At 41.8% G+C, this 52,706-nt stretch overlaps 7 non-coding genes and 1 pseudogene across 7 annotated transcripts; 1 reads left to right on the top strand and 7 right to left on the bottom strand.

Moving 5' to 3' along the window:
- Positions 1–2,118: 2,118 nt before the first annotated feature.
- On the top strand, positions 2,119–2,281 carry LOC135049471 (U1 spliceosomal RNA). The gene has a single exon (XR_010241224.1). It is a non-coding gene; the product is annotated as a U1 spliceosomal RNA (small nuclear RNA).
- Positions 2,282–5,533: 3,252 nt separating this feature from the next.
- LOC135049646 (U1 spliceosomal RNA) lies at positions 5,534–5,712 on the bottom strand (annotated as a pseudogene).
- Positions 5,713–25,928: 20,216 nt separating this feature from the next.
- LOC135049540 (U1 spliceosomal RNA) lies at positions 25,929–26,091 on the bottom strand. The gene has a single exon (XR_010241286.1). It is a non-coding gene; the product is annotated as a U1 spliceosomal RNA (small nuclear RNA).
- A 152-nt stretch (positions 26,092–26,243) lies between these two features.
- On the bottom strand, positions 26,244–26,407 carry LOC135049193 (U1 spliceosomal RNA). Its single transcript, XR_010240960.1, has one exon. It is a non-coding gene; the product is annotated as a U1 spliceosomal RNA (small nuclear RNA).
- Positions 26,408–35,492: 9,085 nt separating this feature from the next.
- On the bottom strand, positions 35,493–35,656 carry LOC135049396 (U1 spliceosomal RNA). The gene has a single exon (XR_010241153.1). It is a non-coding gene; the product is annotated as a U1 spliceosomal RNA (small nuclear RNA).
- Positions 35,657–35,806: 150 nt separating this feature from the next.
- On the bottom strand, positions 35,807–35,970 carry LOC135049254 (U1 spliceosomal RNA). Its single transcript, XR_010241019.1, has one exon. It is a non-coding gene; the product is annotated as a U1 spliceosomal RNA (small nuclear RNA).
- Positions 35,971–36,644: 674 nt separating this feature from the next.
- On the bottom strand, positions 36,645–36,807 carry LOC135049539 (U1 spliceosomal RNA). Its single transcript, XR_010241285.1, has one exon. It is a non-coding gene; the product is annotated as a U1 spliceosomal RNA (small nuclear RNA).
- A 152-nt stretch (positions 36,808–36,959) lies between these two features.
- On the bottom strand, positions 36,960–37,123 carry LOC135049070 (U1 spliceosomal RNA). Its single transcript, XR_010240839.1, has one exon. It is a non-coding gene; the product is annotated as a U1 spliceosomal RNA (small nuclear RNA).
- Positions 37,124–52,706: the final 15,583 nt, after the last annotated feature.

Here is a 52,706-nt window from a genome sequence, read left to right as displayed (position 1 = left end):
TCAGAGAACAAATTTGTTAGCATAAAAATAAAGCCAGAAAATGAAGAGCTGTTTAATCACTCAATTGGATTTTTTTGCCAGCATATTTCTTTTTCTCTGCAACTCACTGCTAAATTGTGCTTCCTAGCTGTTTTTATAAAATCACTGAATCAAATCTAACTCTGATTACATCAGAGAAGGCCAGGTACCCTACACCATAACAGGGGGTTTGAAATTTTGACTTGTCTACTTAAAGATCACCAAAATCTGATAACAAGGTCAATTACGTCCCTGGGTGGGATTGAACCACCAACCTTTTAGTTAATAACCATACACACAGACTGATTGCGCCACAGCGACACTTTGCAAAAGTACATACTGACAAATGCTAATAAGCATTCATCTAGAACGTTTCCTAGAAACATTTTAAAAAGTCAATAATGTGGAGAGTTTTTGTAAGATGTTTCTTCCATCAACCAATAAAGAAACACATTGGAACTTTCCCATGATGAGTGAGTGCTTCAGGACCTCTTGCACTTACATGTGCAGCAGAGTACTGTAATGGAAGCATGCTGGGTCCATAACCCAGAGGTAGGCAGATTGAAACTATCCTCTGCTATATGCATTTTTTTTTGTTAATTAAAGTAATCCAAAACTGGGATTGATATTTTTGCTCTTTTATTTTTACTTAAAGTACAATAACTTTTACCATTTTAATTTGTTTTAATAGTATATTGACAGTATTGTTTTCTTTCAAAAATCCAATTAATTTTCTTTACCCGATTATTAAAATGGTAATTGACAAAAACAAACTACATTGTCACCAGAAGAGCAATACAAAATGTACAAGTGATATATTAAAATCATCTTTCCAGCTTGAATTTCAATGATGCATTGGGGCAACGATTTTGTGAGAAACATCTTCACCCTTTAATAAAGATTTTCTTAATTCCTTACCTGTGTGCTAATTAGATATCACCTTGTTTTCACATTAAACAGACTTCCACATGAGAAAGCAGCAAGGATGCAGTGGCGTTAATGTTTCCTGGTGTCAACCTGTATTATTTCAGTAGATATTGAAATGAGGATGCATCTTGCTGCCTTTCCAATGAAGCAAGTTTAATTTAGTAATAGGTGAAAAACCATCCAAGAGCTGTTTAATCACTCAATTGGATTTTTTTGCCAGCATATTTCTTTTTCTCTGCAACCCACTGCTAAATTGTGCTTCCTAGCTGTTTTTATAAAATCACTGAATCAAATCTAACTCTGATTACATCAGAGAAGTCTAAATACCTAACACCATAACAGGGGGTTTGAAATTTTGACTTGTCTACTTAAAGATCACCAAAATCTGATAACAAAGTCAATTACATCCCTGGGTGGGATTGAACCACCAACCTTTTGGTTAATAGCCATACACACTAACTGATTGCGCCACAGCGACACTTTGCAAAATTACATACTGACAAAGGCTAATAAACAATCATCTAGAACGTTTCCTAGAAAAACTTTAAAAAGTCAATAATCTGGAGTGTTTTTGTAAGATGTTTCTGCCATCAACCAATGAAGAAACACATTGGTACTTTCCCATGATGAGTGAGTGCTTCAGGATCTCTTGCACTTACATGTGCAGCAGAGTACTGCAATGGAAGCATGCTGGGCCCATAACCCAGAGGTAGAAAGATTGAAACTATCCTCTGCTATATGCATTTTTTTTGTTAATTAAAGTAATCCAAAACTGGGATTGATATTTTTGCTCTTTTATTTTTACTTAAAGTACAATAACTTTTACCATTTTAATTTGTTTTAATAGTATATTGACAGTATTGTTTTCTTTCAAAAATTCACTTAATTTTCTTTTCTGTGTGCTAATTAGATATCACCTTGTTTTCACATTAAATAGACTTCCACATGAGAAAGCAGCAAGGATGCAGTGGCGTTAATGTTTCCTGGTGGTAGTGGGGTACTGTGTTTGTGCTTTCCTCTGGTCAGCTCTGGTAAAAGTCAGATTTCTTTGTCTCAGATCTTCCTCTAGCCTTGTTCTTCTTTCGAGAGTTCCCTTGTGCTGCCTCAGTTGGATCTCCTTCACTTGACAGGGGGGTACCCGAGCAGCGACCCTCCCCAGCACTAGCCCAACTCCTACTTACCTGCCAGGTGAGATACTATGATCAGGAAGGTGCTTCTCCCAGGGAAAGGCTCACCCATTGCACTCTGGGTGTGCTGCTCCTGCGATTTCCCCAAATGTGGGAAACTTGACTGCATAATTTGTGTTTCCCCTGGTCGGCTCTCGTATAATTCAGATCTCTTTGTCTCAGGTCTCTCTCCAGCCTAGTTTGCTGTCTGTTTCCACTTCTCTTTTCTTAAACCGCTCCCTTCTATGCCCTTGTGCACCTTAATTAAATCTAACTCTGATTACGTCAGAGAAGGCCAGGTACCCTACACCATAAGAGGGGGTTTGAAATTTTGACTTGTCTACTTAAAGATCACCAAAATCTGATCACAAGGTCAATTACATCACTGGGTGGGAACCTTTTGGTTAATAGCCCATGTAAGTGCAAGAGATCCTGAAGCACTCACTCATCATGGGAATGTACCAATGTGTTTCTTACAAAAATTCTCCAGATTATTGACTTTTTAAAGTTTTTCTAGGAAACGTTCTAGATGAATGCTTATTAGCCTTTGTCAGTATGTACTTTTGCAAAGTGTCGCTGTGGCGCAATCAGTTAGTGTGTATGGCTATTAACCTAAAGGTTGGTGATTCAATCCCACCCAGGGACGTAATAGACCTTGTTATCAGATTTTGGTGATCTTTAAGTAGACAAGTCAAAATTTCAAACCCCCTCTTATGGTGTAGGGTACCCGGCCTTCTCTGATGTAATCAGAATTAGATTTGATTAAGTGATTTTATAAAAAACAGCTAGGAAGCACAATTTAGCAGTGGGTTGCAGAGAAAAAAAATTATGCTGGCAGAAAAGTCCAATTGAGTGATTAAACAGCTCTTCATTTTCTGATTTTATGTTTATGCTAACAAATTTGCTCTCTGAAAAGTGTCCACAAAGCCAAGTCTCTGATTAACACCTTTGTAGGAATGGTTTTTCACCTATTACTGAATTAAACTTGCTTCATTGGAAAGGCAGCAAGATGCATCCTCATTTCAATGTCTACTGAAATAATACAGGTTGACACCAGGAAACATAAACGTCACTGCATCCTTGCTGCTTCCTCATGGGGAAGTCTGTTTAATGTGAAAACAAGGTGATATCTAATCAGCACACAGGTAAGGAATTAAGAAAATCTTTCTTTATGGGTGAAGATGTTTCTCACAAAATTGTTGCACCAAGGCATCATTGAAATTCAAGCTGGAAAGATGATTTTAATATATCACTTGTACATTTTGTACTGCTCTTCTGGTGACAATGTAGATTGTTTTTGTCAATTACCATTTTAATAATCGGGTAAAGAAAATTAATTGGATTTTTGAAAGAAAACAATACTGTCAATATACTATTAAAACAAATTAAAATGGTAAAAGTTATTGTACTTTAAGTAAAAATAAAAGAGCAAAAATATCAATCCCAGTTTTGGATTACTTTAATTAATAAAAACAATGCATATAGCAGAGGATAGTTTCAATCTGCCTACCTCTGGGTTATGGACCCAGCATGCTTCCATTACAGTACTCTGCTGCACATGTAAGTGCAAGAGATCCTGAAGCACTCACTCATCATAGGAAAGTACCAATGTGTTTCTTCATTGGTTGATGGAAGAAACATCTTACAAAAACTCTCCACATTATTGACTTTTTAAAATGTTTCTAGGAAACGTTCTAGATGAATGCTTATTAGCCTTTGTCAGTATGTACTTTTGAAAAGTGTCGCTGTGGCGCAATCAGTTAGTGTATAAGGCTATTTACCAAAAGGTTGGTGGTTCAATCCCACCCAGGGACGTAATTGACCTTGTTATCAGATTTCGGTGATCTTTAAGTAGACAAGTCAAAATTTCAAACCCCCTCTTATGGTGTAGGGTACCTGGCCTTCTCTGATGTAATCAGAGTTAGATTTGATTAAGTGATTTTATAAAAAAAACAGCTAGGAAGCACAATTTAGCAGTGGGTTGCAGAGAAAAAGAAAAATGCTGGCAGAAAAATCCAATTGAGTGATTAAACAGCTCTTCATTTTCTGGCTTTATTTTTATGCTAACAAATTTGTTCTCTGAAAAGTGTCCACAAAGCCAAGTCTCTGATTAACACCTTTGTAGGGATGGTTTTTAACCTATTACTAAATTAAACTTGCTTCATTGGAAAGGCAGCAAGATGCATCCTCATTTCAATGTCTACTGAAATAATACAGGTTGACACCAGGAAACATTAACGCCACTGCATCCTTGCTGCTTTCTCATGTGAAAGTCTGTTTAATGTGAAAACAAGGTGATATCTAATTAGCACACAGGTAGGGAATTAAGAAAATCTTTATTTAAGGGTGAAGATGTTTCTCACAAAATCGTTACCTCAATGCATCATTGAAATTCAAGCTGAAAAGATGATTTTAATATATCACTTGTACATTTTGTATTGCTCTTCTGGTGACAATGTAGTTTGTTTTTGTCAATTACCATTTTAATAATAGGGTAAAGAAAATTAAGTGGATTTTTGAAAGAAAACAATACTGTCAATATACTATTAAAACAAATTAAAACAGTAAAAGTTATTGTACTTTAAGTAAAAATAAAAGAGCCAAAATATCAATCCCAGTTTTGGATTACTTTAATTAACAAAAAAAATGCATATAGCAGAGGACAGTTGCAATCTGCCTACCTCTGGGTTATAGGCCCAGCATGCTTCCATTGTAGTCCTTTGCTGCACATGTAAGTGCAAGAGATCCTGAAGCACTCACTCATCATGGGAAAGTACCAATGTGTTTCTTCATTGGTTGATGGAAGGAACATCTTACAAAAACTCTCCAGATTATTGACTTTTTAAAGTTTTTCTAGGAAACGTTCTAGATGAATGCTTATTAACCTTTGTCAGTATGTACTTTTGCAAAGTGTCTCTGAGGCGCAAACAGTTAGCGTGTTCAGTTGTTAACCAAAAGGTTGGTGGTTCAATCCCACCTAGGGACGTAATTGACCTCGTTATCAGATTTTGGTGATCTTTAAGTAGACAAGTAAAAATTTCAAACCACCTCTTATGGTGTAGGGTACCTGGCCTTCTCTGATGTAATCAGAGTTAGATTTGATTAAGTGATTTTATAAAAAAAACAGCCACGAAGCACAATTTAGCAGTGGGTTGCAGAGAAAAAGAAATATGCTGGCAGAAAAATCCAATTGAGTGATTAAACAGCTCTTCATTTTCTGGCTTTATTTTTATGCTAACAAATTTGTGCTCTGAAAAGTGTCCACAAAGCCAAGTATCTGATTAACACCTTTGTAGGGATGGTTTTTCACCTATTATTAAATTAAACTTGCTTCATTGGAAAGGCAGCAAGTGATGTCATCCAAGCAGTGGGTCAAAGTTGGCTTCAAACCTCGTCTGCTTATGAAAAGAGAAAAGGGGTATGCAGGGCATGGCGGCCTTTTGCGGTGCTTGGATGACCCCTAGTTCACATTAAATAATGCAGTCGAGTTTCCCACATTTGGGGAAATCACAGGGGTCAGCATACCCAGAATGCAATGAATGAACCGCACCCTGGGAGAACAGTCTTCATGACCATGGTATCTCCTATGCAAAATAAGTATGATTTGGGATAGGGCTGGGGAGGGCCGCTGCTCAGGCACATCTCTGTCAAGTAAAGGAGATTCAACTGAGGCAGCACAAGGGAACTCTCATCTGGGGACAACAACTGCAGGGAGAACACATATTTTCAGATGAACATGGGAGGGCAGAAGGCTGCCTAATACTGAAGCACCCCCAAACAACAAACCAAATGCAACAACTAGTGCAAGCATTCCTGGGGGAAGGCCTGCAGCAGATGGATTTGCATATGGCGATGTCATCCAAGCAGTGGGTCAAAGTTGGCTTCAACCCTCGTCTGCATATGAAAAGAGAAAAGGGGCGTGCAGGGCATGGCGGCCTTTTGCGGCACTTGGATGACCCCCTAGTTTGCATTAAACACCTCCACCCTCCGTCGGTGTGGGGCTCATGTTGGCTATGCCCCAGCCCCTGAAGCATTCAAGCTGATTTCTTGCAGCAGCTGGGCACTGTAACAGCTCCAGAGCTGCTCTGTAAGGCAAGTAAAAGGGTGTGGGCCCTGCAGCACTACCTGTAGTTCGCATTGTGCGAGACCCCTAGTTCGCATTAAACACCCCCACCCTCCTTCGGTGTGGGGCTCATGTTGGCCATGCCCCAGCCCCTGAAGCATTCACGCTGATTTCTTGCAGCAGCTGGGCACTGTAACAGCTCAAGAGCTGCTCTGTAAGGCAAGTAAAAGGGTGTGGGCCCTGCAGCACTACCTGTAGTTTGCATTGTGCATTGGAAGGCACAAAGTAAGCAGACGGGAGGAGAAGTCAGGATAGTGCACAAGGGTATAGACGGGAGGGGCTCAAGAAAAAAGAAGTGGAAACAGACAGCAAACTAGGCTTCCAATGCACAATGCAAACTACAGGTAGTGCTGCAGGGCCCATACCCTTTTACTTGCCTTACAGAGCAGCTCTGGAGCTGTTTAATCACTCAATTGGATTTTTCTGCCAGCATAATTTTTCTCTTACGTCCTAGAGGATGCTGGGGACTCCGTAAGGACCATGGGGGATAGACGGGCTCCGCAGGAGACATGGGCACTTAAAGAAAGACTTTAGATCTGGGTGTGCACTGGCTCCTCCCTCTATGCCCCTCCTCCAGACCTCAGTTTACTACTGTGCCCAGAGGAGACTGGGTGCTTTTCAGGGAGCTCTCCTGAGTTTCCTGACAGAAAGTATATTTGTTAGATTTTTTTATTTTCAGGGAGCCTGCTGGCAACAGACTCCCTGCATCGAGGGGCGGAGGGGAGAGATGCACACCTACTTCTGTGAGTTGATAGGCTCTGCTTCTTAGGCTACTGTACAGCATTAGCTCCAGAGGGATCGGTACGCAGGTCTCACCCTCGCCGTCCGTCCCAGAGCCGCGCCGCCGTCCCCCTCGCAGAGCCGGAAGATAGAAGCCGGGTGAGTATGAGAAGAAAAGAAGACTTCAGAGGCGGCGGAAGACTTCATGATCTTCACTGAGGTAACGCACAGCAGTAAAGCTGTGCTCCATTGCTCCCATACACCTCACACACGGCAGTCAGTGTAAGGGTGAAGGGCTCAGGGGGGACGCCCTGGGCAGCAATATAGACCTCTCTTTGGCAAAATAAATATATATGCAGCTAGGCACTGTATATATATATATAAGAGCCCCCGCCATTTTTTTACTATATTTGAGCGGGACAGAAGCCCGTCGCTGAGGGGGTGGGGCTTCTCCCTCAGCACTCACCAGCACCATTTTCTCCACAGCACCGCTGAGGGGAAGCTCCACGGACTCTCCCCTGCTTATACCACGGTAGAAAGAGGGTCTTAAAGAAGAGGGGGGCACATAATTAGGCGCATATATATATGGAAATACAGCGCTACTGGGTAAACATAAAATTATTGTGTTTTTTTCCTGGGTCATATAGCGCTGGGGTGTGTGCTGGCATACTCTCTCTCTCTGTCTCTCCAAAGGGCCTTGTTGGGGAACTGTCCTCAGATAAGAGGATTCCCTGAGTGTATGGTGTGTCGGTACACGTGTGTCGACATGTCTGAGGTAGAAGGCTCTCCTAGAGAGGAGCAGGAGCAAATTAATGTGGTGTCTCCATCGACAACGCCGACACCTGACTGAATGGATATGTGAAATGTTTTAAGTGCTAATGTAAACTTATTACACAAGAGATTAGACAAAGCTGAAGCTAGGGAACAGTCAGGGAGTCAACCCATGCCTGTCCCTATGTCGCAGGGACCTTCGGGGTCTCAAAAGCGCCCACTATCCCAAATAGTTGACACAGATACCGACACGGATTCTGACTCCAGTGTCGACTACGATGATGCAAAGTTACAGCCAAAATTGGCTAAATGTATTCGATATATGATTATTGCAATAAAAGATGTTTTGCACATCACAGAGTCCCCTGTCCCTGACACGAGGGTACACATCTATAAGGGAAAGAAACCTGAGATAACCTTTCCCCCCCTCACATGAGTTGAACGAATTATGTGAAAAAGCTTGGGAATCTCCAGACAAAAAGCTGCAGATTCCCAAAAGGATTCTTATGGCGTATCCTTTCCCGCCAATGGACAGGATACGGTGGGAATCCTCCCCTAGGGTGGATAAAGCATTGACACGCTTATCCAAAAAGGTAGCGCTGCCATCCCAGGATACGGCTACCATCAGGGACCATGCTGACCGCAAGCAGGAGGTTACCCTAAAGTCCATTTACACACATTCTGGTACCTTACTCAGACCGGCAATTGCGTCGGCCGGGGTTGTAGCGCGGTGGCAGCATGGACAGATACCTTATCAGCAGAGATTGAGACCCTAGATAAGGATGCTATGTTATTGACCATAGGGCATATAAAAGATGCTGTCCTATATATAAGAGATGCTCAAAGTGACATTAGTCTACTGGGTTCTAGAATAAACGCTATGTCAATTTCTGCTAGACGAGTCCTATGGACCCGGCAATGGACAGGTGATGCCGACTCAAAAAGGTATATGGAGGTTTTACCTTACAGGGGTGAGGAATTGTTTGGGGAAGGTCTCTCGGACCTAGTCTCCACAGCTACAGCTGGTAAATCAAATTTTTTGCCTTATATTCCCTCACAGCCTAAGAAAGCACCACATTATCAAATGCAGTCCTTTCGATCACAGAGAAACAAGAAAGTACGAGGTGTGTCCTTTCTTGCCAGAGGTAAGGGCAGAGGGAAGAAGCTGCACAACACAGCTAGTTCCCAGGAACAGAAGTCCTCCCCGGCCTCTACAAAATCCACCGCATGACGCTGGGGCTCCGCTAAAGGAGTCCGCCCAGTTGGGGGCACGTCTTCGAGTTTTCAGCCACATCTGGGTTCATTCGCAGGTGGATCCCTAGGCAATAGAAATTGTTTCTCAGGGTTACAAGCTGAAATTCGAAGAGGTGCCTCCTCGCCGGTTTTTCAAATCGGCCCTACCATCTTCTCCCCAGGAAAGGGAGATAGTGTTAAATGCAATTCACAAATTGTATCTTCAACAGGTGGTGGTCAAGGTTCCCCTGCTTCAACAAGGAAATGGAAATTATTCGACCCTGTTTGTAGTCCCAAAACCGGACGGTTTGGTCAGACCCATATTAAATTTAAAATCCCTGAACCTATACTTGAAAAGGTTCAAGTTCAAGATGGAATCGCTAAGAGCGGTCATCGCCAGCCTAGAAGGGGGGGATTTTATGATATCTCTGGACATAAAGGATGCATACCTTCATGTACTCATTTATCCACCTCATCAGGCGTACCTAAGATTTGCGGTACAGTATTGTCATTACCAATTTCAGACGTTGCCGTTTGGTCTCTCCAGAATTTTCTCCGAGAATTTTCACCAAGGTAATGACGGAAATTATGGTGCTCCTGCGAAAGCAAGGTGTCACAATTATCCCGTACTTGAACGATCTCCTCATAAAAGCAAGATCAAGAGAGCAGTTGCTGAACAGCGTATAACTTTCACTGAAGGTGTTACAGCAACACGGCTGGATTCTCAATATCCCGAAGTCGCAGTTGGTTCCTACGACTCGTCTGACTTTGCTTGGGCATTATTCTGGATACGGACCAGAAAAGGGTTTATCTTCCGATAGAAAAGGCCCAGGAACTCATGACTCTGGTCAGGAACCTATTGAAACCAAAACAGGTGTCAGTGCATCACTGCACTCGAGTCCTGGGAATGATGGTGGCATCATACGAGGCCATTCCCTTCGGCAGGTTCCATGCGAGGATCTTGCAATGGGACCTACTGGACAAGTGGTCCGGGTCACATCTACAGATTCATCAGTTGATCACCCTGTCCCCCAGGGCCAGGGTATCTCTCCTGTGGTGGCTGCAGAGTGCTCACCTTCTAGAGGGCCGCAGGTTCGGCATTCAGGACTGGACCCTGGTGACCACGAACGCGAGCCTCCGAGGTTGGGGAGCAGCCACACAGGGAAGAAATTTCCAAGGTCTTTGGTCAAGTCAGGAGACTTGTCTTCACATCAACATCCTGGAGCTAAGGGCCATATACAACGCCCTATGTCAAGCGGAGACCTTACTTCGCGACCAACCAGTTCTGATCCAGTCAGACAACGTCACCGCACTAGTTCATGTAAACCGCCAAGGCGGCACAAGGAGCAGAGTGGCGATGGCGGAAGCCACCAGAATTCTTCGCTGGGCGGAGAATCATGTAAGCTGTCAAAGTCAGAAAAATATCACGATGCACACTGCCATATTTGCACCTCATATGTGTCCCTGCTGCGCATGCGTGCGCTCTCCCGTGCGTGCGCATACTCGCTGTTGCGGGCACCCGCAGGCGCACGGTATGCGCATTTACGGTAGAGATTGTGTGCGTCTAGCGGGCGACTCTTTCGTTACATATTTTCACCATATAATGCATTTTGTAAATTATGGTCCCTTTGATAGATTCTGAAAGTTTAGTTAATGTAGTATGTTCCTGGACAGAGAGATCCCTCATTGTTTGATACGAAGGGTCAGACAGGAGTAATACAGTGGTGTTTAGTATCCATCGGAAGAGTATTTAATTAGCAATATTCCGGTGTTGGTTTGAAGCGGATCAATCGCTCGTGCGAATAGTTATGGACATAAGAAGTTTATGAACATTTACTGTATTTGCACTTACTTATCCATGCGGCGGGAAACCCAGTTTCCCTCCCACCTGAGCTGTTGGAAATAGTCACAGCCCACCTGTATGAATCAACCTATGACCTTTTGTTATAATGCGAAGACGAATTCCTGTGTCCAATGAACAATGAGATTGTAGGGACCATTGAATTGTATTGTGTGTGGGGCATAAATAGACAGGCCGATCACATCCAGCACTCACTCTTCATCGGTTATCATTGCTGAAAATCGGGAGCTGGATGTCCAGAGGCGCATGCGATCGTTTCCTTTGTGCGTAAGTTTTCTCCGTAATCATATTGTCTTTTCTTGTTATTATGGGCCATATCTTTCTCTCTCTCTCTTCTCTTTCTCTCATTTTCTCTTAAACGTACTTGTATTGTATTTACTGTGTAGTTACCTGGTTAGTTAGTCTATGTTATATTGTAGTGTATGACTTGTATTGTATTAATTCTTTTGCAAGTATAACATTCATAATATATATATTAGGCGTTGGACCCTAAGCACGGTATTTGTGTATTTCTTATAGTGTTAAGTATTCTCAGAGCGTCGGTGACGCTCGAACAGCTTTTGAGTTAATAAGGTTATACAGTGTTGCATTTACACCCTATCTCTACACTAAGGTTTTACAGCAAATTACATTGTTTGTGGTTTAGACATAAAGGTTTAACATTGTGAGCGTCGGCGCCGCTCGTGATCTCCTCGTGGTCTCGAGCGTCCGCTACGCTGATAGCGTAGCATTACGGTAGTCGCTCACCTATAAGTGTGCCCGATACCAACAGCGTATTCTCGTGAGCGTCTGTATCGCTTGAGCAGCCCGCTCCCGATACAGCGTCCGTTACGCTATAGCGAACCATTACGTTAGTCAGCAGCCAATAGCGTGCCTGCCTGTGATCTCTTGGCCGTGAGCGAACGTGACGCTTGAGCGTCTCGACCACGGCTAAGCGATTGTTACGCAACGAGCGTACCCTTACGGTACTCCATACGCAAATAGCGTACAGTGTTCTTAGACCTCACAAAGGGTTTTAAATAAGATAAATATTTAGCTTTATCAATTGGCGGCTCGTCCTGTCCTTCACATATCTCTGCTAGGTAATTTCAGCAGACATTATCCATCAGCAAAGGGCGGGAGATCATATTCTTCGCAGTGCTGACGGGATAAGCGTCTGTTTCGCTTAGTAAAGGGTGCTGAAGGAATCCGGGAACCGGAGGTAAGAACAACACACTAGTGTCTTTTAAAACTGTTTATTTCTATCTTGCGTACGCACACACGCATATCTGCATTTCTTTTTCATTCGTGTATTTTCATATATCACTCTCCTGTTTGCCATTTTATAATTGATAAAACGTGCTAAGAGAGATTTGTCGCTATTTCATAGTTAAAGTGTAAAAGTAATGCGTTAAGGGATAAAGTGTAAAGCACACACGCAGCTCTACCTAAAGGTAAAAGGAGAGATTGGTGTGTTGCACGGTAGACGACTGAGGATCATCTACATTGATAAAACGTGTTAGTTGTGTTACGGTGGACATTGGTTTTGTATACACGTGTCTCTAACAAAAGGCTGAGACTCGCGTACGCAAAGGCCGACGCACGCAGCGTAAATTATGCAACGGAGCGTCTGGGTACGCCCACGTAACTCAAATCACACGATAGTGTTGATTTTTAAATAGCACAATAAGCGATAAATAGCGCAATAAGCGATAAATATCGCAACAGGCGATAAATAGCGCAACAAGCGATAAATAGCGCAACAGGCGATAAATAGCGCAAATCTATTTTAAATCCGAAATTTAAATTAACAGATCCTTCTCCAAATTTACAACACATCTGGTCTAAAGAAAAATTTCTGCGCAGAAATAGAAATAGAAACAAAAGTGTGTATGTGGTGAGTGAGTGTTTGTTTTTACAATTTTGGGGATTGAACCACAGAAATCATCGAGTTCTCGTGAAGTACATACGTGTAAGTGACATACGTGGTGGCTAGGGAGGCATCTCTGGTTAAACATAAAATTTGAGCATTAGAGTGTAGCAGACCAGGAGGTCATACTGTAACAGACCAGGAGGTCAGACCAGGAGGTCGCATAACAGACCAGGAGGTCCAAGTACAGCAGACAAGGAAGTCCGCTATAGAGACAAGGCACAACACCAAGAAGGGTTGGTGCGACACCCATATAGGCCATAAAAAGCTCAGGCTGAAGGAATTCGCAGCTGCTGAATGTCGATTCCACTGGTCGCTCCGTACATAAGATTAGTTGCTTATGTGCTGAACGATTGTACCGCACGTAATTGTGTGCATTAAGTTAGTCTGACCAGTACCATTTGTGTACAAACCCGGTCATAAAACTATTTGTACATTCTGACGTTATTTGTGTAATTTTTTATTTTCTGAAGGGAAGTTCGCTGGTCACTCAGGAATTGTCCAACAACCAATAGTTACTGGAAAGAGTAAGTGTTCTTCGGATATCTCTCGCATGTTCCAGTAAATAGAGGTTCATAGGGGCCCTGGGTCGAGTACGCCAGCGCTATATCAGTGTGTGGGCGTATTGGTCGGCGTGGGCGAGTGAGTGAGGTGCTCGGTAAACTTCACCGTCAACCTATCTTTTAATATTTTGGTTTTTTGTAAGGGTTCGCTGAAGACCCTGAGATAAAGGTCAGAGGTAGAGCAAGCAACACCTGCAAATTATGGGGGCCAGTTGTTCAGGAAGGGGGCGATCAACCTCGGTTCGGGTTGATTCAGTAAACCGACCAGTCGGGTCGGCAAGGTATGTAATGTGTGAAAAATATGGTTTACATACAGAAATTTTATGTGATGAATGGGAGAGAATGACAGTACATGACGGGGAGAAATTCCCAAGAGTAGGTAGCTTCAGCCCAGAAGTGTTAATGAATTTAAGGAGGAGGATATGTCTCATTAAATCAACAAAGAGACGAATCCAACATTATGATTATTTGCAGCTATGGCAACAGGAGGGTGAAATACAGAGAGGATTGGCTCTGGCGGCGGGATCTGGCCCTATCAGGAAACTGATAGCCACGGCCCCGCCGCCACCATACATATCAGGAGAGAAATTGGTTGCGGAGAATGACGCATCAGGGGGTAACAAACAGGCACTTAGCAACTGTATAAATGTTAAGGATAATGTTAATAAGTTAACCAATGCAAGCATTAACCCGTGCAAGTTGTACCCTGTTTTGAACTTTCCCCAGGAGTGTGATCAAGAGGACGAATCGGCAACAATATCGGCGCTCTCTCTAGCAGCCACTATATCAGAAACGACAGTAGGCACGGCCCAACCCATAAGATTAGTAACAAAGCCCCCTAGCGGAGGGACAGGTGAGGTCGTATCAACGGGTAAGTACGGCACCTTACACTATGCTGAAACCATTTCACCACAGGCTGTAGAATCTACACAGAATGATGTTAGTAGACTTAATCCTGTTAGGGTAATAGCTGTTCCAAATGGGAAAACTGACACATCAGGAGTCACTCCTATCAGGAACATTGCCATGTATATCCCATTTTCCAGAATGGAATTAAGGACCATAGTGTCTGAATTCCCTGACCCCAGAAAATACTTAGTTGCTAGCCAAAAATACATCAGAGACCTAGGAAACACTTTAGAGCCCAATAACAAAGACTGGCAGATATTGCTGAGGGCATGTTTACCCTCCAATGTCGACTCAGCTCAATTTTTAGCTGACTGTGGATTGGATCTGGATGTACCTCTTACAGATGTGTACAACAAAGATAACGTAAAAAGAATAAATTTACAGTTAAAGGAGTATTTCCCAGCTGTAGCCAAATGGAATAGAATTGTTTCCATTAAACAAAAAGAGACAGAAACAGCTGCTGATTATTTTCACCGGGCATTATTAGAAATGGCAAAGTACACTGGCATAGAGGACATTAGGACCAATGCAAACCATCAAGAAGTAGCAGTATCTGTGCTAATGGATGGTTTAAAAGAAGCATTAAAGACAAGGGTACAGACCACGCAACCATGTTGGCGAGGTCTGTCAGTGGCTACTTTGAGAGAGGCTGCTATTGATCACGACCGGAATATCACCAGACACAGGGAGTCGCAAGGTGATAAGTTAATGTCAGTAAGTATACAGGCCCTGACCACAAAACAGCCTGTGTTTATATCACCAAACCCTGTGGGTAAGTCAAATGTGGTAACATGTTATTTTTGTCATAAACAGGGACACATAGCACGAGACTGTAGAGCGAAAAATTCGCAAAGATCTTACCAACCCCCTAGACAACGACACGACACACGACATTGGGAGCAAGGTCCGCAGAGACGGAGTTATGAGCCACATGCAGGAGAAACAAAAAGATACCCCCCGAACAGAGACTGGCAAACTCCTGGCAGTTCCCATTTAACCCCTTCACAAGTAGTTGCTGCCAGCGGGATTCAGGGAGGTCACCATACCCAATAGGGGTGTAGCCATACCTGTAATCTGCAGCCAGTAAAATTGATTGCAAGCCTTGGGAGTGAACCTGAAATTGCAATCAATGTAGCTGGTAAATCATTAAACTTTCTTGTAGACACAGGGGCGGCCAAATCAGTGATAAATTCGACAGTGGGCATGAGAACCACTGGTAAGACAATTCCAGCCATAGGGGTAACGGGAGTAGTCCAGCACTACCCTGTTAGCAAACCAGCCGAGATTACAGTAGGGCCTTTACATACCAAGCATTCCTTTTTGCTGGCTGCATCGGCACCGACTAATCTCCTGGGAAGAGACTTATTGTGTAAAATGGGGTGCGTCATTTATTGTACTCCTGAAGGTGTATTCTTGGACATACCTGAGAATCACGCTCAGGAAGTGCGAGACATGTTAGACTCCCCATCAAAATTAATGTCACATACCATTATGACAAATAGGACTCCATCCAAAGTAGAAGAAATGACATCCCAGATACCAGAGTCACTTTGGACTAAAGATGGACAGGACACTGGATTAATGGCAAACGTAGCTCCAGTAGTTGTACAAGTAAAAGATGGTAGGATAGCTCCAAAAATCCCACAGTACCCTCTGAAGCCAGAGGTGGAGTTAGGAGTGTATCCCGTAATAGAGCGCTTGCTACAACAGGGTATTCTGGTAAGAACGTCCAGCACTGCCAATAGTCCCATCTTCCCTGTGAAAAAGAGTGGGGGGAGGGGTTACCGGCTAGTGCAGGATCTAAGGGGGATCAACAAAATAGTTGAGAGTCAGTTCCCCGTAGTGCCAAATCCAGCTGTCATCCTTATGCAAATCCCTCCCACTGCGAAATTTTTCACTGTTATTGACCTCTGCTCCGCTTTCTTTTCGGTACCTCTGCACCCTGACAGCCAATATTTGTTTGCATTCACATACAGAGGAGTCCAATACACATGGACTCGATTACCACAAGGTTTCATAGACAGTCCAAGTATATTTTCCCAGGCTTTGCATGATTGTTTACAGTCTTTCCAACCAGAGAGTGGATCAGTATTAATACAGTACGTGGATGATCTACTACTGTGTTCTGATTCATTGGAAGCATCCCTGAAGGATACGAAACAGCTCCTGTTTCATCTTTCAGACACAGGACACAAGGTTTCCAAAGACAAGTTGCAATTATGCCAAACTAAGGTAAAATATTTGGGACACTGTCTAACACAAGGACTGAGACACCTGACCACTGATAGAATTCAAGCAATTAGAGACATGACTCTGCCAAAAACCCAGCAACAGATCAGAACATTTTTAGGAATGTGTGGGTATTGCCGTAACTGGATCCCAGGGTTTTCCATTCTAGCGTTACCTCTGCAGGAGATGGTCTCCTCAAACAAACCTGATCGGATTTCGCATACAGACGAGTCCGAGATGGCATTTGAGAGACTTAAACAGTGCCTAACGCAGGCACCAGCATTAGGTATGCCAGACTATGGGAAACCCTTTGAGCTGTACGGAACAGAAAGTGCTGGTTGCGCGGCAGGCGTCTTAACCCAAAAGCACGGTGATGCCAGCAGGCCAGTAGCATACTACAGCGCTCAGCTAGACACGGTAGCGCGATCCCTCCCCACATGCTTGCGAAGCGTCGCTGCGATAGCATTGCTAGTAACGAAAAGCGAAGATGTAGTGCTAGGTCACAACCTCACAATTCATACACCACATGCAGTGTCAGCCTTGCTAAATTCTGCCCAAACCAGGCACGTCTCATCAGCGCGGTTTACAAGATGGGAATTGGCACTAATGGCCCCCGTAAACATCACCATAAGGAGATGCAGTGCATTAAATCCTGCAACATATCTCCCAGGTGTGCCTGGACAGGCACAAAGGGTGGAGGATGAGAGTGGTGGGGAAGGAGAATTTAACACACAGGAGGACACACATGATTGTATGGAATATTTGACCCAAAATTTTACCGCAAGGCCTGACATCAGTGACAACCCGCTGGAAAATGTAGATCTAACTTTCTACACGGACGGTAGTTGTCACAGACAGTCAGACTCGGGAGACTTGTGTACTGGATACGCAGTCGTAGATGACCAAGGCACCATAGAAGCGGAACCGCTAGGCCCACCTCACTCAGCCCAGGTTGCTGAACTGGTCGCCCTAACCAGAGCATGTGAATTGGCTAAGGGCAAATCAGCCAATATCTACACCGACTCTAGATACGCATTCGGGGTAGTCCATGATTTCGGAGCCCTATGGCGCCTCAGAAATTTCATGACGGCAGCTGGTACACCGGTAGCGCATGCAGCTCACATCAAAAGGCTTCTAACAGCGATACAGGAACCCGACAGAGTGGCTGTTATCAAGTGTAAAGCACACACATATAGCCAGGACCCAGTATCACTTGGTAACAGCCGAGCAGACGAAGCAGCTAAGTTAGCAGCTGGTACCCCCAGACAGACAGACACCACACAACTGATGGTATTTAATACCATCAACACACAGAAGTTGTGTGAAATGCAAAATTTGTGTTCCACACAGGAAAAGGCAGTCTGGAAGGCGAAGGGATATGGCCAGGAGTCCTCAGGACTCTGGACGGATGGACAAGGTAAACCGGTGGCCCCCAGAGCATATCTTCCATGTTTAGCTGAGGCAGCTCACGGGCTGACTCATCTGGGCAAGGAAGGAATGTGCAAGTTGGTAAGAGCATATTGGTGCGCCCCAGGATTTTCATCTCATGCAAGTAAGAGAGCAATGTCATGCCTTACCTGTTTGAGAAAGAATATCGGAAAGGCAATACCAACAGAACCATCTCATATCCCACCTGCAGGCGGTCCTTTCCAGGCAATACAGATTGACTTCATTCAATTACCCCCTTGTCGAAATTTGAAATATGTACTTGTTTGTATAGATGTGTTCTCAAATTGGGTTGAAGCATTCCCGGCGGCCACAAATACCGCTATGTTTACTGCTAAGAAAATTGTGCAGGAATTTGTATGTAGATATGGTATCCCTAGAATTATCGAAAGTGATAGGGGTACCCATTTTACAGGTGATGTCTTTCAAGGAATGTGTAAGTTGATGGGAATTGATAGCAAGCTGCACACTCCATACCGTCCACAGGCGAGTGCGAAGGTGGAAAGAGTGAATAGCACTATTAAAAATAATTTGAGCAAAGTTATGGCAGAAACAGGATTGACATGGCCAGAAGCTTTACCCATTGTACTGTACAGCATCAGAACCACTCCCAGGTCCCCTCTTAATCTGTCCCCTTTTGAAATCTTGTTTGGTCGACAACCGCATGTTATGATTAACCCTCAGGATGATTTGAAGTGTAACAATGAAGTGACTGTAAAGTACCTGGTTAATATGAGTAAACAGCTAAGGAATCAAAATAATAATTTGAAGTTGGTGATTCCTGATTTACCAGATAGTAATTGTCATGACATTGAACCTGGGGAGTATGTAATGATACGAAATTTTCTACGCTCAGGTTGCCTTATTGACAGATGGGAAGGACCATACCAAGTCTTATTGACTAGCACTACAGCATTGAAAGTTGCCGAGAGAGAGACTTGGGTTCATTCGTCCCATTGTAAGAAGGTTGCTGATCCAGAGAGGTCCCGTGATAAGGAACAGACGGTAGAGGACGTTGTATCACTGGAGTGTCTGTTCCAGGAGGACTGAGGCGGCACCTGAGCATTGAAAATCACAAGATCAAAAGCAGTTGTCGATTCCCTGTTCCCTTTTATTGTTTTTCTCCAACTTCCCATCCCCTCTCCCTCAAATTATTTTCCCCCCCTTCTCATTCTTCTTCGTTTCCTCCTATAAGATGGACTTGCCCCAAGAGACTGTGATCCGGATTTTCCTGTTGACCATGATGTTGACCAGAGCAGTCTGTTCCGGCGAGAGTACCATGGAGGTCGAGAGAGGTTCTGGAATGGGTTCTGATGACAGAGATGGAGGCGTAGTTTTCCGAGAACAACATAATCAACAAGCAAAGGCGAGTATCAGAAAACGATCCGATAGCATTGACAATAGAAGGAATTGTGAAGGATTGTTAGCTGAAGAAAACTGTATCTGTAGGCTCTGTGACAACGTAGTCGAGGATGGGTGCATTAAGAAATGCCAATCCAGTTTTAATATCCACATGGACCGGCATCCCTTGAGTGACTATCACTCCTTAGTGGGTAGCGTGTTAAATCAAACAGATTGTTGGGTATGCTCTCAAGTACCTCAAGGTCATAGCAAATCAGGACTAGTACCATTTCCTTTAACGATAGGGGAGGTACTTGAGCTAAGTGGTGGGAGACCGGTGGACAGGAGGTTTAATATCTCCAGTCCTCCTAGTTTGAAGCTCCACCAATATCATGTGGATAGATCCCTCATATGTTTTAACATTTCCAATCCCCGAAAGCCGGGAAATTGGGAAGTGTCATGGAGTAACCAAACCATGACCTTTTCATATAGAGCAGATAGAATGCCGACAGATACAGAGCTTATACGCCACATAGCCAGTAGAGGAAAATCTTTCCGGTATAGGTATACCCTAGGAAGTAGAATTACGAGAGTTGGAGAGGTATCACCAGGATACTGTGCACATATCGTACAAGCTGATACGTGTACTAGACAGATGGGAGAATTAGGGTTAGGAGATTTCACATGGAAAATGTGTAATATGGTTATGTCCTACTCCGTCCCATATGTTCTCCCCGATGATGCATATTTCATATGCGGGAGGAAGGCGTATAAGTGGCTTGCCCCAAACTCTGAAGGATTGTGTTATATTGGAAAAGTATTGCCTGAGGTAATGACTGTATCACATGCCAAAATGAAAGACATACACCGTGTTGCCCAAACTCCTTATACTCACACCCATTACGAGCACGTAGTTAAACGGCACCTGATAGAAAGAACAGAGCACCCGGCCTCTGACATGATCCATGAATCCACCGGGATTCAGTTTCTACTTGCGTTAGACCTCACTCGCACCGCCAGAGGAGTGTTGAATTATAAATACATATCTGCGCTCGCAAATTTGTTAGACAATATCACAGAAATGTATGATGACACGTTTAGGTATACTGGAAGAGAACTTCAAGCTTATAAAACAGAACTAGTTCAGCATAGAATGATTCTCAATTATCTCACAGCAGTAACAGGTGGATATTGTGTCACACTGGCAACGCAGTACGGCGTGAAATGCTGCACATATATAACGAATAGTACCGAGGACCCGGTCGAGGTCATAGACCAAAAGATGGACGATATTCTCCAATTGAAGTGGGAATTTCGCAGGAGACACAATCTCACCCTTGCTGCTGTGAGTAATGAGCTGACTAGTTGGGTGTCATGGTTGAACCCGCGAAATTGGTTCTCCGGTTTAGGAGAATGGGCTCAAGGAGTTATAATGGATGTAGGGAAGTTTCTCCTATGTATCTTAGGTGTTATCATAACGATTGGCTTGATATTTAGATGCGGTCAGGCTTTAACGAAGTGCAAACGAAGTACCAGGGTGATGAGTTTAAGGAGTGAGGAAATTGTAATGCGATTTCTACGGTCCGTTTCTTTCACCTGTTTTTCCGTTTTCCTCTGAGGTAAAAAGACCCACTTGGACGAGGAATTTGATGAGCCGATATACAGACAACAGATGGATTAAAGAAGAAGTTTTGACAACCTTATACACAGATTTTTGATGAACTATGCCATAGATCCCCAGTTTCCCTAGAAATTTTAAAATTACTCTAGCCCAACACTTTTGTAAATCTATGGACATTGACAAAGCTTTTTGCTCGCACCTTATGGGCAAAAGCACAAAGAAGACTGCATTCAACAGACACCAAACAAGACCTCAATCGACGAATGTTCATTAACCTGACATAGAATACCACTGCATTTACCGTAACTATGTATTTTCTTCATCTCTACAACCTTCAGGTAATTACACACATAGTATAGGGAATACAGGCACAGATATCAGCAATCACATATTCCCCCATTCATGTATCATCAACTAAAATGTGCTCCCCATTTTTGTTACAACCAAAATCCGAAAAAAGCTCGGTAAAGTTTGACAGCCCATCCACAGACCCGTACCACGGGATAAGAAGGAATTCAAATGTATACTTCGCAATACCTCAAAGCTTGATTTAAAACACGTACGGCACGATGATACATGACCCCCCAAACATGGATTCATACACACATGCTTCTGCTATCTCACTAGGTCATACCCTTTTCCTACCTTCTCCTCTCCTCCCCTACCCAACCATGTAAATGTATTAACCCCTGACATATATTTTTCTCTTTTTGAAATGTTTTAGGAAGTGGCAGTTATTGTTGACTGCCAAAGGGTGGACTGTCAAAGTCAGAAAAATATCACGATGCACACTGCCATATTTGCACCTCATATGTGTCCCTGCTGCGCATGCGTGCGCTCTACCGTGCGTGCGCATACTCGCTGTTGCGGGCACCCGCAGGCGCACGGTATGCACATTTACGGTAGAGATTGTGTGCGTCTAGCGGGCGACTCTTTCGTTACATATTTTCACCATATAATGCATTTTGTAGATTATGGTCCCTTTGATAGATTCTGAAAGTTTAGTTAATGTAGTATGTTCCTGGACAGAGAGATCCCTCATTGTTTGATACGAAGGGTCAGACAGGAGTAATACAGTGGTGTTTAGTATCCATCGGAAGAGTATTTAATTAGCAATATTCCGGTGTTGGTTTGAAGCGGATCAATCGCTCGTGCGAATAGTTATGGACATAAGAAGTTTATGAACATTTACTGTATTTGCACTTACTTATCCATGCGGCGGGAAACCCAGTTTCCCTCCCACCTGAGCTGTTGGAAATAGTCACAGCCCACCTGTATGAATCAACCTATGACCTTTTGTTATAATGCGAAGACGAATTCCTGTGTCCAATGAACAATGAGATTGTAGGGACCATTGAATTGTATTGTGTGTGGGGCATAAATAGACAGGCCGATCACATCCAGCACTCACTCTTCATCGGTTATCATTGCTGAAAATCGGGAGCTGGATGTCCAGAGGCGCATGCGATCGTTTCCTTTGTGCGTAAGTTTTCTCCGTAATCATATTGTCTTTTCTTGTTATTATGGGCCATATCTTTCTCTCTCTCTCTTCTCTTTCTCTCATTTTCTCTTAAACGTACTTGTATTGTATTTACTGTGTAGTTACCTGGTTAGTTAGTCTATGTTATATTGTAGTGTATGACTTGTATTGTATTAATTCTTTTGCAAGTATAACATTCATAATATATATATTAGGCGTTGGACCCTAAGCACGGTATTTGTGTATTTCTTATAGTGTTAAGTATTCTCAGAGCGTCGGTGACGCTCGAACAGCTTTTGAGTTAATAAGGTTATACAGTGTTGCATTTACACCCTATCTCTACACTAAGGTTTTACAGCAAATTACATTGTTTGTGGTTTAGACATAAAGGTTTAACATTGTGAGCGTCGGCGCCGCTCGTGATCTCCTCGTGGTCTCGAGCGTCCGCTACGCTGATAGCGTAGCATTACGGTAGTCGCTCACCTATAAGTGTGCCCGATACCAACAGCGTATTCTCGTGAGCGTCTGTATCGCTCGAGCAGCCCGCTCCCGATACAGCGTCCGTTACGCTATAGCGAACCATTACGTTAGTCAGCAGCCAATAGCGTGCCTGCCTGTGATCTCTTGGCCGTGAGCGAACGTGACGCTTGAGCGTCTCGACCACGGCTAAGCGATTGTTACGCAACGAGCGTACCCTTACGGTACTCCATACGCAAATAGCGTACAGTGTTCTTAGACCTCACAAAGGGTTTTAAATAAGATAAATATTTAGCTTTATCAAAGCGCACTGTCAGCAGTGTTCATTCCGGGAGTGGACAACTGGGATGCAGACTTCCTCAGCAGACACGACCTACATCCAGGAGAGTGGGGACTCCATCAGGAAGTCTTCGCACAGATTGCAAGTCGGTGGGGACTGTTCCAGATAGACATGATGGCGTCCCGCCTCAACAAAAAGCTACAGAGGTATTGCAACAGGTCAAGAGACCCTCGGGCAGTAGCTGTAGACGCCCTAGTGACACCGTGGGTGTTCCGGTCGGTCTATGTATTTCCTCCTCTACCTCTCATACCCAAGGTGTTGATAATAGTAAGAAAAAGAGGAGTAAGAACAATTCTCATTGTTCCAGATTGGCCGCGAAGGACCTGGTATCCAGATCTGCAGGAAATGCTCACAGAAGATCCGTGGCCACTTCCTCTAAGACAGGACCTGTTGCAACAGGGGCCCTGTCTGTTCCAAGACTTACCGCGGCTGCGTTTGACGGCATGGCGGTTGAACGCCGGATCCTAGCGGAAAAGGGTATTCCAGATGAGGTCATTCCTACGCTAATAAAGGCTAGGAAGGACGTGACATCTAAACATTATCACTGTATATGGCGAAAATATGTTTCTTTGTGTGAGGCCAGGAATGCTCATACGTAAGAATTCCACCTGGGCCACTTCCTTCACTTCCTACAAACTGGAGTGAATTTGGGCCTAAAATTAGGCTCTATTAAGGTTCAGATTTTGGCCTTATCCATTTTCTTTCAAAAGGAATTGGCCTCTCTTCCTGAAGTAAGTACAAACTTTTGTGAAGGGAGTACTGCATATTCAGCCTCCTTTTGTACCTCCGGTGGTCCCTTGGGACCTTAACGTGGTGTTAAGGTTATGGTTTGAACCACTTAAAATGGTGGAGTTTAAATATCTCACTTGGAAGGTGGTCATGTTATTAGCCTTGGCTTCCGCTAGGCGAGTGTCGGAATTAGCAGCTTTATCACATAAAATCCCCTATCTGGTTTTCCATATGGATAGAGCGGAATTGCAGACCCGTCCTCAATTCCTGCTAAAAGTGGACTCATCCTTTCATATGAACCAACCTATTGTGGTGCCTGTGGCTACGCGTGACTTGGAGGATTCCGAGTCCCTTGATGTGGTCAGGGCTTTGAAAATTTACGTGGCCAGAACGGCTAGAGTCAGAAAAACAGAAGCACTGTTTGTCCTGTATGCAGCCAACAAGATTGGCACCCCTGCTTCAAATCAGACTATTGCTCTCTGGATCTGTAACACGATTCAGCAGGCGCATTCTATGGCGGGATTGCCGTTGCCTAATTCAGTCAAGGCCCATTCCACTAGGAAGGTGGGCTCTTCTTGGGCAGCTGCCCGGGGGTCTCGGCACTACAGCTGTGCCGAGCTGCTACTTGGTCGGGTTCAAACACCTTTGCAAAGTTCTATAAGTTTGATACCCTGGCTGAGGAGGACCTCCTGTTTGCTCAATCGGTGCTGCAGAGTCATCCGCAGGAGCCCGTTTGGGAGCTTTGGTATAATCCCCATGGTCCTTACGGAGTCCCCAGCATCTTTTAGGACGTAAGAGAAAATAAGATTTTAAACCTACCGGTAAATCTTTTTCTCGTAGTCCGTAGAGGATGCTGGGTGCCCGTCCCAAGTGCGGACTACTTCTGCAAGACTTGTATATAGTTATTGCTTACATAAGGGTTATATGTTAGTTTTCATCGGTCTTGGACTGATGCTATGTTGTTTTCATACTGTTAACTGGGTAGTATATCACAAGTTATACGGTGTGATTGGTGTGGCTGGTATGAATCTTGACCTTGGATTAACAAAAATCCTTTCCTCGTACTGTCCGTCTCCTCTGGGCACAGTTTCTCTAACTGAGGTATGGAGGAGGGGCATAGAGGGAGGAGCCAGTGCACACCCAGATCTAAAGTCTTTCTTAAAGTGCCCATGTCTGCTGCGGAGCCCGTCTATCCCCCATGGTCCTTACGGAGTCCCCATCATCCTCTACGGACTACGAGAGAAAAAATTTACCGGTAGGTTTAAAATGTTATTTTTTTCTCTGCAACCCACTGCTAAATTGTGCTTCCTAGCTGTTTTTTATAAAATCACTTAATTAAATCTGGGAGAACAATCTTCATGACAATAGTATCTCCTATGCAAAATAAGTATGATTTGGGATAGGGCTGGGGAGGGCCGTTGCTCAGGCACATCTCTGTCAAGTAAAGGAGATTCAACTGAGGCAGCACAAGGGAACTCTCATCTGGGGACAACAACTGCAGGGAGAACACATATTTTCAGATGAACATGGGGTGGCAGAAGGCTGCCTAATACTGAAGCACCCCCAAACAACAAACCAAATGCAACAACTAGTGCAAGCATTCCTGGGGGATGGCCTGCAGCAGATGGATTTGAATATGGTGATGTCATCCAAGCAGTGGGTCAAAGTTGGCTTCAACCCTCGTCTGCATATGAAAAGAGAAAAGGAGCGTGCAGGGCATGGAGGCCTTTTGTGGTGCTTGGATGACCCCTAGTTCGCATTAAGCACCCCCACCCTCCTTCGGTGTGGGGCTCATGTTGGCCATTCCCCAGCCCCTGAAGCATTCAAGCTGATTTCTTGCAGCAGCTGGGCACTGTAACAGCTCCAGAGCTGCTCTGTAAAGCAAGTAAAAGGGTGTGGGCCCTGCAGCACTACCTGTAGTTTGCATTGTGCATTGGGAGGCACATAGTAAGCAGACGGGAGGAGAAGTCAGGATAGTGCACAAGGGTATAGAAGGGAGGGGCTCAAGAAAAAAGAAGTGGAACCAGACAGCAAACTAGGCTGGAGAGAGACCTGAGACAAAGAGATCTGAATTACATGAGAGCCGACCAGGGAAAACTCAAATTATGCAGTCAAGTTTCCCACATTTGGGGAAATCGCAGGGGCAGCACACCCAGAGTGCAATGGGTGAGCCTTGCCCTGGGAGAAGCAACTTCATGATCATAGTATCTCACCTGGCAGGTAAGTAGGAGTTGGGCTAGAGCTGGGGAGGGTCGCTGCTCGGGCACCCCCCTGTCAAGTGAAGGAGATCCAACTGAGGCAGCACAAGGGAACTCTCGAAAGAAGAACAAGGCTAGAGGAAGATCTGAGACAAAGAAATCTGACTTTTACCAGAGCTGACCAGAGGAAAGCACAAACACAGTCCCCCACTACCACAAATAATGCAGTCGAGTTTCCCACATTTGGGGAAATCACAGGGGTCAGCATACCCAGAATGCAATGAATGAACCTAACCCTGGGAGAACAATCTTCATGACCATGGTATCTCCTATGCAAAATAAGTATGATTTGGGATAGGGCTGGGGAGGGCCGTTGCTCAGGCACATCTCTGTCAAGTAAGTTGCATTTGATTTGTTGTTTGGGGGTGCTTCAGTATTAGGCAGCCTTCTGCCCTACCATGTTCATCTGAAAATATGTGTTCTCCCTGCAGTTGTTGTCCCCAGATGAGAGTTCCCTTGTGCTGCCTCAGTTGAATCTCCTTTTGGAGAAGACCTCAATAAGATTGTAGCTGATCTGGCTACTGCTAAAACAGCTTGCCTACCTAGTATGACTCCTACCACGCAGAAGGCTAAAAGTACTTTTCTTGGCCCTTTCATCCTCCAGGTAAAGCGTACCCAAGGTCAGGCATACCCAAAGCAAGCTCATGTTTCCAGACCTGCCAAGCCCAGACTGAAGCAATCCTGGGCTGCCCATCAGCCTGCTTCCAAAACGGACAAGCCTGCCGCATGACGGTGCAGGCCTCCCTCTGGGGGATCCCAGGGTGGGGGGCCCGACTTCTAGGTTTGGCAAAGAAAGGTATAATTCTAAGCTAGAGAATTCTGTTTGGAGCTCACCTTGTACTTTGTGAAGAAATAATCAGCATTGTGGCTGAGCAGATACATGTAGTGTGTGGCTGCAAACTGCATGGATCTGCTGCGTTGTAATGCTGATTCTTTTTTTTTGCAAAGTACCAATAGCTTCATATAATGTTCACAATTTTTATGCAGGATCAAATAGCTCAATAGGTAGGGTGTTTGATTAGAATTCAACAGGTTATAGGTTTGAATCCTGGGTATGGTAGTTTGAGATGTGTTATTTAATAAAGTATGTTGTTCTGACTGCCGGCATCCTATCACCTGGGATATCATACTAAATAAATGGAGTTGATAAAATTTTTTTTTTTTTTTTTAACTAGGGACAATTTCCAGATACTTCTCTTTATAACTGAGATTGCCCCCTGGAACTTCACATCAGTTGACAACTATGCATGAGTGGGCAGTGCTTGCCCTGGATCTGTCCACCCATTTATGTGCCGCCATAAAATAAAGCATGACTAACAGTTATCCTGGGCGTACACTACACAATTATCTGTCAGGCTATCTATCCAGTCTGGATGGATGGAATGAAAATCTGGTAATGTATAGGAGCAAATGTCAATTAACCATTTGCTCCCAAACACTAGAAAAGTGGTCAAACATGGTCATTACACAAATTGGTTAAACCCAAAATTTAACCAATTTGTTTAGGGGACCATTTTTGTCCATTTTTTAGTGTTTGAGAGTAAATCGTTGATGGTCATTTGCTCACATAGATAACCGGATTTCTATTCCAACCAGCCAGTGTTGGAGAGATGGTCTGCCAGATTACATAATGCATACCAGAGCCATAACTAGACTTTTTGGTGCCCTGTGACAGAGAATTATATGCCCTCCCCCCCATTTTTGCAATATGGACAAAAGGCGCATGCCTTGTGGGGAAGGGGCATAACAAGATTGGTCTCAGAGAAAGCACATGAGATATGAAGATAAATCTAGTATACTTGACACTCAATGGTTTGTGGTATTGCAGGGGTGCCCTCCTTAAATGCATATACAGTCACACATGGCATGTTTGTGTAAATGGCATATCAGCAGTCAGCACTAACTGGTGACATGCCATTTGTACAAGTAAGCCATGTGTGACTAATATATAAACATACTTTATTAAATAACACCTCAAACTATCATACCCAGGATTCAAACCTATAACCTGTTAAATTCTAATCAAACACCCTACCCATTGAGCTACTTGATCCTGCATCTATTCTAACCTCCAAAAACAGATTCAGTTGCATTTTCCAGCGTGTTTTGTTTGCGCCTTTGCAAATGTCTTACATCGACAAACTTATTTAGTACTATTTTGCAAATAGGGTTACATTGTCGCAACATTGTGTTCCCTAATTGCTTGATTTTTTAAATGCAAAAATTGATAAAGACACCTGATAATTGCTCTGTGGAGTCTTCTTTTGTGTCTACTTCTTATCTACATTTAATTCCCTACCTATAATCAAGGCATTTTTAAATGCTGGGTGCTGCCAGGACGTGAGGCCTACCTAGTCTTTAGATCTGAATTTGAATGTACTTGTGAACTAACTTAATTTCCTACTTCTAAACTCATTCCTAAATTCACTACTTACATTAATCCTGTAGTTGGGCATTTTGAGCCTTCAATTGTGGGCATTGTTTTGTGTCCAGACCAGCAGCTGGTGGTGTGCATTTGCTGGAAAGGCATCGAAGACCTCCGATATGCTGCATCTCCTGATGTGTGTCTGCCTCAAGTGGCTGTCAGCAAATGCATGCTAGACACCCCATTCCAAGCTGATTGTGACATCACGGAACATGCATCATAGAACAGGCATGCTAGAACATGGGTCTTCAACCTGCGACCCTCCAGCTGCTGTGGAACTACATATCCCAGCATGCCCTGCCTCAGTTTTAGCATACCTTAAAAGCAAAACTGTGGCAGGGCATGCTGGGATGTGTAGTTTCACAGCAGCTGGAGGGCCACAGGATGAAGACCCATGTGCTAGAACCAAACCGCAGGTACATTGAATGCTAGCAAGCTGAATGTTTAAATCCTTTTTGTTCCGCAGCATTCCAATGCGGAAGATTCCATGGAACCAGAGATTATTCCATTGAGAAGGACATGCTGCCTGGATGACTGCACTGTGCAAATTAAATCACGGAGCCAGTTGGCTTGTGGGTGGCTCTGGTGACTGGGTGGTTGGGTGGGCGGTGTGTCGGAGGTGGAGCACATGCAAATGAATGTGTATCATCCAGCTAGTGAGAGAGAAAACTCATGCAGGAGTGTGCCTGCTTGTCAGTGAGTTATGCACCTTGCCAGACGTCAAATCTACATGGAGCAACTGGAGGGGACAAGAGCAGGTTTGGAAAATATACACAGAAGAGCATATATGCTGGCGCATTCTCCATGATTGTGTCAGCTTATGTTTTGGTGCACTGCACTTTCCTCCACTAAGTTTTAGCCATTTTTGTTAAGCTCAAGTGTAGTTGCTTCTCGGCCTTTTGGCTGTGATCTTGTATTGCGGTTGAAGGGTCTGCTGGAGGGAGGGATTGCTTTCTTCATTGGCGAAAGACCAAAGATATTCCAGGATGGAAGGCTTGGGAACACTATCTGTTTTTCAGTTGTGGAAGAGCACAGAGGTCGGATTGGACTACATTCTATAGTAAAGGATGTCTTTCTATTTATTAAACCTCCCCTTATATGTGTCAGTCTTTCAATAAAGCTTCGGGCTTGTGATTCCCTCACCCTCTTACACTCCACACCCATAGCCTTATTAACTGTTGTATTATTGTACAGTTTAAATGTATAGTGCAGTTCATGATTTATAGTGTAGGCTGGCCTGTGCTGTAGTTCTTGAACTGTACTATACCATCAGCATTTCTATTGTGTTTTGGCTGTGCCGCAACGCGGTACTTATGTGTGTAATGTTTATGTATGTTTTTTTGCTTCTTTATGTGCATCGGTCCTACAAGTAATGAAAGCTCTTCTCCCATCTCCCTTTTCTGAAAAGCCATTTAATATATGGTTCCCAGATAGGGGACATATCAGATATTGGATTTCAAAAGCATCAAATATCATACCACTTTTATTGCCATCAAAGATAAACATTGATTGTTTTCAGATATTGGCTTGAAAAAGCAGTCTTTATTGACATAAAAAAAAAACATACATAAACATTGCACACATAAATACAGTGTTGCAGCACAGCCAAAACACAATACAAATGCTGACGGTATAGTACAGTTCAAGAACTACAGCACAGGCCAGTCTACACTATAAATCATGAACTGCACTATACATTTAAAGTATACAATAATACAACAGTTAATAAGGCTATGGGTGTGGAGTGTAAGAGGGTGAGGGATTCACAAAACCGAAGCTTTATTGTAACACAGACACATATAAGGGGAGGGTCAATAAATAGAAAGATATCCTTTACTATAGAATGTAGTCCAATCCGACCTCTGTGCTCTTCCACAACTGAAAAACAGATAGTGTTCCCAAGCCTTCCATCCTGGAATATCTTTGGTCTTTCGCCAATGAAGAAAACAATCCCTCCCTCCAGCAGACCCTTCAACCACGATACAAGATCACAGCCAAAAGGCCGAGAAGCAACTACACTTGAGCTTAACAAAAATGGCTAAAACTTAGTGGAGGAAAGTGCAGTGCACCAAAACATAAGCTGACACAATCATGGAGAATGCGCCAGCATATATGCTCTTCTATCTATATTTTGCAAACCTGCTCTTGTCCCCTCCAGCTGCTCTATGTAGATTTAACGTCTGGCAAGGTGCATAACCCACTGACAAGCAGGAACACTCCTGCATGAGTTTTCTCTCTCACTAGCTGGATGATACACAATCATTTGCATGCGCTCCACTTCCGACACACCACCCACCCAACCACCCAGTCACCAGAGCCACCCACAAGCCAACTGGCTCCGTGATTTAATTTGCACAGTGTAGTCATCCAGGCAGCATGTCCTTCTCAATGGAAGGATCTCTGGTTCCATGGAATCTTCCGCATTGGAATGCTGCGGAACAAAAAGGATTTAAATATTCAGCTTGCTAGCATTCAATGTACCTGCGGCTTGGCTCTAGCACATGGGTCTTCATCCTGTGGCCCTCCAGCTGCTGTGAAACTACACATCCCAGCATGCCCTGCCACAGTTTTGCTATTAAGGTATGCTAAAACTGAGGCAGGGCATGCTGGGATGTGTAGTTCCACAGCAGCTGGAGGGTCGCAGGTTGAAGACCCATGTTTTAGCATGCCTGTTCTATGATGCATGTTCCATGATGTCACAATCAGCTTGGAATGGGGTGTCTAGCAGGCATTTGCTGACAGCCACTTGAGGGAGACACACATCAGGAGATGCAGCATATCGGAGGTCTTCGATGCCTTTCCAGCAAATGCACACCACCTGCTGCTGGTCTGGACACAAAACAATGCCCACAATCGAAGTCCCAAAATGCCCAACTACAGGATTCATGTAAGTAGTGAATTTAGGAATGAATTTAGAAGTAGGAAATTAAGTTAGTTCACAAGTACATTCAAATTCAGATCTAAAGACTAAACACAAAACACAAAATAAGACTCCACAGAGCAATTATCAGGTGTCTTTATCAATTGTTGCATTTAAAAAATCAAGCAATTAGGGAACACAATGTTGCGACAATGTAACCCTATTTGCAAAATAGTACTAAATAAGTTTGTCGATGTAAGACATTTGCAAAGGCGCAAACAAAACACGCTGGAAAATGCAACTGAATCTGTTTTTGGAGGTTAGAAAAGATGCAGGATCAAGTAGCTCCATGGGTAGGGTGTTTGATTAGAATTCAACAGGTTATAGGTTTGAATCCTGGGTATGATAGTTTGAGGTGTTATTTAATAAAGCATGTTTATATATTAGTCACACATGGCTTACTTGTACAAATGGCATGTCACCAGTTAGTGCTGACTGCTGATATGCCATTTGCACTAAAACAAATTAAAATGGTAAAAGTTATTGTACTTTAAGTAAAAATAAAAGCTAAAATATCAATCCCAGTTTTGGATTACTTTAATGAACAAAAAAAAAATGCATATAGCAAAGGATAGTTTCAATCTGCCTACCTCTGGGTTATGGACCCAGCATGCTTCCATTACAGTACTCTGCTGCACATGTAAGTGCAAGAGATCCTGAAGCACTCACTCATCATGGGAAAGTACCAATGTGTTTCTTCATTGGTTGATGGAAGAAACATCTTACAAAAACTCTCCACATTATTGACTTTTTAAAATGTTTCTAGGAATCGTTCTAGATGAATGCTTATTAGCCTTTGTCAGTATGGACTTTTACAAAGTGTTGCTGTGGCGCAATCAGTTACTGTGTAAGGCTATTAACCAAAAGGTTGGTGGTTCAATCCCACCCAGGGACGTAATTGACCTTGTTATCAGATTTTGGTGATCTTTATGTAGACAAGTGAAAATTTCAAACCCCCTCTTATGGTGTAGGGTACCTGGCCTTCTCTGATGTAATCAGAGTTAGATTTGATTAAGTGATTTTATAAAAACAGCTAGGAAGCACAATTTAGCAGTGGGTTGCAGAGAAAAAGAAATATGCTGGCAAAAAAATCCAATTGAGTGATTAAACAGCTTTTCATTTTCTGGCTTTATTTTTATGCTAACAAATTTGTTCTCTGAAAAGTGTCCACAAAGCCAAGTTTCTGATTAACACATTTGTAGGGATGGTTTTTAACCTATTACTAAATTAAACTTGCTTCATTGGAAAGGCAGCAAGATGCATCCTCATTTCAATATCTACTGAAATAATACAGGTTGACACCAGGAAACATTAACGCCACTGCATCCTTTGTGCTTTCTCATGTGGAAGTCTGTTTAATGTGAAAACAAGGTGATATCTAATTAGCACACAGGTAAGGAATTAAGAAAATCTTTATTTAAGGGTGAAGATGTTTCTCACAAAATCGTTGCCCCAATGCATCATTGAAATTCAAGCTGGAAAGATGATTTTAATATATCACTTGTACATTTTGTATTGCTCTTCTGGTGACAATGTAGTTTGTTTTTGTCAATTACCATTTTAATAATCGGGTAAAGAAAATTAAGTGGATTTTTGAAAGAAAACAATACTGTCAATATACTATTAAAACAAATGAAAATGGTAAAAGTTATTGTACTTTAAGTAAAAATAAAAGAGCAAAAATATCAATCCCAGTTTTGGATTACTTTAATTAACAAAAAAAAAAATGCATATAGCAGAGGATAGTTTCAATCTGCCTACCTCTGGGCTATGGACCCAGCATGCTTCCATTACAGTACTCTGCTGCACATGTAATTGCAAGAGATCCTGAAGCACTCACTCATCATGGGAAAGTACCAATGTGTTTCTTCATTGGTTGATGGAAGAAACATCTTACAAAAACTCTCCAGATTATTGACTATTTAAAGTTTTTCTAGGAAACGTTCTAGATGAATGCTTATTAGCCTTTGTCAGTATGTACTTTTGCAAAGTGTCGCTGTGGCGCAATCAGTTAGTGTGTACAGCTATTAACCAAAAGGTTGGTGGTTCAATCCCACCGAGGGATGTAATTGACCTTGTTATCAGATTTTGGTGATCTTTAAGTAGACAAGTCAAAATTTCAAAAACCCCTGTTATGGTGTAGGGTACCTGGCCTTCTCTGATGTAATCAGAGTTAGATTTGATTCAGTGATTTTATAAAAACAGCTAGGAAGCACAATTTAGCAGTGGTTTGCAGAGAAAAAGAAATATGCTGGCAAAAAAATCAAATTGAGTGATTAAGCAGCTCTTCATTTTCTGGCTTTATTTTTATGCTAACAAATTTGTTCTCTGAAAAGTGTCCACAAAGCCAAGTATCTGATTAACATCTTTGTAGGGATGGTTTTTCACCTATTACTAAATTAAACTTGCTTCATTGGAAAGGCAGCAAGATGCATCCTCATTTCAATATCTACTGAAATAATACAGGTTGACACCAGGAAACATTAACGCCACTGCATCCTTGCTGCTTTCTCATGTGGAAGTCTGTTTAATGTGAAAACAAGGTGATATCTAATTAGCACACAGGTAAGGAATTAAGAAAATCTTTATTTAAGGGTGAAGATGTTTCTCACAAAATCGTTGCCCCAATGCATCATTGAAATTCAAGCTGGAAAGATGATTTTAATATATCACTTGTACATTTTGTATTGCTCTTCTGGTGACAATGTAGTTTGTTTTTGTCAATTACCATTTTAATAATAGGGTAAAGAAAATTAAGTGGATTTTTGAAAGAAAACAATACTGTCAATATACTATTAAAACAAATTAAAATGGTAAAAGTTATTGTACTTTAAGTAAAAATAAAAGAGCAAAAATATCAATCCCAGTTTTGGATTACTTTAATTAACAAAAAAAAAATGCATATAGCAGAGGATAGTTTCAATCTGCCTACCTCTGGGTTAAGGGGCCCAGCATGCTTCCATTGCAGTACTCTGCTGCACATGTAAGTGCAAGAGATCCTGAAGCACTCACTCATCATGGGAAAGTACCAATGCGTTTCTTCATTGGTTGATGGAAGAAACATCTTACAAAAACTCTCCAGATTATTGACTTTTTAAAGTTTTCTAGGAAACGTTCTAGATGAATGCTTATTAACCTTTGTCAGTATGTACTTTTGCAAAGTGTCTCGGTGGTGCAATCGGTTAGTGTGTTTGGTTATTAACCAAAGGGTTGGTGGTTCAATCCCACCCAGGGATGTTATTGACCTTGTCATCAGATTTTGGTGATCTTTAAGTAGACAAGTCAAAATTTCAAACCCCCTCTTATGGTGTAGGGAACCTGGCCTTCTCTGATGTAATCAGAGTTAGATTTGATTAAGTGATTTTATAAAAGAACAGCTAGGAAGCACAACTTAGCAGTGGGTTGCAGAGAAAAAGAAATACGCTTGCAGAAAAATCCAATTGAGTGATTAAACAGCTCTTCATTTTCTGGCTTTATTTTTATGCTAACTAATTTGTTCTTTGAAAAGTGTCCACAAAGCCAAGTATCTGATTAACACCTTTGTAGGGATGGTTTTTCACCTATTACTAAATTAAACTTGCTTCATTGGAAAGGCAGCAAGTGATGTCATCCAAGCAGTGGGTCAAAGTTGGCTTCAACCCTCGTCTGCTTATGAAAAGAGAAAAGGGATATGCAGGGCATGGCGGCCTTTTGCGACGCTTGGATGACCCCTAGTTCGCATTAAACACCCCCACCCTCCTTCGGTGTGGGGCTCATGTTGGCCATGCCCCAGCCCCTGAAGCATTCAAGCTGATTTCTTGCAGCAGCTGGGTACTGTAACAGCTCCAGAGCTGCTCTGTAAGGCAAGTAAAAGGGTGTGGGCCCTGCAGCACTACCTGTAGTTTGCATTGTGCATTGGAAGGCACAAAGTAAGCAGACGGGAGGAGAAGTCAGGATAGTGCACAAGGTTATAGAAGGGAGGGGCTCAAGAAAAGAGAAGTGGAAACAGACAGCATACTAGGCTGGAGAGAGACCTGAGACAAAGAGATCTGAATTATACGAGAGCCGTCCAGGGGAAACACAAATTATGCAGTCAAGTTTCCCACATTTGGGGAAATCGCAAGGGGCAGCACACCCAGAGTGCAATGGGTGAGCCTTGCCCTGGGAGAAGCACCTTCATGATCATAGTATCTCACCTGGCAGGTTAGTAGGAGTTGGGCTAGAGCTGGGGAGGGTCGCTGCTCGGGCACTACCTTTCAAGTGAAGGAGATCCAACTGAGGCAGCACAAGGGAACTCTCAAAAGAAGAACAAGGCTAGAGGAAGATCTGAGACAAAGAAATCTGACTTTACCAGAGCTGACCAGAGGAAAGCACAAACACAGTCCACCACTACCACAAATAATGCAGTCGAGTTTCCCACATTTGGGGAAATCACAGGGGTCAGCATACCCAGAATGCAATGAATGAACCTCACCCTGGGAAAACAATCTTCATGACAATAGTATCTCCTATGCAAAATAAGTATGATATGGGATAGAGCTGGGGAGGGCCGCTGCTCAGGCACATCTCTGTCAAGTAAAGGAGATTCAACTGAGGCAGCACAAGGGAACTCTCATCTGGGGACAACAACTGCAGGGAGAACACATATTTTCAGATGAACATGGGGTGGCAGAAGGCTGCCTAATACTGAAGCACCCCCAAACAACAAACCAAATGCAACAACTAGTGCAAGCATTCCTGGGGGATGGCCTGCAGCAGATGGATTTGAATATGGTGATGTCATCCAAGCAGTGGGTCAAAGGTGGCTTCAACCCTTGTCTGCATATGAAAAGAGAAAAGGAGCGTGCAGGGCATGGAGGCCTTTTGTGGTGCTTGGATGACCCCTAGTTGGCATTAAGCACCCCCACCCTCCTTCGGTGTGGGGCTCATGTTGGCCATTCCCCAGCCCCTGAAGCATTCAAGCTGATTTCTTGCAGCAGCTGGGCACTGTAACAGCTCCAGAGCTGCTCTGTAAAGCAAGTAAAAGGGTGTGGGCCCTGCAGCACTACCCGTAGTTTGCATTGTGCATTGGGAGGCACAAAGTAAGCAGACGGGAGGAGAAGTCAGGATAGTGCACAAGGGTATAGAAGGGAGGGGCTCAAGAAAAAAGAAGTGGAACCAGACAGCAAACTAGGCTGGAGAGAGACCTGAGACAAAGAGATCTGAATTACATGAGAGCCGACCAGGGAAAACTCAAATTATGCAGTCAAGTTTCCCACATTTGGGGAAATCGCAGGGGCAGCACACCCAGAGTGCAATGGGTGAGCCTTGCCCTGGGAGAAGCAACTTCATGATCATAGTATCTCACCTGGCAGGTAAGTAGGAGTTGGGCTAGAGCTGGGGAGGGTCGCTGCTCGGGCACCCCCCTGTCAAGTGAAGGAGATCCAACTGAGGCAGCACAAGGGAACTCTCGAAAGAAGAACAAGGCTAGAGGAAGATCTGAGACAAAGAAATCTGAATTTTACCAGAGCTGACCAGAGGAAAGCACAAATACAGTCCCCCACTACCACAAATAATGCAGTCGAGTTTCCCACATTTGGGGAAATCACAGGGGTCAGCATACCCAGAATGCAATGAATGAACCTAACCCTGGGAGAACAATCTTCATGACCATGGTATCTCCTATGCAAAATAAGTATGATTTGGGATAGGGCTGGGGAGGGCCGTTGCTCAGGCACATCTCTGTCAAGTAAGTTGCATTTGATTTGTTGTTTGGGGGTGCTTCAGTATTAGGCAGCCTTCTGCCCTACCATGTTCATCTGAAAATATGTGTTCTCCCTGCAGTTGTTGTCCCCAGATGAGAGTTCCCTTGTGCTGCCTCAGTTGAATCTCCTTTTGGAGAAGACCTCAATAAGATTGTAGCTGATCTGGCTACTGCTAAAACAGCTTGCCTACCTAGTATGACTCCTACCACGCAGAAGGCTAAAAGTACTTTTCTTGGCCCTTTCATCCTCCAGGTAAAGCGTACCCAAGGTCAGGCATACCCAAAGCAAGCTCATGTTTCCAGACCTGCCAAGCCCAGACTGAAGCAATCCTGGGCTGCCCATCAGCCTGCTTCCAAAACGGACAAGCCTGCCGCATGACGGTGCAGGCCTCCCTCTGGGGGATCCCAGGGTGGGGGGCCCGACTTCTAGGTTTGGCAAAGAAAGGTATAATTCTAAGCTAGAGAATTCTGTTTGGAGCTCACCTTGTACTTTGTGAAGAAATAATCAGCATTGTGGCTGAGCAGATACATGTAGTGTGTGGCTGCAAACTGCATGGATCTGCTGCGTTGTAATGCTGATTCTTTTTTTTTGCAAAGTACCAATAGCTTCATATAATGTTCACAATTTTTATGCAGGATCAAATAGCTCAATAGGTAGGGTGTTTGATTAGAATTCAACAGGTTATAGGTTTGAATCCTGGGTATGGTAGTTTGAGATGTGTTATTTAATAAAGTATGTTGTTCTGACTGCCGGCATCCTATCACCTGGGATATCATACTAAATAAATGGAGTTGATCAAATTTTTTTTTTTTTTTTAACTAGGGACAATTTCCAGATACTTCCCTTTATAACTGAGATTGCCCCCTGGAACTTCACATCAGTTGACAACTATGCATGAGTGGGCAGTGCTTGCCCTGGATCTGTCCACCCATTTATGTGCCGCCATAAAATAAAGCATGACTAACAGTTATCCTGGGCGTACACTACACAATTATCTGTCAGGCTATCTATCCAGTCTGGATGGTTGGAATGAAAATCTGGTAATGTATAGGAGCAAATGTCAATTAACCATTTGCTCCCAAACACTAGAAAAGTGGTCAAAAATGGTCATTACACAAATTGGTTAAACCCAAAATTTAACCAATTTGTTTAGGGGACCATTTTTGTCCATTTTTTAGTGTTTGAGAGTAAATCGTTGATGGTCATTTGCTCACATAGATAACCGGATTTCTATTCCAACCAGCCAGTGTTGGAGAGATGGTCTGCCAGATTACATAATGCATACCAGAGCCATAACTAGACTTTTTGGTGCCCTGTGACAGAGAATTATATGCCCTCCCCCCCATTTTTGCAATATGGACAAAAGGCGCATGCCTTGTGGGGAAGGGGCATAACAAGATTGGTCTCAGAGAAAGCACATGAGATATGAAGATATATCTAGTATACTTGACACTCAATGGTTTGTGGTATTGCAGGGGTGCCCTCCTTAAATGCATATACAGTCACACATGGCATGTTTGTGTAAATGGCATATCAGCAGTCAGCACTAACTGGTGACATGCCATTTGTACAAGTAAGCCATGTGTGACTAATATATAAACATACTTTATTAAATAACACCTCAAACTATCATACCCAGGATTCAAACCTAAAACCTGTTAAATTCTAATCAAACACCCTACCCATTGAGCTACTTGATCCTGCATCTATTCTAACCTCCAAAAACAGATTCAGTTGCATTTTCCAGCGTGTTTTGTTTGCGCCTTTGCAAATGTCTTACATCGACAAACTTATTTAGTACTATTTTGCAAATAGGGTTACATTGTCGCAACATTGTGTTCCCTAATTGCTTGATTTTTTTAAATGCAAAAATTGATAAAGACACCTGATAATTGCTCTGTGGAGTCTTCTTTTGTGTCTACTTCTTATCTACATTTAATTCCCTACCTATAATCAAGGCATTTTTAAATGCTGGGTGCTGCCAGGACGTGAGGCCTACCTAGTCTTTAGATCTGAATTTGAATGTACTTGTGAACTAACTTAATTTCCTACTTCTAAATTCATTCCTAAATTCACTACTTACATTAATCCTGTAGTTGGGCATTTTGAGCCTTCAATTGTGGGCATTGTTTTGTGTCCAGACCAGCAGCTGGTGGTGTGCATTTGCTGGAAAGGCATCGAAGACCTCCGATATGCTGCATCTCCTGATGTGTGTCTGCCTCAAGTGGCTGTCAGCAAATGCATGCTAGACACCCCATTCCAAGCTGATTGTGACATCACGGAACATGCATCATAGAACAGGCATGCTAGAACATGGGTCTTCAACCTGCGACCCTCCAGCTGCTGTGGAACTACATATCCCAGCATGCCCTGCCTCAGTTTTAGCATACCTTAAAAGCAAAACTGTGGCAGGGCATGCTGGGATGTGTAGTTTCACAGCAGCTGGAGGGCCACAGGATGAAGACCCATGTGCTAGAACCAAACCGCAGGTACATTGAATGCTAGCAAGCTGAATGTTTAAATCCTTTTTGTTCCGCAGCATTCCAATGCGGAAGATTCCATGGAACCAGAGATTATTCCATTGAGAAGGACATGCTGCCTGGATGACTGCACTGTGCAAATTAAATCACGGAGCCAGTTGGCTTGTGGGTGGCTCTGGTGACTGGGTGGTTGGGTGGGCGGTGTGTCGGAGGTGGAGCACATGCAAATGAATGTGTATCATCCAGCTAGTGAGAGAGAAAACTCATGTAGGAGTGTGCCTGCTTGTCAGTGAGTTATGCACCTTGCCAGACGTCAAATCTACATGGAGCAACTGGAGGGGACAAGAGCAGGTTTGGAAAATATAGACAGAAGAGCATATATGCTGGCGCATTCTCCATGATTGTGTCAGCTTATGTTTTGGTGCACTGCACTTTCCTCCACTAAGTTTTAGCCATTTTGTTTAAACGCAAGTGTAGTTGCTTCTCGCTCTTTTGGCTGTGATATTGTATTGTGGTTGAAGAGTCTGCTGGAGGGATTGTTTTCTTCATTGGCGAGAGACTGAAGATATTCCAGGATGGAAGGCTTGGGAACACTATCCGTTTTTCAGTTGTGGAAGAGTTGAAAGACCGGATTGGACTACATTCTATAGTAAAGGGTATCTTTGTATTTATTAATCCTCCCTTTATATGTGTCTGTCTTTCAATAAAGCTTTGGGCTTGTGATTCCGTCACCCTCTTACACTCCACACCCATAGCCTTATTAACTATTGTATTGTTTAAATGTATAGTGCAGTTCATGATTTATAGTGTAGGCTGACCTGTGCTGTAGTTCTTGAACTGTACTATACCGACAGCATTTGTATTGTGTTTTGGCTGTGCTGCAACACAGTACTTATGTGTGTAATGTTTATGTATGTTTTTTTGCTTCTTTATGTCAATAAAGACTGCTTTTTCAATCCAATATCTGAAAACAATCAATGTTTATCTTTGATGGCAATAGAAGTGGTATGATATTTGCTGCTTTTGAAAGGCAATATCTGATATGTCCCCTATCTGGGAACCATATATTAAATGGCTTTTCAGAAAAGGGAGATGGGAGAAGAGCTTTCAGTACTTGTAGGACCGATGCACATTTCCTATTCTAGCCTCCAAAAACAGATTCAGTTGCATTTTCCAGCGTGTTTTGGATGCGCCTTTGCAAATGTCTTACATCGACAAACTTATTTAGTACTATTTTGCAAATAGGGTTACATTGTTGCAACCTAATTGCTTGATTTTTTAAATGCAACAATTGATAAAAACACCTGATAACTGCTCTGCGGAGTCTTATTTTGTGTCTACTTCTTATCTACATTTAATTCCGTACCTCTAATCAAGGCATTTTTAAATGCTGGCGGCTGCCAGGACGTGAGGCCTACCTAGACTTTAGATCTGAATTTGAATGTACTTGTGAACTAACTTAATTTCCTACTTCTAAATTCATTCCTAAATTTACTACTTACATGAATCCTGTAGTTGGGCATTTTGGGACTTCGATTGTGGGCATTGTTTTGTGTCCAGACCAGCAGCAGGTGGTGTGCATTTGCTGGAAAGGCATCGAAGACCTCCGATATGCTGCATCTCCTGATGTGTGTCTCCCTCAAGTGGCTGTCAGCAAATGCCTGCTAGACACCCCATTCCAAGCTGATTGTGACATCACGGAACATGCATCATAGAACAGGCATGCTAAAACATGGGTCTTCAACCTGCGACCCTCCAGCTGCTGTGGAACTACACATCCCAGCATGCCCTGCCTCAGTTTTAGCATACCTTATAGCAAAACTGTGGCAGGGCATGCTGGGATGTGTAGTTTCACAGCAGCTGGAGGGCCACAGGATGAAGACCCATGTGCTAGAGCCAAGCCGCAGGTACATTGAATGCTAGCAAGCTGAATATTTAAATCCTTTTTGTTCCGCAGCATTCCAATGCGGAAGATTCCATGGAACCAGAGATCCTTCCATTGAGAAGGACATGCTGCCTGGATGACTACACTGTGCAAATTAAATCACGGAGCCAGTTGGTTTGTGGGTGGCTCTGGTGACTGGGTGGTTGGGTGGGTGGTGTGTCGGAGGTGGAGCACATGCAAATGATTGTGTATCATCCAGCTAGTGAGAGTGAAAACTCATGCAGGAGTGTGCCTGCTTGTCAGTGGGTTATGCACCTTGCCAGACGTTAAATCTACATAGAGCAGCTGGAGGGGACAAGAGCAGGTTTGCAAAATATAGATAGAAGAGCATATATGCTGGCGCATTCTCCATGATTGTGTCAGCTTATGTTTTGGTGCACTGCACTTTCCTCCACTAAGTTTTAGCCATTTTTGTTAAGCTCAAGTGTAGTTGCTTCTCGGCCTTTTGGCTGTGATCTTGTATTGTGGTTGAAGGGTCTGCTGGAGGGAGGGATTGCTTTCTTCATTGGCGAAAGACCAAAGATATTCCAGGATGGAAGGCTTGGGAACACTATCCGTTTTTCAATTGTGGAAGAGTTGAAAGACCGGATTGGACTACATTCTATAGTAAAGGATGTCTTTCTATTTATTAATCCTCCCCTTATATGTGTCAGTCTTTCAATAAAGCTTCGGGCTTGTGATTCCGTCACCCTCTTACACTCCACACCCATAGCCTTATTAACTGTTGTATTATTGTACAGTTTAAATGTATAGTGCAGTTCATGATTTATAGTGTAGGCTGGCCTGTGCTGTAGTTCTTGAACTGTACTATACCGTCAGCATTTCTATTGTGTTTTGGCATTGCCGCAACGCGGTACTTATGTGTGTAATGTTTATGTATGTTTTTTTGCTTCTTTATGTGCATCGGTCCTACAAGTACTGAAAGCTCTTCTCCCATCTCCCTTTTCTGAAAAGCCATTTAATATATGGTTCCCAGATAGGGGACATATCAGATATTGCCTTTCAAAAGCATCAAATATCATACCACTTTTATTGCCATCAAAGATAAACATTGATTGTTTTCAGATATTGGCTTGAAAAAGCAGTTTTTATTGACATTAAAAAAACATACATAAACATTACACACATAAGTACAGTGTTGCAGCACAGCCAAAACACAATACAAATGCTGACGGTATAGTACAGTTCCAGAACTACAGCACAGGCCAGCCTACACTATAAATCATGAACTGCACTATACATTTAAACTATACAATAATACAACAGTTAATAAGGCTATGGGTGTGGAGTGTAAGAGGGTGAGGGATTCACAAAACCGAAGCTTTATTGTAACACAGACACATATAAGGGGAGGGTCAATAAATAGAAAGATATCCTTTACTATAGAATGTAGTCCAATCCGACCTCTGTGCTCTTCCACAACTGAAAAACAGATAGTGTTCCCAAGCCTTCCATCCTGGAATATCTTTGGTCTTTCGCCAATGAAGAAAACAATCCCTCCCTCCAGCAGACCCTTCAACCACGATACAAGATCACAGCCAAAAGGCCGAGAAGCAACTACACTTGAGCTTAACAAAAATGGCTAAAACTTAGTGGAGGAAAGTGCAGTGCACCAAAACATAAGCTGACACAATCATGGAGAATGCGCCAGCATATATGCTCTTCTATCTATATTTTGCAAACCTGCTCTTGTCCCCTCCAGCTGCTCTATGTAGATTTAACGTCTGGCAAGGTGCATAACCCACTGACAAGCAGGCACACTCCTGCATGAGTTTTCTCTCTCACTAGCTGGATGATACACAATCATTTGCATGCGCTCCACTTCCGACACACCACCCACCCAACCACCCAGTCACCAGAGCCACCCACAAGCCAACTGGCTCCGTGATTTAATTTGCACAGTGTAGTCATCCAGGCAGCATGTCCTTCTCAATGGAAGGATCTCTGGTTCCATGGAATCTTCCGCATTGGAATGCTGCGGAACAAAAAGGATTTAAATATTCAGCTTGCTAGCATTCAATGTACCTGCGGCTTGGCTCTAGCACATGGGTCTTCATCCTGTGGCCCTCCAGCTGCTGTGAAACTACACATCCCAGCATGCCCTGCCACAGTTTTGCTATTAAGGTATGCTAAAACTGAGGCAGGGCATGCTGGGATGTGTAGTTCCACAGCAGCTGGAGGGTCGCAGGTTGAAGACCCATGTTTTAGCATGCCTGTTCTATGATGCATGTTCCATGATGTCACAATCAGCTTGGAATGGGGTGTCTAGCAGGCATTTGCTGACAGCCACTTGAGGGAGACACACATCAGGAGATGCAGCATATCGGAGGTCTTCGATGCCTTTCCAGCAAATGCACACCACCTGCTGCTGGTCTGGACACAAAACAATGCCCACAATCGAAGTCCCAAAATGCCCAACTACAGGATTCATGTAAGTAGTGAATTTAGGAATGAATTTAGAAGTAGGAAATTAAGTTAGTTCACAAGTACATTCAAATTCAGATCTAAAGACTAAACACAAAACACAAAATAAGACTCCACAGAGCAATTATCAGGTGTCTTTATCAATTGTTGCATTTAAAAAATCAAGCAATTAGGGAACACAATGTTGCGACAATGTAACCCTATTTGCAAAATAGTACTAAATAAGTTTGTCGATGTAAGACATTTGCAAAGGCGCAAACAAAACACGCTGGAAAATGCAACTGAATCTGTTTTTGGAGGTTAGAAAAGATGCAGGATCAAGTAGCTCCATGGTTAGGGTGTTTGATTAGAATTCAACAGGTTATAGGTTTGAATCCAGGGTATGATAGTTTGAGGTGTTATTTAATAAAGTATGTTTATATATTAGTCACACATGGCTTACTTGTACAAATGGCATGTCACCAGTTAGTGCTGACTGCTGATATGCCTTTTGCACTAAAACAAATTAAAATGGTAAAAGTTATTGTACTTTAAGTAAAAATAAAAGCTAAAATATCAATCCCAGTTTTGGATTACTTTAATGAACAAAAAAAAAATGCATATAGCAAAGGATAGTTTCAATCTGCCTACCTCTGGGTTATGGGCCCAGCATGCTTCCATTGCAGTACTCTGCTGCACATGTAAGTGCAAGAGATCCTGAAGCACTCACTCATCATGCAAAAGTACCAATGTGTTTCTTCATTGGTAGCTGGAAGAAACATCTTACAAAAACTCTCCAGATTATTGACTTTTTAAAGTTTTTCTAGGAAACGTTCTAGATGAATGCTTATTAATCTTTGTCAGTATGTACTTTTTGCAAAGTGTCTCTGTGGCGCAATCGGTTAGTGTGTTCAGCTATTAATCAAAAGGTTGGTGGTTCAATCCCACCCAGGGACGTAATTGACCTTGTAATCAGATTTTGGTGATATTTAAGTAGACAAGTCAAAATTGCAAACCCCCTCTTATGGTGTAGGGTACCTGGCCTTCTCTGATGTAATCAGAGTTAGATTTGATTAAGTGATTTTATAAAAAAAACAGATAGGAAGCACAATTTAGCAGTGGGTTGCAGAGAAAAAGAAAAATGCTGGCAGAAAAATCCAATTGAGTGATTAAACAGCTCTTCATTTTCTGGGTTTATTTTTATGATAACAAATTTGTTCTCTGAAAAGTGTCCACAAAGCCAAGTATCTGATTAACATCTTTGTAGGGATGTTTTTTCACCTATTACTAAATTAAACTTGCTTCATTGGAAAGGCAGCAAGATGCATCCTCATTTCAATATCTACGGAAATAATACAGGTTGACACCAGGAAACATTAACGCCACTGCATCTTTGTTGTTTTCTCATGTGGAAGTCTGTTTAATGTGAAAACAAGGTGATATCTAATTAGCACACAGGTAAGGAATTAAGAAAATCTTTATTTAAGGGTGAAGATGTTTCTCACAAAATCGTTGCCCCAATGCATCATTGAAATTCAAGCTGGAAAGATGATTTTAATATATCACTTGTACATTTTGTATTGCTCTTCTGGTGACAATGTAGTTTGTTTTTGTCAATTACCATTTTAATAATCGGGTAAAGAAAATTAATTGGATTTTTGAAAGAAAACAATACTGTCAATATACTATTAAAACAAATTAAAATGGTAAAAGTTATTGTACTTTAAGTAAAAATAAAAGAGCAAAAATATCAATCCCAGTTTTGGATTAATTTAATTAACAAAAAAAAATGCATATAGCAGAGGATAGTTTCAATCTGCCTACCTCTGGGTTATGGACCCAGCATGCTTCCATTACAGTACTCTGCTGCACATGTAAGTGCAAGAGATCCTGAAGCACTCACTCATCATGGGAAAGTACCAATGTGTTTCTTCATTGGTTGATGGAAGAAACATCTTACAAAAACTCTCCACATTATTGACTTTTTAAAATGTTTCTAGGAATCGTTCTAGATGAATGCTTATTAGCCTTTGTCAGTATGTACTTTTGCAAAGTGTCGCTGTGGCGCAATCAGTTAGTGTGTAAGGCTATTAACCAAAAGGTTGGTGGTTCAATCCCACCCAGGGACTTAATTGACCTTGTTATCAGATTTTGGTGATCTTTAAGTAGACAAGTCAAAATTTCAAACCCCCTGTTATGGTGTAGGGTACCTGGCCTTCTCTGATGTAATCAGAGTTAGATTTGATTCAGTGATTTTATAAAAACAGCTAGGAAGCACAATTTAGCAGTGGGTTGCAGAGAAAAAGAAATATGCTGGCAGAAAAATCCAATTGAGTGATTAAACAGCTCTTCATTTTCTGGCTTTATTTTTATGCTAACTAATTTGTTCTCTGAAAAGTGTCCACAAAGCCAAGTATCTGATTAACATATTTGTAGGGATGGTTTTTCACCTATTACTAAATTAAACTTGCTTCATTGGAAAGGCAGCAAGATGCATCCTCATTTCAATATCTACTGAAATAATACAGGTTGACACCAGGAAACATTAACGCCACTGCATCCTTGCTGCTTTCTCATGTGGAAGTCTGTTTAATGTGAAAACAAGGTGATATCTAATTAGCACACAGGTAAGGAATTAAGAAAATCTTTATTTAAGGGTGAAGATGTTTCTCACAAAATCGTTGCCCCAATGCATCATTGAAATTCAAGCTGGAAAGATGATTTTAATATATCACTTGTACATTTTGTATTGCTCTTCTGGTGACAATGTAGTTTGTTTTTGTCAATTACCATTTTAATAATAGGGTAAAGAAAATTAAGTGGATTTTTGAAAGAAAACAATACTGTCAATATACTATTAAAACAAATTAAAATGGTAAAAGTTATTGTACTTTAAGTAAAAATAAAAGCTAAAATATCAATCCCAGTTTTGGATTACTTTAATGAACAAAAAAAAAATGCATATAGCAAAGGATAGTTTCAATCTGCCTACCTCTGGGTTATGGGCCCAGCATGCTTCCATTGCAGTACTCTGCTGCACATGTAAGTGCAAGAGATCCTGAAGCACTCACTCATCATGCGAAAGTACCAATGTGTTTCTTCATTGGTTGCTGGAAGAAACATCTTACAAAAACTCTCCAGATTATTGACTTTTTAAAGTTTTTCTAGGAAACGTTCTAGATGAATGCTTATTAGTCTTTGTCAGTATGTACTTTTTGCAAAGTGTCTCTGTGGCGCAATCGGTTAGTGTGTTCAGCTATTAGTCAAAAGGTTGGTGGTTCAATCCCACCCAGGGACGTAATTGACCTTGTGATCAGATTTTGGTGATATTTAAGTAGACAAGTCAAAATTGCAAACCCCCTCTTATGGTGTAGGGTACCTGGCCTTCTCTGATGTAATCAGAGTTAGATTTGATTAAGTGATTTTATAAAAAATCAGCTAGGAAGCACAATTTAGCAGTGGGTTGCAGAGAAAAAGAAAAATGCTGGCAGAAAAATCCAATTGAGTGATTAAACAGCTCTTCATTTTCTGGCTTTATTTTTATGATAACAAATTTGTTCTCTGAAAAGTGTCCACAAAGCCAAGTATCTGATTAACATCTTTGTAGGGATGGTTTTTCACCTATTACTAAATTAAACTTGCTTCATTGGAAAGGCAGCAAGATGCATCCTCATTTCAATATCTATGGAAATAATACAGGTTGACACCAGGAAACATTAACGCCACTGCATCTTTGCTGTTTTCTCATGTGGAAGTCTGTTTAATGTGAAAACAAGGTGATATCTAATTAGCACACAGGTAAGGAATTAAGAAAATCTTTATTTAAGGGTGAAGATGTTTCTCACAAAATCGTTGCCCCAATGCATCATTGAAATTCAAGCTGGAAAGATGATTTTAATATATCACTTGTACATTTTGTATTGCTCTTCTGGTGACAATGTAGTTTGTTTTTGTCAATTACCATTTTAATAATCGGGTAAAGAAAATTAATTGGATTTTTGAAAGAAAACAATACTGTCAATATACTATTAAAACAAATTAAAATGGTAAAAGTTATTGTACTTTAAGTAAAAATAAAAGAGCAAAAATATCAATCCCAGTTTTGGATTACTTTAATTAACAAAAAAAATGCATATAGCAGAGGATAGTTTCAATCTGCCTACCTCTGGGTTATGGACCCAGCATGCTTCCATTACAGTACTCTGCTGCACATGTAAGTGCAAGAGATCCTGAAGCACTCACTCATCATGGGAAAGTACCAATGTGTTTCTTCATTGGTTGATGGAAGAAACATCTTACAAAAACTCTCCACATTATTGACTTTTTAAAATGTTTCTAGGAATCGTTCTAGATGAATGCTTATTAGCCTTTGTCAGTATATAGTTTTGCAAAGTGTTGCTGTGGCGCAATCAGTTAGTGTGTAAGGCTATTAACCAAAAGGTTGGTGGTTCAATCCCACCCAGGGACTTAATTGACCTTGTTATCAGATTTTGGTGATCTTTAAGTAGACAAGTCAAAATTTCAAACCCCCTGTTATGGTGTAGGGTACCTGGCCTTCTCTGATGTAATCAGAGTTAGATTTGATTCAGTGATTTTATAAAAACAGCTAGGAAGCACAATTTAGCAGTGGGTTGCAGAGAAAAAGAAATATGCTGGCAGAAAAATCCAATTGAGTGATTAAACAGCTCTTCATTTTCTGGCTTTATTTTTATGCTAACTAATTTGTTCTCTGAAAAGTGTCCACAAAGCCAAGTATCTGATTAACATATTTGTAGTGATGGTTTTTCACCTATTACTAAATTAAACTTGCTTCATTGGAAAGGCAGCAAGATGCATCCTCATTTCAATATCTACTGAAATAATACAGGTTGACACCAGGAAACATTAACGCCACTGCATCCTTGCTGCTTTCTCATGTGGAAGTCTGTTTAATGTGAAAACAAGGTGATATCTAATTAGCACACAGGTAAGGAATTAAGAAAATCTTTATTTAAGGGTGAAGATGTTTCTCACAAAATCGTTGCCCCAATGCATCATTGAAATTCAAGCTGGAAAGATGATTTTAATATATCACTTGTACATTTTGTATTGCTCTTCTGGTGACAATGTAGTTTGTTTTTGTCAATTACCATTTTAATAATCGGGTAAAGAAAATTAATTGGATTTTTGAAAGAAAACAATACTGTCAATATACTATTAAAACAAATTAAAATGGTAAAAGTTATTGTACTTTAAGTAAAAATAAAAGCTAAAATATCAATCCCAGTTTTGGATTACTTTAATGAACAAAAAAAAAATGCATATAGCAAAGGATAGTTTCAATCTGCCTACCTCTGGGTTATGGGCCCAGCATGCTTCCAGTGCAGTACTCTGCTGCACATGTAAGTGCAAGAGATCCTGAAGCACTCACTCATCATGCGAAAGTACCAATGTGTTTCTTCATTGGTTGCTGGAAGAAACATCTTACAAAAACTCTCCAGATTATTGACTTTTTAAAGTTTTTCTAGGAAACGTTCTAGATGAATGCTTATTAGTCTTTGTCAGTATGTACTTTTTGCAAAGTGTCTCTGTGGCGCAATCGGTTAGTGTGTTCAGCTATTAATCAAAAGGTTGGTGGTTCAATCCCACCCAGGGACGTAATTGACCTTGTGATCAGATTTTGGTGATATTTAAGTAGACAAGTCAAAATTTCGAAAACCCCTGTTATGGTGTAGGGTACCTGGCCTTCTCTGATGTAATCAGAGTTAGATTTGATTCAGTGATTTTATAAAAACAGCTAGGAAGCACAATTTAGCAGTGGGTTGCAGAGAAAAAGAAATATGCTGGCAAAAAAATCCAATTGACTGATTAAACAGCTCTTCATTTTCTGGCTTTATTTTTATGCTAACAAATTTGTTCTCTGAAAAGTGTCCACAAAGCCAAGTATCTGATTAACATCTTTGTAGGGATGGTTTTTCACCTATTACTAAATTAAACTTGCTTCATTGGAAAGGCAGCAAGATGCATCCTCATTTCAATATCTACTGAAATAATACAGGTTGACACCAGGAAACATTAACGCCACTGCATCCTTGCTGCTTTCTCATGTGGAAGTCTGTTTAATGTGAAAACAAGGTGATATCTAATTAGCACACAGGTAAGGAATTAAGAAAATCTTTATTTAAGGGTGAAGATGTTTCTCACAAAATCGTTGCCCCAATGCATCATTGAAATTCAAGCTGGAAAGATGATTTTAATATATCACTTGTACATTTTGTATTGCTCTTCTGGTGACAATGTAGTTTGCTTTTGTCAATTACCATTTTAATAATCTGGTAAAGAAAATTAATTGGATTTTTGAAAGAAAACAATACTGTCAATATACTATTAAAACAAATTAAAATGGTAAAAGTTATTGTACTTTAAGTAAAAATAAAAGAGCAAAAATATCAATCCCAGTTTTGGATTACTTTAATTAACAAAAAAAAAATGCATATAGCAGAGGATAGTTTCAATCTGCCTACCTCTGGGTTATGGACCCAGCATGCTTCCATTACAGTACTCTGCTGCACATGTAAGTGCAAGAGATCCTGAAGCACTCACTCATCATGGGAAAGTACCAATGTGTTTCTTCATTGGTTGATGGAAGAAACATCATACAAAAACTCTCCACATTATTGACTTTTTAAAATGTTTCTAGGAATCGTTCTAGATGAATGCTTATTAGCCTTTGTCAGTATGTACTTTTGCAAAGTGTCGCGGTGGCGCAATCAGTTAGTGTGTAAGGCTATTAACCAAAAGGTTGGTGGTTCAATCCCACCCAGGGACTTAATTGACCTTGTTATCAGATTTTGGTGATCTTTAAGTAGACAAGTCAAAATTTCAAACCCCCTGTTATGGTGTAGGATACCTGGCCTTCTCTGATGTAATCAGAGTTAGATTTGATTCAGTGATTTTATAAAAACAGCTAGGAAGCACAATTTAGCAGTGGGTTGCAGAGAAAAAGAAAAATGCTGGCAGAAAAATCCAATTGAGTGATTAAACAGCTCTTCATTTTCTGGCTTTATTTTTATGCTAACTAATTTGTTCTCTGAAAAGTGTCCACAAAGCCAAGTATCTGATTAACATATTTGTAGGGATGGTTTTTCACCTATTACTAAATTAAACTTGCTTCATTGGAAAGGCAGCAAGATGCATCTTCATTTCAATATCTACTGAAATAATACAGGTTGACACCAGGAAACATTAACGCCACTGCATCCTTGCTGCTTTCTCATGTGGAAGTCTGTTTAATGTGAAAACAAGGTGATATCTAATTAGCACACAGGTAAGGAATTAAGAAAATCTTTATTTAAGGGTGAAGATGTTTCTCACAAAATCGTTGCCCCAATGCATCATTGAAATTCAAGCTGGAAAGATGATTTTAATATATCACTTGTACATTTTGTATTGCTCTTCTGGTGACAATGTAGTTTGTTTTTGTCAATTACCATTTTAATAATAGGGTAAAGAAAATTAAGTGGATTTTTGAAAGAAAACAATACTGTCAATATACTATTAAAACAAATTAAAATGGTAAAAGTTATTGTACTTTAAGTAAAAATAAAAGCTAAAATATCAATCCCAGTTTTGGATTACTTTAATGAACAAAAAAAAATGCATATAGCAAAGGATAGTTTCAATCTGCCTACCTCTGGGTTATGGGCCCAGCATGCTTCCAGTGCAGTACTCTGCTGCACATGTTAGTGCAAGAGATCCTGAAGCACTCACTCATCATGCGAAAGTACCAATGTGTTTCTTCATTGGTTGCTGGAAGAAACATCTTACAAAAACTCTCCAGATTATTGACTTTTTAAAGTTTTTCTAGGAAACGTTCTAGATGAATGCTTATTAGTCTTTGTCAGTATGTACTTTTTGCAAAGTGTCTCTGTGGCGCAATCGGTTAGTGTGTTCAGCTATTAATCAAAAGGTTGGTGGTTCAATCCCACCCAGGGACGTAATTGACCTTGTGATCAGATTTTGGTGATATTTAAGTAGACAAGTCAAAATTGCAAACCCCCTCTTATGGTGTAGGGTACCTGGCCTTCTCTGATGTAATCAGAGTTAGATTTGATTCAGTGATTTTATAAAAACAGCTAGGAAGCACAATTTAGCAGTGGGTTGCAGAGAAAAAGAAATATGCTGGCAGAAAAATCCAATTGAGTGATTAAACAGCTCTTCATTTTCTGGCTTTATTTTTATGCTAACTAATTTGTTCTCTGAAAAGTGTCCACAAAGCCAAGTATCTGATTAACATATTTGTAGTGATGGTTTTTCACCTATTACTAAATTAAACTTGCTTCATTGGAAAGGCAGCAAGATGCATCCTCATTTCAATATCTACTGAAATAATACAGGTTGACACCAGGAAACATTAACGCCACTGCATCCTTGCTGCTTTCTCATGTGGAAGTCTGTTTAATGTGAAAACAAGGTGATATCTAATTAGCACACAGGTAAGGAATTAAGAAAATCTTTATTTAAGGGTGAAGATGTTTCTCACAAAATCGTTGCCCCAATGCATCATTGAAATTCAAGCTGGAAAGATGATTTTAATATATCACTTGTACATTTTGTATTGCTCTTCTGGTGACAATGTAGTTTGTTTTTGTCAATTACCATTTTAATAATCGGGTAAAGAAAATAAATTGGATTTTTGAAAGAAAACAAT

Source organism: Pseudophryne corroboree, unplaced genomic scaffold (assembly GCF_028390025.1).
Source record: "Pseudophryne corroboree isolate aPseCor3 unplaced genomic scaffold, aPseCor3.hap2 scaffold_99, whole genome shotgun sequence".
Lineage (NCBI taxonomy): Eukaryota > Metazoa > Chordata > Amphibia > Anura > Myobatrachidae > Pseudophryne > Pseudophryne corroboree.
The sequence above is the reverse complement of the archived record's forward strand: the minus strand, read 5'-3'. Positions and strand labels throughout refer to the sequence as shown.